Source organism: Hyla sarda, chromosome 6 (genome assembly GCF_029499605.1).
Source record: "Hyla sarda isolate aHylSar1 chromosome 6, aHylSar1.hap1, whole genome shotgun sequence".
Lineage (NCBI taxonomy): Eukaryota > Metazoa > Chordata > Amphibia > Anura > Hylidae > Hyla > Hyla sarda.
In genome coordinates, this window is record NC_079194.1 from 124,098,104 (window position 1) to 124,170,192 (window position 72,089).

A 72,089-nucleotide genomic window follows, 5' to 3' on the forward strand; every position below is an offset into this window, starting at 1 on the left:
AGTAGGGGGGTCCTGACCCGCAGTATGTCTGATAAACAAGAAGTAAGTGAAGAAGTTAAAATGTTTGCCCCTTTTCTAACAGCAGGACAGCATCTTATAAAAAAGCCCATAGATCTAGATCTCCTCAACAAAATCATCAAACATTGTCCAAAGCCCTCCTCTGTAACCCCATTAGGGACAGTTTCATATCTGAAAAAGGCATGTGAAGGAAGGAATTATACACAGGAGGATTTAAGGCTTATTATAGATGGCATAGTAGGCAAATATACAGCATGGAATTGGGAAAATGTAACATCCATATCAGAAATAGAGGGAGACATAGATGCCCCAAATTATGTATGTAACACAGAAGAAGGACGGAAAAAGATATGGAAGGAAATAAAAGAGGAAATGAACCAGGTGTTCAAACAGAAATCCTCACTGCCCATAGCAGTTGCATGCAGACAGAAGTCTGCTGAGACTGTCACTGAGTTTTGGAAGCGATTTATGGATTGTTGGAAAACTGAGGCAGGATTGGCTGTAAAGGACAATGATAACCTAATCATTTCCACATTTGTGAATAATCTGTCAGATAAACTAATCCTGATAGTAAAACAAAATGTATCCACCTGGACCTCAGATTCCATTGCTGAATTTGAGAAACATCTTTATGAGAAAGAGTCTGCAGGCTGCTTTGACGTCAAGAGAGTAAGCCTCCCTACACACGCATACAGCAGTAGAGGAAGAGGGAGGAACAGCAGCAGATCCCACAGTGCAGGACAGGGCTACAACAGAGAGCAGGGCTCATACATACCTAATGATTGCTGCTACAATTGTGGGAAGAGTGGACATTGGGCTAGACAGTGCCGCGCACCAAAGAAAGCTGCTCAAACACAAAACGCACAGGGACCTGATGTTCAGTCAAAACACAATCAAGTGGGTCAGACACTTCAGGCACAGGGTTCACAGGGATCCACACAGGGACAGCCCAGATTCCCACTTGACTGGAGCCAGCAACAGCCCTACTGAGGGTGCCCGGAGGGACAAAACCCGACTTTCACACAGGTCACAACACATTGGAAAGAAAGGTGGGATTCATGGTAGACAGTGGAGCTACTTCTAGTGTGTTGAACAGTTCAATGTACAAGGGACCATTGAGAAAGTCTGAGCCCTCTATGGGAATAAATGGGGTTTTAACAAAGACCTATTGCACAGAGTCCTTGCCAGTAGAGACCATTGACAGGGAATACATTACAGATCACACTTTCAGCATTATACCTGAGTGCCCCGTGAGTCTTCTTGGGAGAGATCTGTTTGTAAAGCTGGGATTGCAGCTCACAGTTGAAAACAACGGTATCAGTATATACTCTGATGCTTTGCCCATTGTAACTCCACTGATTTTTACAAACATACAGGAACACCCAGAGCTAGGGGACATAGACCCATCACTGTGGGCAAATGGGGACTATGACACAGGGCTCATTGATTGCACACCATACAAAGCTACCCTAAGGGAAGGCAGTACACCTGTATATCAGAAACAATACCCCCTTTCAAGAGAAAAACTTGATGGACTTAGGCCAATGATAGAAGAATTCCTTAAAAAAGGAATCCTGGAAGAGGTGATTTCACCCTACGGCACGCCCGTCAATCCAGTGACAAAGGCAGATGGTACTACCCGCTTTGTACAGGATTTGAGGGCAATAAACAACATTATTGTGCCTATTGCTCCTATTATCCCAGATGTCAATTCACTTCTTTCTGCCATTCCTGCAGACGCTGTCTATTTCAGTGCGATAGATCTGAAAAATGCTTTCTTTTCTATCCCAGTTGATAAGGCGACCAGACCACTTTTTGCTTTTTCCTTTGACGGACGTCAACTGACCTGGTGCAGAATGCCCCAGGGATATGCTGATTCACCTGTTGTGTACAGCATAGTCCTCCAAGCCACATTAAAACCATGGTACCCCCCCCCCAAGGTTCTGTGCTGCTGCAATATGTCGATGATTTGTTGTTATGTAGCATGTCAGCGGAGGCCGGCATTCAGGATGGTTTATCACTGTTACAATGGTTATCAGGATGTGGTCACAAAGTGGCACTTAAGAAAATGCAATGGTGTAAAAAGCAGGTGAAATATTTAGGGTTTGTCCTCACGAAGGGAGAAAGGAGAATCAGCACAGAAAGGGTCAAGTCTATTGCGGGCCTGGTCACCCCGCACACCAAGAAAGAAATGCTTTCCTTCCTTGGTATGATAAACTACTGTAGACAATGGATCCCTGATTGCTCCTACTATGACAATGTTCTGAGGCAAGCCACTCTGGAACAGAGTCCAGATTTGGTGAAATGGTCTCCTGGAATGTATGATGCATTTGATTATTTGAAATGTTCGCTCATGTCGAGTCCAGGGCTTGGCCTCCCTGACTATAAAATGCCTTTTCACATGTTTGCACGCCAAAATTGTAAAACCATGGCGGGGGTACTGACACAAGAACATGGAGGCAAGTTACGTCCTTGTGTATTTTTCTCAAAGGTGATGCCCACCTCTGTACAGGGGATGCCGGCATGTCTACGTTCCCTTGCAGCCTGTGCAATGATGGTAGAACTGACAACTCCTATTACTCTGGGACACTTGACCTTCCTGCACACCACACATGATGTTGTAGGCTTACTTAAAGGTGTACATACACAGCACATGTCAGCACAAAGATTGGTGCTATCCAATTTTGCAGAAAAATCCAAAAACAGGATTGATCTGCAAAGAGGGGAAGCTGTGCCTACCAAAACACAACGCATCTGTCTTCATTGCACATTTTTATACAGTTTCAGCTCTGCTAATCCTACATTCCTCACACTGCTTCACATGCTTTTCCCTTCACAACCTTGAGTCTCTCTACTGATGTTTCCACATCACTGATGCCAAGCAGTTAGTCACAGACTACATACACAGATGCATCACATGTTTGAGAAACAATCCTAACAACCCATTGATGATTCCTCACCAACACCTTGACTACCCCACTACACCATTCACTCACTTGCAGGTGGATTACACGCATATACCTAAAACAAAAGGAAAACAGGAATATGCATTAGTGATAGTGGACATGTTCTCCAGATGGCCAGAAGTCTTTCCTACAAAATCAGAGGATGCTAAAACTAGAGCCAAAATCCTGACCCAACAGATAGTCCCAAGGTGGGGCTGTCCTCTGGTCATTGAATCAGACCGTGGGCCGGCCTTCACCTCAAAGCTCAACAAGGAGATAGCAAGACTATTACAGGTGGAGTGGAAATTCCATATTCCATATCACCCAGAGAGTTCAGGGGTCGTGGAACGGATGAACAGAACAGTGAAAGACAAACTTAGGAAGGCCACTGCTGGAACATTCGAAAAATGGAAACAAATCCTGCCCATAATACTTGCAGAGATCAGAATGACACCTAATAAAAAGCTAGGGTTGTCACCATTTGAAATTCTAATGGGTAGGCCCTTCCCTACACCCTGGGCACAGCGCCCCCTAGTGATACAGGAAGGGGATTTGGACCTGATCAGAGATGAGTATGTTATTAATCTGATCAAGGTCCTCAGTAAAACTGAAGAAAAAGTTGCTTGTAAATCTCCCTCTCTTCCACAGGAACCAACTCACCCATTCCGGGTAGGAGGCCAGGTGATTGTCAAGGCCCTCCAGAAGGGAAAGAAGTCGGGGAGCTTCATCTACGGACAACCCACGAGGTAGTCGCCATCACCAGAACAGCAGTCCTCACAGAGCAGTCACCCACCTGGATCCACGCCACAAGGATCAAGCTGTTAAAGAAAAGAGAGGTACTAACGGAGGCAGACAGCCTTGACCTCGAAAAAGGTGGAAAAGGGGTACAAACGGGGGCAGACAGCCCTGACCCCCAACTAAGCGAAAGTCTCCATGAGTTCTGGCAGTTAATTGACAAGAATGACACCCCAAATCATACTGATAACAATCTCATTGACTTCTCTGACATGTAGTGACACGGAGAGCTATAAGCTAAATTACAAGCAGCAGAATCCTCTAATACCCCACACCATGGCTTTCAAGAATAAAAGAGCGGTATCTGATTCAACATATGAGGACACTTTAGCAATGGAAACAGGAGTCTCAGATGCCAATCTTTGGGTAGAATGGATGAACACAGCAGCTTCCATCAATAAAAGTAATTGTTATATTTGCGGGACTGCGAAACCACATTTGGGTACGGTGCCATTCACGCTTCCCTCAAATATAGAAAAATGTTTTTTAAATCTTTTCAAGAATATTTCTAATAATGACACTGATTGCGGAACCTGGAAAATGAAATACCCTTTGCTAACAGAGACCCCACACTCAGGGGCAGGTATACACATATACCCAGGGAATTACACATGCTATAGGGGAGAAAAGGAAGGTGTCAATAGAAAGAACTTCACAAAGGGATATTGTGCTAGTTATAGCTCTGTAGAAGTGTCACTCACTCAGAACCAAGTTTTTTCAATAGGTGACATTTACTGGATCTGTGGCGATGGTAGAATAAGGTTCAAGCTAGAGGGCAAGTGGAAAGGAGAGTGTGCTCTAGCTAAAGCCATTATGAACATTCACATATTCACAGAAGGGGGAGAACACGTAAACTCTGCCACAAAAAGGATAAAGAGGTCAACACCTGCAGGTAGCTTCGATCCACATGTATACATAGACACGATAGGGGTCCCAAGAGGGGTCCCTGATGAGTTCAAAGCCAGGAGTCAAGTCGCTGCGGGCTTTGAATCTATCCTTTCTATAATCACTGTGAACAAAAATGTAGACTGGATTAATTACATTTACTATAATCAACAAAGGTTTGTAAACTACACAAGGGATGCGTTACGAGGTGTTGCAGAGCAGCTCCAAGCTGATTCAATTATGACATTCCAGAACAGAATGGTCTTAGATATGATTCTGGCAGAAAAAGGTGGGGTGTGCAAAGTGCTTGTGGATCCTACATCATGCTGCACCTTCATACCTAACAACACTGGTCCCAATGGTAAAGTAACTATTGCAATACAAAAGTTAGAGGACCTGTCTGCCGAACTAAAAAAGAACTCAGGTATTACAGATCCCTGGGATCAATATTTTGGATGGTTTACTAACTGGAAACATGCATTAACACAATAAGCCATTATAATTTTTGTAATCATTATAGTTATTGCTGCATTTTCTCTATGTGTGATACCATGTATTAGGAGGTTGCTAGAAAAGGGAGTCGCCAATGCCACGGCCACATTTTACCAGGCCTCGCCCTCATTGGCTAATGAAGACACTACACCCAGTGGATACATGCAATACCCTAAAACTCTACAGAGAAAGGATGTTAAAAAAAGGAGAACCGTATAGTATAAAATAATATAAGGTTCTAAGAGGGGATTGAAGGGGTTACTGTATTGTATGCATCCATCACACAGTGTCTTTATCCTGTCAGCATTTAATGTTATCTCTTTTCTAGGAATGTAGCCGCGAAGGTTAATTAACCATATTAGGACTTCCTATTCTTACATGTGTTATGGCTTTCTCGACCATCTGTCTCTCCCATGAATTCTCTCAGAAACCTCCGTATACCTAATATTATAGGCTAGAGATTATACCAAATATTTGAGTGACGGAAGGAGGGGTGCAACCCCCCCCCCCCTATATTATGTGCTTACGGACTACCGAATAAACTAGAGTGAATTTGACCAGACAAACTGTTGTTACGTGTTATTTCTGGTAGATTCATTCTCCTGGATCCAGATAAAGACTTAAATCAAGCTAACCACCGAAGTTCGGTACCAGGGGTACCTAGATAAGATCAGATCTCCTTACAGTTGGGAAACACTGGTGTAACATGATGTGTATGCTGAATAGGCTAGGACAGTGTTTCCCAACCAATGTGCCTCCAGCTGTTGCAAAACTACAACTCCCAGCATGCCCAAAGTCTGTCCAGGCATGCTGGGAGTTGTAGTTTTGATACTACAGACTGGTTTATAAACACTAGCATACACACATAACTGGGACTACAACTCCCAGCATGTGTCATTCAGGAGTCCCCCCCCTTCACACATAGAAATCATCCCCAGTCCGAGATTTATTCCCCTGCAGTCTATACATCCCCAGCCCGTGCACTTTGTTATCCCTTCACATACATCTTCTCTGTCTTCTTTCAGTGCAGACCTGCGTCCTCAGAAGACAAAGCAGGGGGAGGGGAGATGAGGAGCTGTGTAGGAGCTTCTTGCTCTCATGCACACCTGTGACCACCTGGAGGGGGAGATGAGGGGGTGTGGCCTCTGTCATGCAGTTTTGAAAGAACAGAGAAAAAAAAAAAGCCATGACATGTTGTCCACAGCCTAATCCTAACCTGTGGACAACAGTCAGAGATCCAACACAGAACTACAGAACTTCCTGGCCCACAAACAGGTAAGAAAAAAAAGACACACGCTACACAAATATATAATACATGTCAATTGCAAAAAACATGAACATTAAAAGAAGATGTAATATAGCCAAAAATCTTAACCACCGGAGTATCCCTTTAAGGTGGTTAACAATGAAACAAGTCAGAATTATAATACTTTTTTTTAATACTTTCTTAATTCACCAAATTGCACCCAATAAAAAAAAAAATTAAAAAAAAAATTACAGGAGGGTGAAAAGGGAATCCTTGTTGACTTAAAGGAAATATATATATATATATAAATATTATTTGTACAACTCTGTACAAGAGAAAAACAAAGATTCCTGAAGTATACACAAATAAATACCTGATATTATATTTTACAATTTTTAGTCAGTTCTGTCCACGATTTCTTAGTGCGTGGCTATAGTAGTCAGACTGACCAGTTTATGCTCCGGAGGTAGGTGCACAGTATGACTGGAGAGATGACTTTTCTGGAGACAAGATTTGAATACTTTAAAATAGTCAAAGAAAACAGTCATTTGCTACCTGGAAACATTCACCTTTTATCAGACACAAAAGACTGCAGAATACTATCTTCCAGAGAAAGCTTCGGGCCACTTCAATTCCTTCCAGGTGGATACACAGAAAAAAAAACCTTATATGGAATTCTCAAATCCTATCCAGATATATTAGAGGGAAAGTAAAGAGCAGCTTTTGAGCACTTTTAAGAAAGGAGTTAAGATGTGACAATATGCCAAGTTAAAGATGAGCATTAAAAAAAAATCTAGTGCAAAATGGAGCGCCACATTGGAGAATAATTCACAATTAGAGAAACGGATGTGCGGGGTATCATCTCTTCTATACCATGTCACTGTCATTAAGGGAAGAGACACTGCCAGCAGAATATAAACAACACTTTTTTCCTGCTTGAGCACAGCTCCAGCTTATTCAAGGTCCTGCAGATTTATTGTGCTTCCTGTAAACTGGGAATTATCTGACGCTGCATCATCTTCTGTTGACACATGAGGCTCCTAGAAGAAAACAAACTGTACTAAATATGCACATAGGTAACACTTGCTGAAGCAGAAATAATTGCACCTAACATTGTAAAAGGGGTTCTCTTTGACTATGCCAGTGTTTTCCAACCAGGGTGCCTCCAGCTGTTGCAAAACTACAACTCCCAGCATGCCTGGACAGCCGAAGGCTGTCCAGGCATGCAGGGAGTTGTAGTTTTGCAACAGCTGGAGGCACCTTGGTTGGGAAACACTGGACTATGCTAAGGATATGCTAATAATGTTTATCAGTGGGGGTTGATCACGTAACATCCTTGCTGATCAGCACAATAAAGGGACTGTGGCTTTTCATTACATAGCCTCATGTATAGGTGCCGCAGCCATAGTGTTGATTGGTGGTGACCCTGGAGATCATAAACCCACACATTGACGAGGCATCCTAAGGATAGGGCCATAAACCCCTAGCTACTTTATCTTAGGTAGACACAAATTACAAATATTTCTTTGCTTAAATGGGCACTGTCACCAACTTTATTTTTTGATATGTTGTAGTACTTATGTACTACAACATATCTCTAATATACTTTTATTATTTTTTTTTTCATTAAAAAGGTTTAATTTACATTTAAAAACCGGCCACTGAAAAAAGACTGATTTTGGCAATCAGTCCTTTTTCAGTTAGGCTGCACTCGCTCCCTGCCTGTCAATCAGACAGACGGGAGCGAGCGCATTGGCTCCCCGGCCACTCCTCCCGCACATCACCGCCGCTGCCTCGTTGCCGCCGCTGTCCTTGCACGCCCGCTGCCAGACTCTGCAGTAACTGCAAGTGTAATGAGGGAACGGGGTATGCTTGGGGGGAGGAGGGAACAGGCTAGTGCCGTAGCGGGGGAGGGGGGGGGGGGCTAGCACCATAGCGCCGCTTGTAACTAACTAATAGTTTATCTACACAGGGTGCCTCCAGCTGTTTCAATACTACAACTCCCAGCATGCCCTGACAGCCAATAGATGTCAGGGCAAGCTGGGAGTTGTAGAGGTGAAACAGCTGGAGGCACACTGTGTAGATGAACTAAGGGCGGAAGTCCCCCCCAGCAGGCATCAGTGACGAGGTGCCTGCTGGGGAAGTCTGCCTGGTAGTGAGCACACTGCCAGGCAGACAAAAGGCATTTTTAATATAGTAAAAATAAAAATTAAAAGCAGGGAGGGGGTTAGGGATAGATTGGCAACAGGCAGGGACAGAAAAAAAAATAGGATGGTGGGAGCTACCCTTTAAACTATCAAAATGTAAAGATACAGAGCTGTAGCTCTTCTATTATTGATAAGTGTATATCCAAATGTTAGATTTAAAGGACAAACTATTACAAATAATATTAACAAAAATATACAGACCATCATACCTGCAGGATATGCACAGGCAAATCAACCGTTAGCTGTGTGTGCGTAGCTGGTGACTGGGCACTCAGCTGGAAAGGCAGGTCTCCATCTCCTGGAGGTTCATCCTGGAGGCGACAGTACAGAAAACATTCACTTTAGGGACAATAATCTAACATGTCACATAGTCAAAGTGTAGCTATACCACTAGCTTAGAATTAAAGGGGTTATCCAGGATCAGAAGAAAAAAAAAGAGCAGTTTTTTGAAAAACCAGCACCACACCTCTCCGCGTAGGTTATGTGTGGTATTGCAACTCAGGTCTAATGAAGTGAACGGAGCCATGGTTGTAAGGACAGGGGTTGTGCTGTTTTTTTGGGAATAAATTAGCCCTGTTTTTCTATTCCTGGATCAATGGGGTGCTCCACTACTTCTTGTCTTGAGGCCTTAAAAAACACAATGCTAACAGAGGGCATATAGCTGAAATATTTTTGAAGATACAAACCGGTCTGTAGAGAAACCAATTGAACCAAGTGTTTAACTTTAGCTGTGAGAGCAGAGGGGGACATAGTGGAAAGCCTTATTAAAATAAGTTATCCTAAGATTTAAAGCTATGTTTACACACTGCAGTTTCACAGACATTCTTTCACAATTTTGTTACAACTTTATAAAACATTGTGGCAAAAATGCTGTTTTACTATTTGTTATTTTATTAATCACAGCAGTTTTGTAATGATACGGGAAAACTGCAACAAGAGCACAACTGCTACAGATGTACAAAACAGACCATTATTCTTGTGATCAGTGGGAGTCCAACTGCTGGCATGACCAGCCACCAACTAATTCTAGCCAATAAGTGACATTTATATCTTGGGACAACCGCAATAAGCTCAAAAAGGAGCATTTTCCACATAGAAAATATCAAAGAACAAGGGTTGTCATACCAACCTGAAGAAGCTGGATCTGTACATATTGTGCCCCTGTTGCTGGATCCCGCAATGTCAGTCCTCCATTTGACAAAACACTGTTACCAAAACGATTGCCAGCAGGAGATACAGCTTGGTTTTGTTTTGTACCTTTACTTTTCCTCTGTGGAGGTGAAGTCCCTTTAAAAGAATAATACTGCAAAATTAATTATGTATAAAGTGTTGCAAATTATTGATTGATACTGTCCTAAGGAATCTCTCTCTCTCACATCTATTAGTCTACAGAAAGAAGGGATAAAGGGTTATTTAAATAGGCAGTGTCAGATTTAAAAATGTTTTATATGTTGTACATCCTGGCAAAACAGTAACCTTTCTAATATACTTCATAACAAAAATGTATTTCGTTTTTACAGAAATAAAAAATAAAAAAAATAATAAAAAAAATACATCCCACACAATTTAGAACACAATCCTGTCTGGCTGCAGCATCATCTGTGTCCACAGGCATGGACAAAGTCCAGTAAGTGAGGGTGGGACTAACACTCCTCTGTGCTCACTCCTGTCCTATGAGACTGCAGCAGGGAAGAGGTGGTAACAGAGCAGCCTGCAGTGATTGGATGAAGAGACCAAACACTCAGGGAAGAGGAGTCATGCAGGGTGATGGACAGGCCCCCTTCCAAAGCCCAGAATGACAAACCAAGTGAGCAACAGATAGATGGTATTTGTGGGAGAAATATAGGCTCCAGACACAAAAATATATGTGCACAATCAGGGTTAGGTACCAAGTAACATAACTTTTTTTTTTTTGGGTGGGATATGACCGGTACGCTTTAAATGGGTACTGTCAGATACAAAAACTTTTGATATGTCGTAAAGCATGCAAAACCAATAGGTTTTGCAATTGCTTTCATTAAAAAAAAAATCTGTATTTCATACTAAAAAAGCCAGGCAAACAACTGCCCCCCTGCCTGGACACATACTAGTCCTGCTGTGTCCATGAGTCATCACCTATATCATGGACACACTTATTTGATTGACAGCTGAGCGCAGGGCTCATAGCTGGAGGAAAAATCCTCCCACTGTCAGCTTGTGCCCCACTACTGTCAGTGAGGACAAGCTGGGAGTTGTAGTTTTGCTAATGCTAGGGGAGATGTGAGCAGAGGGCATACTGAGGGAGAGGGGCGGAACCTGCATAGTGAGGCCACGCCCCCTCCCTTTGAGAGTAATTCAGACTAGTGAGCTAAATTAAAAGTGTAATAAAAAAATAAATAAAAGGTGCTAGACACATAAAAATTAGATGTACATGGCCAGGATTAGGTGCTGAGTGATAAATAAATAAATAAAAATGTTTTTTGTTGGATCTGACGGGTACGCTTTAAAAATATATAAAGCATAAATAGAAAACCAGATAGGCTGGGACTTGTGGTTTAAAGTAAATCATGAAAGAATTTTAAGCACTGAAGTTTTGCATACCTGAGCTGCTTGCACTCCCCTTCTTCTTGCTCTTGGCCAGCTGAATAGCTCTGTAGTCTGTCCTTGCTGAGCCCCCACTCTCCTGAAAAAAAAAAAAAAACAACAAAGACTTTACTGAGCACTGAAACTAAACCCTTTCACCCAATTATCTTCAAAGATTTTTTTCCCCTACATATAAGGACAACATTTGGTGATGCACATGGAGCCACAACTCCACAGACAACTGTTATATTTTTTCTCTAGGCCCCTCGATCGCTTGCTATGAGTGCTGTTGTTTTAGCCCTGATGTGCTACTGAGTGCCTAGATAGCCAAGGGGGGAGGTCACCACTGTATAGTTCTAAGAAGAGCGGTAGAGACTGACCACTTGGCTATCAAGGCCCTCATTAGCCTCTTAGGAGCCAAAACTAACAGCCCAAATCCGTGAAACAGTGGCTCAACATGACGGCGCAAGTTGTTGAACAGGCCACAGGTCCATCTTCAAAAATCAGGAGATTGCCATTCAGCTTTCTGGCCTTTACACATCACAGAACTCCCCTAAACTCTCAAGAGTTTGCCCCAAATATTAAAGAAGTAAAAGCAGTACAATAGGGTTGTGGAAATTTTATAAAAAACTACTTGTCCACGGGACTAAAATGGAGCAAAATCTACTTGACGATCCACTTGTCCGGCCAATTTTTGCTTTTACGTTCTAATTTTTTCCTCCTCGCCCTATAATAGCCATAACTACCTACTATAATGATACCTTTTAAATTTTTCAATAACATTCTCTGAACCAAAAAAAAATAATAAAATTAATATATAGATATATATATATATATATATATATATATATATATATATATATATATTTAGGGAAGTGAAATTGAAATAGTAAAAGATAATTTTGCAGATTTGGTGGTTTTTCTTTTCTGCGCCATTTACCTTGTGGTTGAGGTAACATGTTAGTTTTATACTTTAGGCGCCTGATTACAGCGATACACGATTTGTTTCGTTTACGTCATGTTTTACTAATTCTGAACTTTTTCTAATTTTTTTAATTGCCATTTTTTAACCCCTGTAGCTTTATTTTTTATTCCGCATACCAGGCTGTATGAGGGCTCATTTTTTGCGCCATAATCTGTTTTTTGTATCGGTACCATTTTGGCATTGATCTGACTTTTTAATCGCTTTTTAACTTTTTTTTCTGGGATATTATAAAAATTGCAAATCTGTGGTTTGGTATTTTTTTTACATTTACCGTACGCGATACATAATGTTATATTTTAATAGGTTGTACAATTATCCACGAAGCGATACCAAATATGCTTATTTTTATTATGTTTGCATGTTTTTATATAGGAAAAGGGGGTGATTTGAACTTTTAACATGGAAGGGGTTAATGCAGCGGTCTTCAAACTGTGGCCCTCCAGATGTTGCAAAACTACAACTCCCAGCATGCCCGGACAGCCAACAGCTGTCCTGGCATGCTGGGAATTGTAGTTTTGCAACATCTGGAGGGCCACAGTTTGGAGACCACTGGGTTAATGTGTGTCTTTCAAACTTTTATTAAAACTATTTTTTTTTTTTTTTTTTTTTTTTTTTTTACACTTTATTAGACTTATATGAGGAATCATTAGATTCCTCAGACAGGTGAATAGATTCTATTGAACTCTATTGATCTGTGTGCTCTGTGCTCCATTGATAGAGCCTAGTCCAGCCAGGATCTATCAATGACAGAGCGGGACAGCAGGGAACAGAGGTAAGTCCTCCGTCTACCTCTATAGTGGATCTATAGTGGCGATCCACCCCACTAGCCCACTAGGGAGCATTCACATCTCCCTTTAGACGCCGCTGTCAGCTTTGACAGCGGCGATCTAAAGGGTTAATAGCCAGCCGCGGCGATCGCCGCATGCTGGCTATTAGCGGCGGCCCCCGGCTACTGAGAACAGCCGGGGGCTGCAGAGTATGGAGCGGGCAGGAATCCCGAGCACGCTCCATACTCCCCTGTGAGCGCCGCATGCATCTCCCAGTGCAGACGTGCGGGGAGCGAAGGCAGAGGACGCAGGTCTGCACGGGGAGAAATAAGCCACACACCCTCATCTCCCCCCGCACGTCTGCAGAGCAGGGGAGAGAAGACAAATACACAGCTTCTCATCTCCCCTGCTCTGCTTCGGAGGACACAGGCTGCAGAGTATGGAGCGGGCAGGAGTCGACAGCCCGCTCCATACAAACTGCAGTTCGCCGCCGCACTTGTCAGGTCCGGCCCTGCTTGCCCGAAGTCGGGCTAAGGGCCGGACAAATTCACCTGCCAGGCGCCCGGAACTGCTTGTCCCGGGCGTCGGGCGATAGAAATTCCGCATCCCTGTACAACCAGTATAGTAACCCCTTCTTTATTTCACAACATTTTGGCTGTGTCAACCTTCCTCAGGCAATAAGTGGAAGACACATATTGGTTGTGCTGCCTCTCGTTTTGAATGTCGGATGCGCTCAGGAAATGACCCGAATGTAGGCACTGGCTGACTCCGGGTCAGTGCGGGTCATAGGAGGGAACAATGTCAGTTCATGCACAGATACAATTGCAGCCTATTTGAGCGGCGGCAGTCTCTGGCCGGGGCGGTGTGGTGTGCGGCAGTGCGGGGCATTATCGGATTATCGGCAAGGTACATGCCGATACCCATAACGTCCAAAATCGTGAATATCAGCCGATAATATCGGCCAAAACGATAAATCGGTCGATCCCTACTATATAGCCTTTTCCAAATTGCTTCTTCAAGCATGCCCAAATGTCAATAGTCGGGACATGCTGGGAGTTCTAATTTGCAAGAGTGCCACAAAACCAGTAAGTGCTTTAACTCATGTAAAATTACAAACATGATAGCTAATGCCTTGCTAATTGGAATTACACCAAATGAACAACGTCATGCCATACAATAAAGTGCCAGCAATGCCAAATAAGGAGGCCAAACTCCATTCTGTTATGGTTGAAGATTGCTTTCAATAGCACTGTGTTTGATAACTTTGTCAACACGAGGGAAATCTGCACTCATGATGGTTTTCTCATACATGCAAAATCCTGATAGCAAAAACTACAAAATGACCCAAAAGGGGGGGGCTATGAGGCCAAAACAATACGATTAACCAAACCCCAAGGCCGTGGCCTGGGGTGCAAAACACCTCAAATTTTTCCCCCTAAAACATAACTTTTAATGGTGTATATCTAAAAGGTAACAATTCCAGAAAGTGATAGTTAAAAAATGCAATGTCACATGGGAGGATAATAGTTATTGGAGCAGCATGGCTTCCAGTATACAGGGCTCTGCAGAAGCCCAAACTTCCCAGTTGTGACACTAGTTAAAACACAAAATTGCCGCCTCTACATGTTTCGCCGTCACACGGCGTTCTCAAGAGGCAATATGTGGCAACATCACTCCAAAATGGCGGCAGGGGGTATTTATAGACCATTCCCCCATCATCATCAGTCAGCGACATCTCTATCTAGCCTATCACAAGTATTCTAGTATTGCTCCAATCACGATCCAATAGATATGATACACTTCCCGAATGCTTCCATGTGGGAGCCAATGGGAAAACCTAGAGAGCTCCTTACCTCATCTTCCCGATATGTCATGTGATGGAACTACGTAAGCGGGTTCTTCCGCATCATAACAGTGCGCCGCGCACGCGCAGTCTGTTTACCAATATTGCCTTGTCCTCTGTCGGCCGCGAATGAGTCGGCGCATGCGCCCGCACTCAGACACTGTATCGCCTACAGGAGGGCTAGTGCGCATGCTCCTGCACTTAGATGACAGCCTAATATCTATAGTGCAACTGCACTTATATGGAAAGGGGAAGCGAGGTAAAGGAATCTCTAATAGGAGTATGTATAGAGATAAAACCTTAATAGTGATATTAAATAATATTATACTAACCATAGTACATAACAACCATAATGGGTCATATCCTGCGGAATATAAGAAGTAGAGCACTAGTATATTAAATTCCAGAGTAGGTTGGGAATATGTCAACAAGTGAAATAAAAATAAAATGAAATAAAATAAAATAAAATAAGATGAAATGAAATGTGATATAAATGCCCAAAGTGTAAAGATAAAAATAAGACAATAATAATTTATGAATATAAAGTGAATAAACAATCCAACTGTGCAAAGGTGAGTATAGTAATAAAAAATGTATATATATATATGTGATGAGTGGTGAAAAAATTGAAATTGCAAAAATAGATAAATGTGAAGACATAAGTGTAGAATGAGTTTAGCCACAATTACACACCAATTTTTAAATTGTGATAAGTGCTTTATTTGTGTCTGGCCACATATCGACAAATTCCCAACCCTCCATATGAATATATAGCTCTCAGTCTGAGATGATGATAAAAATATTACAACTAGTAGACTATAGATAACCATTATTTAAATAGATTGCCATTAGGACTGTGAATTTACACAATCTGGATGTAACATAAATGAATCCTGAAACAAAATAAAATAAAAAACAAAAGATATATTTAATAATGCTACAGAAATGCTGAAAAAGAAAACCCTTCATTAAGACCACTTGGCGCCTGACTATGTAGCCTCCATATCCATTTAGCCTCCTCGCGTAGGAGGGACTTGTCAATATCTCCTTTCCGTGGTCCTAACTTCAATTGACATAGACCCACAAATCTTAAGTCGCTGATTCGACCTCCATGTAAAGCTCTCATATGTCTGGATACTGGTGTGTCTTTTCTCGTCCTAATCGAGCTAAGGTGTTGCGATATCCGCTTGCGAAATTCCTGTGTCGTCTTGCCCACGTACCACTTGGGACATGGGCACTGGGCTATATATATGATGTTATGTGAACTACAGTTAATAAACTGTCTGACTTCATATTGGTGGCCGTCCACAGGATTTGTCACTTTTTTGGTCTTATTAATCTGTTGGCAGAAACTACAATGCCCACAGGGGAAACAACCCGTTGTGGTATTCTTCAGCCAACACTGCCTTGTGTTTGTTATGCCCAAATGGCTATGGACCAGCTGGTCTTTTATGCTGGGGCCTTTCCTAAAGGTGATACCAGGAAATTTTCCAATCACCCGTGCCAGATCCTCATCACGTGTGAGTAGATGCCAATGTCTGCGCATTATTGCCATCACCTGATCGGTATGTCCATCGTAAGTGCCAATGCATCTCACTTGTTTGGATGTGTCTGTTGACCGCGTAAAGGTAAGTAGAGCATTCCTATCTGCTTGGCATGCCCTCTTATACGCCGTTTTCAAATGTTTACGAGGGTATCCTCTCTGCCTAAATCTCTCATACAAATTTTGACTTTCCCTCTGAAAGTTCCTCTCCTCTGAACAATTCCTCCTCGCCCTGAGGTATTGGCCACCCGGAATACTCCTCTTCAGGGACCCCGGATGCCAACTACCCCAGTGCAGGAGCGAATTGGTAGAGGTGGGCTTGCGGAAAATATCCGTCTGTAGATGGTTGGACTCATCGATATAGATGTTAAGATCCAAAAAATGGATAGATCGCCCACCTATCTCGGAGGTAAAGGCCATCCCGATGTTATTAGCATTAAGTTTGTCAACGAATTCCTGATAAAGGGTAATTGGCCCGTCCCACAACATCAAAATGTCGTCAATGTAGCGACCATAAAATAAAATGTGCTCAGTAAAAGAAATAAACTCATCAGAAAAAACAATAGTGTTCCAGACAGTGATCCAGACATATGAGAGCTTTACATGGAGGTCGAATCAGCGACTTAAGATTTGTGGGTCTATGTCAATTGAAGTTAGGACCACGGAAAGGAGATATTGACAAGTCCCTCCTACGCGAGGAGGCTAAATGGATATGGAGGCTACATAGTCAGGCGCCAAGTGGTCTTAATGAAGGGTTTTCTTTTTCAGCATTTCTGTAGCATTATTAAATATATCTTTTGTTTTTTATTTTATTTTGTTTCAGGATTCATTTATGTTACATCCAGATTGTGTAAATTCACAGTCCTAATGGCAATCTATTTAAATAATGGTTATCTATAGTCTACTAGTTGTAATATTTTTATCATCATCTCAGACTGAGAGCTATATATTCATATGGAGGGTTGGGAATTTGTCGATATGTGGCCAGACACAAATAAAGCACTTATCACAATTTAAAAATTGGTGTGTAATTGTGGCTAAACTCATTCTACACTTATGTCTTCACATTTATCTATTTTTGCAATTTCAATTTTTTCACCACTCATCACATATATATATATACATTTTTTATTACTATACTCACCTTTGCACAGTTGGATTGTTTATTCACTTTATATTCATAAATTATTATTGTCTTATTTTTATCTTTACACTTTGGGCATTTATATCACATTTCATTTCATCTTATTTTATTTTATTTCATTTTATTTTTATTTCACTTGTTGACATATTCCCAACCTACTCTGGAATTTAATATACTAGTGCTCTACTTCTTATATTCCGCAAGATATGACCCATTATGGTTGTTATGTACTATGGTTAGTATAATATTATTTAATATCACTATTAAGGTTTTATCTCTATACATACTCCTATTAGAGATTCCTTTACCTCGCTTCCCCTTTCCATATAAGTGCAGTTGCACTATAGATATTAGGCTGTCATCTAAGTGCAGGAGCATGCGCACTAGCCCTCCTGTAGGCGATACAGTGTCTGAGTGCGGGCGCATGCGCCGACTCATTCGCGGCCGACAGAGGACAAGGCAATATTGGTAAACAGACTGCGCGTGCGCGGCGCACTGTTATGATGCGGAAGAACCCGCTTACGTAGTTCCATCACATGACATATCGGAATGATGAGGGAAGATGAGGTAAGGAGCTCTCTAGGTTTTCCCATTGGCTCCCACATGGAAGCATTCGGGAAGTGTATCATATCTATTGGATCGTGATTGGAGCAATACTAGAATACTTGTGATAGGCTAGATAGAGATGTCGCTGACTGATGATGATGGGGGAATGGTCTATAAATACCCCCTGCCGCCATTTTGGAGTGATGTTGCCACATATTGCCTCTTGAGAACGCCGTGTGACGGCGAAACATGTAGAGGCGGCAATTTTGTGTTTTAACTAGTGTCACAACTGGGAAGTTTGGGCTTCTGCAGAGCCCTGTATACTGGAAGCCATGCTGCTCCAATAACTATTATCCTCCCATGTGACATTGCATTTTTTAACTATCACTTTCTGGAATACCTTTTAGATATACACCATTAAAAGTTATGTTTTAGGGGGAAAAATTTGAGGTGTTTTGCACCCCAGGCCACGGCCTTGGGGTTTGGTTAATCGTAAATCCTGATAGCAGAACCTACATTTAAAAACCTATAATATACACATGTAGATATATAATAACCAGAAGACTTGTAAGCTTACCAAAATGGAGTTTCCAGCTACGGGGCTAAAGTCTATGTCCTTCTGTGAGCTGTAGTTACCAGTTTGTGGGAAGACAAACTGTGTCACCACTTTACTCCCTTCCTGCTGGCTCACAACCTCTGAAGCTGGCAACAGGCTTCTGTCAGCTTTGGTCTGCGTCGACAATTCAGAAATGGAGCTGCTTGTCCCCAGTGTAACGGAAGGTGTTAAAGTTGTGGAATCAATAGTAAGGTTGTTTGTGGACGTAAGATCATGAATATCCTGGTTGGACCCTCTCATTGATAAAGATGCCAAGGAGCCCAGGGCCTCTGCATTAACTGTCTGTACATCATCCAGCTGAAGGCTTCCCTGCTGAAGAATGGATGCTGCTGCTCCTAGCAGAAGGGAGCTCTCCAGGCCATTGTTGTTATCATTGTTGGACACCAATACCAAGGGGTCAACAGGATGTACTAGAGAGTTATTGTTGGCTGACAGGTTGCCTCCTAATGTAGATCTTACAGAAGACACATCGATGGTCAGTATTCCAGAGTTAACCAAGGTAAGGTCAGCAGAGATTCCAGACCCATTCGAGGAGACATTGGTGAATAGAGAGGAGAGGTCCAGGTTACTTAGGTCACTCTGTCCTGAGCTGGTCAGTTCACTACTGGGAGTGAGAGAACTTGAAGCTTCAAGATCTATAAAACAGAAAAAAAACAAAAAACAGCATAGCAATTAAAAGGGAAACTGAAAGCCGTTTCACCTACACTAAACCTAATAGACTCCCTTCTGCTGCTATATGCCCACCCATCTCCTTTTCAGAGCAGTGAAGTGGGCATCGGCTCTCACGTCATTAAGACATGACTGTCTGACAAGGAGATGCATTTTCACAGATGGGCAGGCATATGGCCGCAGAGGGGACAGAGGCAGGGAAGCTCGGAGAGTCGACTCCCACCTTCATTGCACAAAGGAGCAATAAAGTAGTTCAGAGGACAGTAGACCTCACTCATATAAATACTTAAAAATACTAAATGTATGAAGTAAGGAACTCCGTTATTCTCCTAGACTGGCCATTAAGCATTTTTTCTGGTTTTTGTCAGCCTGTTCTGCCTCCTAAACACGCAAGGCCATGGTGCTGCCGGAGAGGAGCGGCAGAAGAGGGTGTGTCCTGGCCTCAGTCACTGACACAACCTGCAGGAGAAGCTGCAATTAGGAGAAAGGAGACATTCAGGAGTCACCCTCCTTGCTGCTGCACCTCTCATCACCTTCCTTGCTGCTGCACCTCTCATCACCCTCCTTGCTGCTGCACCTCTCATCACCCTCCTTGCTGCTGCACCTCTCATCACCCTCCTTGCTGCTGCACCTCTCATCACCCTCCTTGCTGCTGCACCTCTCATCACCCTCCTTGCTGCTGCACCTCTCATCACCCTCCTTGCTGCTGCACCTCTCATCACCCTCCTTGCTGCTGCACCTCTCATCACCCTCCTTGCTGCTGCACCTCTCATCACCTTCCTTGCTGCTGCACCTCTCATCACCCTCCTTGCTGCTGCACCTCTCATCACCCTCCTTGCTGCTGCACCTCTCATCACCCTCCTTGCTGCTGCACCTCTCATCACCTTCCTTGCTGCTGCACCTCTCATCACCCTCCTTGCTGCTGCACCTCTCATCACCCTCCTTGCTGCTGCACCTCTCATCACCCTCCTTGCTGCTGCACCTCTCATCACCCTCCTTGCTGCTGCACCTCTCATCACCCTCCTTGCTGCTGCACCTCTCATCACCCTCCTTGCTGCTGCACCTCTCATCACAAAATAATATGTTAAATCTGAGACAAATCTATCAAGGGGTTTTCAAGTTATCACACAACGTATGCGCAGACAAAATCCAGAGCTGAACAGTAGACTTCACTTTGTTATGTCAATTAACAGTTATAACCATATCTATAAAATTAGTATGAGAAGGAAGTCCATTAGAGCTTAACCAATACAATACATTTTTTTAATTCAATTACACAAACTTGTGGCGATCACAGAAAATAAGCCTACCGTGGCCATGCTGTTTAACCATGTGAGCTTTCAGGCTCTGCTTGGAAGTAAATATCTTGCTACAGCTGGACACTGAACAACGCGTCTTGGAGGAGTCCACATCTTGAAGGTGCTTTTTGGAGTGGATATACAGGCTGCTTCGGGCAGAGAACTTGGCTCCACAGCCTGGCAGGGAGAGACAGAATGACAGACATGGATCAAAAGACCATAAATCCCACAAATCCCACAACTCCAAAATGGGGTGATGGGTTTTTGAAACTATAGAAAGATTTAAGTAATTAGAAAATTTATTAAAAGTTACATTTTATGTTCACAGGTGAATGTGTCTATGTGCCCAGTAAACTGCCCAAATATAGGATTAATAAAATGAATCTTACCCTCTACAGGGCACTCAAAGGGTTTGGTACCCAGATGGGTAATTTTATGACCTTTTAAATGCTCGGCTCGTGTAAACGATTTTCCACAGCCTTCTACTGGACACGGGTAACGTCTGTCATCCTCATGTTTCCTTAAAGCAGATAACAAACAATATAAGCAACAACAATAAATTATATTACATAGAAAAAAACTATTTAAATAGATTAGGTTAACATAAATTATTAGCATTACGAAAGAAGGCATAACTAACATTTGTCAGAAGGCTATTTTTTGTCTACCAATATCTGACAGCTGTCCAGTCATTGTATACAGAGCTTTCATGGAGCAATTTGCACATACTGATAGTTATTTCTGCTTTCTCAGTACTGCAGCTTTACAATTTGTATACATGACTTAGCAAGTAAAATTCTATAGATGCCTTATAATTCCAATCATTTAGTCTACAGATTAGTTACTTCAAGTGATACAGATAGCAAACACTGGAAACTAATTTAAAAAGTTCCTGTCACCAAATAAACTGTTCTAAACTAACTAAGGCTATGTTCCCTAACTACTCCTAACACCCTTAAAAAAACATTCAGAGCTTTAAAAAGCTGTGTATCTTACATTATTCTTGCTCACAGCACAGTGCAATCTGCCAGCAGGAGAAAGTGGGCATTTCCCAGCAGGCATGGCGTCACTGAAGCCTGCTGGGGGACCACTTCCGCCCTCGTATGGTTGCAGTGCTGTGATGAATAGAAGACCTAAGGCTCTGTGCATGTTTCAGTCTGTGTTGCTATCTGTGAGGCTCTCCTGCAGCTTTCAGTCTATGTGGCTTTCTGTGACAATCTGTGGAGCTCTCACTTTCTGTGCAGCTGTCAATCAAGCTCAGTAAAGAGAAGCACTTCCCAAGGCCGGGAGGAGACCAAACTCACTGTATCAATTGTGGCAGGGAACAGAACAGAGCCACCTAGTGGCCGTTTTTTTCTATTACATTTTAAACATATTTATGTAGATAATTTTAAAAGCAAGTAAATGGGAAAGTGTCTGCTAATTACACAAGGAACACTATATTAAAAGGTTTTTTGGGGCAACAGGTACTCTTTAAGGCATTAAATGGATTTTCTATCTACATACCCAAGCTACCCATTTTTTATTGAGGTCTTGGCAATAAAGCAAGGCTTATTATTCCATCATCTGCACCACATCTCCTATACCACTAATATATGCAGGAAAAAAAACTTTAAGGCTATGTTCACATGGGACTAAAATGTGCAGAATGTCCGCCAGAAAATACTGACAAATATTACGCACATATGAAAAATCCAGCAGGTGCTAGGACCGCTCGGAAACATCTGGTGTGGAAATCCTGCTCTGTGAACAGTGCAGCAGAATCCCAGTGAATTCAATAGTACTCTGCTGCAGGGGAGTGTCCGTGCAGAATATTCAGTGTGGAAGTTCCGCCCGTGTACACATAGCCTAAAATGTATTGAACCCTTGAATACTCCATGCAATACTCCTTGTTTTCACAGAAAACATTAAAATCTGTGCTTTGTGACCACAAGAAACAGCAGGTACATGATACCTTTTATGTCTCAAGAGCTTGGACATGCTTGTGAAGGATGAGCCGCAGCTTTCAAAGTCACAAATAAAAGGTCTTTCACCTGAAACAAGCAAAACCAATTTGATCCAGAAATAAATGAGACAGAACACAGATAACAGTTCAGTTTTTTTGTGAAAGATAAAAGATAAGCGTATAAATGTGGCGAGATATAGGTTAATAGGGAAAGCTGCTCCCCGTCAAGGCCATTTAAGCAAAAAAGTAGAGATGAGCGAATTTACAGTAAATTCGATTCGTCACGAATTTCTCGGCTCGGCGGTTGATGACTTTTCCTGCATAAATTAGTTCAGCCTTCAGGTGCTCCCGTGGGATGGAAAAGGTGGATACAGTCCTAGGAGACTCTTTCCTAGGACTGTATCCACCTTTTCCAGCCCACCGGAGCACCTGAAAGCTGAACTAATTTATGCAGGAGAAGTCATCAACCGCCGAGCCGAGAAGTTTGTGACGAATCGAATTTACTTTAAATTCGCTCATCTCTACAAAAAAAGCAAAACACTGCAAACAATATGCCACATCCCCTGCAGACTGGCAGGAAGGAATCACACAATAATCATACAGACACACTACACCAGCGTTTCCCAACCAGGGTGCCTCCCGCTGTCGCAAAACTACAACTCCCAGCATGCCCGGACAGCCAAAGGCTGTCCGGGCATGCTGGGAGTTGTAGTTTTGCAACAGCGGGAGGCGCCCTGGTTGGGAAACACTGCACTACCCCAACAGACAGGAATGAATACTCCTAATCACAGAGGATTGTGTATAGGCTGCAATAAATAGCAAAATGACTACTTATAGTAAAGTAATTGCAGGAAACATGAAAAAAATGAAAGTATGTTGATCATCACTATAACTAAAGGAAAAGGGTCTAAAAACTGAATGGGATGAGGGGATTCCCATTCCACTATGCATTTTATAAAGTAGCCCCTATAGTCATGAACATTTTGCAAGCCGCTTTAGATAGTGAGCAGCCCATTTACTGTCTCTGACATGATGACATACCTGTATGACTGCGCAGATGTATTTTCAGCCTGCATGCCTTATCGTATTGCTTATTACAGCTGGGGAAAGAGCAAATAAACTGTTCCTGCTCACGTACATGCGCTCTGTGATGGGAGAATAATGCAGTCACTGTAATAAAAGTCTTGTCGCAACCTACAAAGAATAAAAGTGTTCAGTCTCAAAAACGGTAACTGTTCCAGACAGACAACATCTAGCAGCTTTGCAAATCTTGATTAAAGGGGTACTCCAATGGAAAACATTTTTTTTAATCAACTGGTGTCAGAAAGTTAAACAGATTTGTAAATTACTTCTATTAAAAAATCGTAATCCTTCCAGTACTTCTCAGCTGCTGTATGCTCCACATGAAGTCCTTTTTTTTTTTTTTTTTTTTTTTTCTCCTTTCTGTCTGACCACAGTGCTCTCTGCTGACACCTCTGTCCATGTCAGGAACTCTGTAGAGCAGGATAGGTTTGCTATGGGGATTTGCTCCTGCTCTGGACAGTTCCTGACATGGACAGATGAATCAGCAGAGAGCACTGTGGTCATACAGAAAATAAATTCAAAAAGAAAAGAACTTCATGTGGAGCATACAGCAGCTAATAAGTACTGGAAAGATTAAGATTTTTTAATTGAAGTAATTTACAAAATCTGTATAACTTCCTGGCACCAGTTGATTAAAAAAATGTTTTCCAGTGGAGTACCCCTTTAAGAACCTACGGTTTTGCATACAAATCTAAAAGACCTAGGTGTACCCTGGTTACACTACAAACATACCTTATGTAACCCAATCCTGCAGTCACTTATATTCCCACCTGACCCCTTCTTTTTTTTTCTATCATACATTTAGCAGGTTAGCAAGTAGCAGCTTAATCAGTAGGAGCATAACAGCGGGATCAGGCTACACAGAGTGTTGGTTTCTGTAAATGTAAGATATTTTTTTATTGCTGAATATGCATAAAAAGCCCTGCTAAAATCTTTTGCAGGCACCATTCATCCAAAAAGCAGCACTGCACCATTGACACACCACCCTCTGCAATCCAGATGAACAGCGCATGCAGTGGATTTAAAGTGGTACTGTTAGAGACAGCTTTATTACTTTTAATACTTCCTTAAAAACTAGGATTTTTCCTAACAAAAAATCATTAAAAATTTTTAAAGTTTTTTTTTTTTTTTTTTAAATCAACTGGTGCCAGAAAGTTATACAGATTTGTAAATTACTCCTTTCTTTTCTGTCTGACCACCGTGCTCTCTGCTGATACCTCTGTCCATGTCAGGAACTGTACAAAGCAGGAGCAAATCTCCATAGCAAACCTCTCCTGCTCTCAACAGTTGCTGACATGGACAGAGGTGTCAGCAGAGAACACTGTGGTCATACAGAAAGGAAATTCAAAAAGAAAAGAACTTCCTGTGGAGCATACAACAGCTGATAAGTACTGGAAGGGTAAAGATTTTTAATAGAAGTAATTTACAAATCTGTTTAACTTTTCTGGCACCAGTTGATTTTTAAAAAAAATTGTCTTCCACCCCTTTTAGCTGCAAAAGATTTTTTTTTTTCATATTAACTGGCTCCAAAAAGTTAAACAGATTTGTAAAATTACTTCTATTAAAAAATCTTAACCCTTCCTGTACTTAGCTGCTGTAGCCTACAGAGAAAGTTGAGTTGTTCTTTTCTGTCTGAACACAGTGCTCTCTGCTGACACCTCTATCCATGTCAGGAACTGTCCAGAGTGGGAGCAGAGCCCCATAGCAAACCTATCCTGCTGTGGACAGTTCCTGACATGGAGCAATAAAACAGGGAATTTGTACTGCAAATTTGGCGCTACCATAGACAGATACGATAGATAGCATGGAGTATTAGTAAAATAAAATTTATTGACGTACTATAGAAACGCGTTTCGGGAGTACGTTCAGATAAAATGTGTCTAAACATACAGGCTCTAGGGGAGTTTAGGTGCACGGGGTTGACGCCAAGCAGGGAGGAAATAGGGGTGTGTGCATACTCATCGATCAGGGGCAGAAAGCCAAGTCAGGGATGGTGTACATTTGTCACAAAAAGAGGGCTTTGTGACAAACTGGGCGACAATTGCAGATGATAAATTCCTGACCACTGCAAAAAGTTAAAGAAGTTTTGTAGTGAATGATAACTTATCCCCTATCCAAAGGATAATGGAAAAGTTATAGATCATGGGGGGGGGGGGTCCGACCACTGGGATCCCGTGATCTCCTGAACAAGGCCCCGGCAATCTGCTGGAAGGGGCCGTGCCGACCCCTGCCCGGAGCGGCGGCCGACATGCCCCCTCCATGTTTCCCATAGAGATACATGGAGGGGGCGTGTCGGCCACGGCTTCCTTGCGGGGGTCGGAACAGCCACTTTCAGCAGACTGCCGGGGCCCCTTTCTGATGGTCCCAGCGGTCGTGCCCCCCAAGATCTATAACTCATTCTCTATCCTTTAGATAGGGGATAAGATATTTTCCAATGCACTACTCCTTTAACCAGACTATGGCATATCTCTGCAATTTAAAAAAAGTTTCAATGAAAAGTCTCTATACAGCAACTGAGACAGCCCGGTGAAGTACTCTGCAGCACACACCTCATTCCCTGGGTGTCAATCATATCTGGCTTTTTCACTGCAATAAATCTATGGAGTGAACGATCAGATCTGCTGGCCGACCTGGGAGTGGAGCCCATTGCTGCTGGGTACTTCACCAGCTTATAACTCACGATCACAGTGGGTCTCAGGAGTGAAATCCTGTGCGATCTTAACTTTTACCTTGTCTGGGAAACATATCAAGAGCGGTTCTAAATGACGGCAGCGCTTTAAAGGGGAACTCCGGTACTTTTGTTCTTATCCCCCTATCCACAGGATAAGGGATAATGGTCTAGTCACGGGGAGTTCAACCCCCCTCAATCTCCTGCCTGTTGTTCTGAAGATTTTTGTTCAGAACAACGGCTCTATTAGTGCGTAAAATGATGGTGGTCGACATGCCCCCTCCATGCACTGTCTACAGGAGAGCTGGAGAAACACAAGCAGGGGAAAAAAATGTTACAGGAAATTGTGCTCACGATGCAAGAAAAAAATGTAAAAAAAACAAAACATTACTTAGCTAACCAAGCCCCAGCTGCCACCATTCGGAACAAAGGAGAAGTATCATGCACAAAAAATTATCCCCTATCCAAAGGACAGGGGATAAGTTTTAGATTGCACAGCATGGGATCGTCTGCACAGGACCCGGGCTCTCCCACCGGGAACGGAGCGTGTTGACCCCCGCGCGAAGTGGCAGCCAACACACCCCCTTCATGTATATCTATGTGAGAGCTGGAGATAGCTGAACGGCTCTCATAGAGATACTTGAAGGGGGCGCATTGGCCGCCACTTTATGCAGGGGTCAACACCCCCCACTCCTGGAGAGAGCCGGGGTCCCCTGCAGGCGATTGGGGGAACCAGCAGTTGGACCCCTCGCAATCTAAAAAAAGTATCACCTTTCCTTTGGATAGGGGATACGTTTTTCTGCATGCTATGTCTCCTTTAAATGGGCACTGTCAGATATAGAAACTTTTGTTGTAAAGCATACAAAACCCAATAGGTTTTGCAATTGCTTTCATTACTAAAAAAGCCAAACAACTGCTGTGTCCATGCATCATCACCTGTGTCATGGACACACTTCCTTGATTGACAGCTGTGAGCACAGGGCTCATAGCTGGAGGAAAAATCCTCCCACTGTCAGCTTGTGTCCCGCTACTGTCAGTGAGGACATGCTGGGAGTTGTAGTTTTGCTAATGCTAGGGGAGATGTGAGCAGACATCATACTGAGGGAGGGGGCGGAGACCTGCACAGTGAGGCCACGCCCTCTCCCTTTGAGAGGAATTCAGACTAGTGAGCTAAATTAAAAGTGTAATAAAAAAATAAATAAAGGTGCTAGACACATAAAAAGATGTACATGTACATAGATGTACATGGTCAGGATTAGGTACTGAGTGATATATTAAAAAAAAATGTTTTGGGTTGGATCTGACGGGTACGCTTTAAACATCCTGAAAATGTATGAATGCACTGCCAACTGGACGTTACCATTGCTGTCAATAGGCTGTGTTCCCACATGGTTAGCACCAACTGAACAGCATTGGGCTATGTTTACACGTTGCAGAAAAAACACTGCAGTTTTACAGCGATTCCAGAAAACCAAGGGAAAACTGTCTTGGTACTGTGACACATCTGCAATGTGTGAACATAGCCTCTATATATGCAGGAACAACCCCCATTAACAAAGTAGAATAGTGATGCTCAGTCGTCAATTTAAACTTTTCCAGCAGGAATAATACAAAGCTGAATTCTAAGTTAAGATGCTCCTGAGTTATTGTATGGTACCAGAAGAGGCAGAGCCAGGGTCTCCAGAAAATGCCCATCACAACATTGACCTTGGGAAAAGTAAAGCCTTCTAATATACATTGTGTTTTATACCATGTGTAAGATCACTGCTTGCTCTCATTGAATAGGATCATGGGGTTACATCCAGTGGTTGAAAACCTATGCAAGCCTATTCTCATAGCAGAATGTTACAATAGTGCCAAGCCTAGACAATTAACTGTGAAAAAGTTGTTTGTTAAAAAAAAGAGATTATCCAGGACTAGCAAAACAGCGCCCACCCCTGTCCTTAGGTTGTGTGTGGTACTGCAGCTGTTTCACTGAAGTGAATGGAGCCAGGTTATAATACAACACACAACCCGAGGACAAGAGTGGTGCAGTTTTAGGAAAAAATTTGCAGTTTTACTATTGCTTGATAACCCCTTTGAAAAGGTATCAAGAGTGCGGACCCATACACACTACAGAAATAATCAAGGAATTTCCTTGTGGAATCAGAGCTCATTTCGCACTGAATTTTACTATGGAAATTAACACCAGAAAAAAAGGAGTCCAGGCTGATTCATGTTTATTATTTTGGTGGAAATCAGATCTGCGTTGGAAGTTCTGCTACAGAATTCCCATAATGTGCACTGGGCTGTAGAATACCTTTGCGATCTGCTGCTGTGGGTGGATTCCAAGTAGACTATCCGTAGTGTGAATGTGCCCCTAACATGGCCTGGACCTCAGTAATGCAAACGGTCACCCGTAAGTAGTATTAGGGTGCGTTCACACTGAGCGGAATCCTACGGTGTGAACTTAACATCAGTGTGAATGGGTCTCCGCGAGACCCGTTCACACTGCGGAATTTCCACGGGCGGACAATTCCGCAGCTGAAATTGTTCCGAACAAAGAAAGAACATGTTCATTCTTTGCACGGTTTCCACAAGCACTGCCTAGCCGTCAATGGTGACGGCTCAGTGCCCTGCGGCCCTAGCGCCGAAGCACCTTCGGCGGCAGAATCCCAGCTCGCTGAATTCAGGGAGCGGAGATTCCGTAGTGTGAACGCACCCTTACATCTAGAGGAGATTTCTCAGAAGGCAGAGATCTTAAAAATGGTGCAATTTTGGTACACAAGGCATAACAGAAAATGGCTGAACTTTCCATTATACATAGATCAAATCTTTATTTCCAGTAAACTCCATTGTGATCCAGTTCATACATCCCTTATTTAAACAGACATGAGATGTAGGTGAGGTCGGGATACCTAGTATAATGAAAAGAAGTTCTGATCCAGCAATTCCATAAAACATAGGCTTTTATTTGTATCCAAAGTTAAAATGTAGCAAAAAAACAAAGCACACACGACTCACCACCTAGCCAGTGTAACACTGCAAACATGGATGCGTTTCGGGCGCATTCACACGAAATGCGTCCATGTTTGCAGTGTTACACTGGCTAGGTGGTGAGTCGAGTGTGCTTTGTTTTTTTGCTACATTTTAACTTTGGATACAAATAAAAGCCTATATTTTATGGAATTGCTGGATCAGAACTTCTTTTCATTATACTACGTATCAAGCTGGGCCAAGCTGAAGATCCGTGCAAGACCAGTGGGAGGTGAGCTGAAAATTTCCATTTGAGGTCGGGATACCACCTTATATAAATAGCATTTTCCAGCAAAAAGAAACATATGCTGGGTATTCAGCAATACACAGATGAACTGTTTTATCGCTTTGCTTCAACTGGCAAGATAAACGTAGCACCCCAAACGTTCCCAGCAAAGGTGTGCACCCTCTCCATTCACCGTGTATGATCCACCATTATAATCCACATGGAATTCATCCTGTAGGTGACGTTCCAGCCACGTACCATTAAATTCGCACTTGTACGGCCTCTCTGGCTCATAATGCGTCCTCCTATGGGCACTGAGTTTGGTGGCGGTGGGGAAGGCCTCCCCGCAGGCATCACAGCGGAACAGGTTCTCCTGCTCGTGGGCCTTTAAATGGGCCTTGAGGTTGTAGACGGTGGTGAAGCTCTTCCCGCAGCCTGGGGCGTCACAGGAGAAGGGGCGCTGCTTGTCATGTGACTGCATATGGCGCTTCAGCTTGTAGAGGGTGGTGAAGGACCAGACGCAGTTCTCTACGTGGCACTTGTAGGGGCGCTGCTCCTCGGTGTGGCTCAGTAAATGGACCTTCAGCTGCTGTTTGCGGTCAAAGGCTTTGGCGCAGCCGGGCTCTGGGCAGCGGAACACCAGCAGGACCCCCTTCCTGGCCAGGTCTAGCGCCTCCCCCAGGTTCACCTGCAGCTCCCCAATGTCCCCCACCAGGAAGCCGGCCACCTGCTCGTCCACAGGGTCCCTCAGCACCATGTCCACGTCCTCCAGGCCCTCGGAGAAGCCGTGCGGAGCCCCGGAGCTGCTGCCAGCCTCCCCCTGTGGGGACAGCTCTGACGCCCAGCTCTGCTGCGGGGTGGCCGGCGCACTGTTACTCCCAGCCCGTGGCGGAGGCCTATCCCCGCTGTCCGGCCCTTCCCTGCCACCCAGGGTCAGCAGCCCGTTCTCCAGCCGCACCGTCACGTAGCTGGGGAGAGCCAACTCCGAGGACGGGCTGGGCCTCGGGGGCTGAGGAGGAGGCGCTGGTCCCGGGGCCTGAGAGCTGCCAGGGGCCACGGAGGCCAGGTTGACCACCATGTAGATGGGATGTACACCGACATCTTCTTTCTGAAGGCCAGACCCTTCCTCGTCCTCCTCAGCGGCCTCGGACGGCGCTTCTCCCTCAGGGAGCCCGGAGCCGCCATCTTGCTGCCGCTGCCCCGTCGGCCCCTGAATTTCCATCTTGGTGTCCCTGTAGCATGTAGTTCGCGCGGAAGGAGATGGCAAAGGACGGATCACGCGGAAGCGATTAGCTCAGAGCACGTAACCATCCGCTGACACTGTCACTTAGCAACGGATAGCCAGGATTCTTTTCCTCTATTCCCGGGCTCTATGGAGTGTGACACTGTGCAGGGGACACAACTCACTAACATTTCAACACTGAAAAAAACCCTTTAAAGCTATGGATGGAATAAGTCATTTTAAAGGAAAATCTCTGTGGAAGGGCTGACACAGTTTCATAGTGACTAAACCTTTTGTGTGGCTGTGTAAAGAGCTGTGACCAAGGCTCTGAAGTACAGCAGGCTGCATGGCCTCCCCACTTTCCCTCTGAGCCCCTCCATTCATAGACAGGTAGGGCACTCCGAGCCCTGATGAATTCCAATACAGGCGCTGTTCGTTCCGCGTTGCTGGCTAGTTCACCGTGCAATCCAGAGGAACACAGCGCCTACAAGGGATTTCTTCAGGATTCAGATGACCATGGCAATCATAAAGTGAGCCATTTTATAGAGATCTTCTAGGTGACAGATTCCCTTTAATACAGTGGTCCCTTAAAGGGGTACTCCAGTGCTTAGACATCTTATCCCCTATCCAAAGGATAGAGGATAAGATACCTGATCGGGGGAGTCCCGCCCCTGGGGACCCCCGTGATCTTGCACACGGCACCCTGTTTATAATCAGTCCCCGGAGCGTGTTCGCTCCAGGTCTGATTACCGGCGACCACAGGGTCGACGGCGTGTGACGTCACGCCTCCGCCCCCGTGTGACGTCACGCTCTGCCCCTCAATGCAAGCCTATGGGAGGGGGCGTGATAGCTGTCATGCCCCCTCCCATAGGCTTGCATTGAGGGCCGGAGCGTGACATCACACGGGGGCGGGGGCATGACATCACACGCCGCTGGCCCTGTGGTCGCCGGCAATCAGACCTGGAGCGAACACGCTCCGGGGACTGATTATAAACAGGGTGCTGCATGCAAGATCCCGGGGGTCCCCAGCGGAGGGACTCCCCCGATCAGGTATCTTATCCTCTATCCTTTGGATAGGGGATAAGATGTCTAAGCACCGGAGAACCCCTTTAAAATTGGTTTCAGGATGAACATTGTATGTAAAACCATTGTATGTTGAGACCATAACTCTAGGGAAACCTGGTAGTCAATTCCAAAGTTTTCTAAATGTTAGCCCAAATTAAGAAAAAAAATAAGATTATAGAAAAATGACAAGATAATCAATACTGATAAAGCAAGTGCTCGTATGGAAAACTCATAGCTATAAATCACTTTATACAGTATCTCACATAAGGGAGTACACCCCTCACATTTTTGTAAAGATTTTATTCTAACTTTTCATGTGAGAACACGGAAGACATGACACTCTGGTACAATGCTAAGTAGTGATTGTACAGATGTTAGAGACCTTGCGCTCCCACACCTTCCATATGAAGATTCCCCTCAATATGGATTAGGTCTCTCATGCTTTCCCAGTCCATCACCTTTACCCTCAGCTTCTTTAGCAAGGTAGTGGTGGTCTTGCAGGTGTGTTTGGGGTTGTTATGTTGGATTACTGCCCTGTGGCCCAGTCTCTGAAGGAAGGGGATCATTCTCTACTTCAGTATGTCACAGTACATGTTGGCATTCATGGTTCCCTCAGTGAACTGTAGCTCCTCAGTGCCAGCAGCACTAATGTAGCCCCAGACCATGACACTTCTCACCATTATGATTGACTGCAGGCAAAACACACTTGTCTTTGTACTCCGTACCTGTTTGCCGCCACACGCTAGACATCACTATACCAAGTTTAAAATAAGTCGGACCACAGGATATGGTTCCAGTAATCCATGTCCTTAGTCTGCTTGTCTTTAGCAAACTGTTGGCAGGCTTTCTTGTGCCCAATTAAATGCAGTATGCGGTATATGGTCTGAGCACTGAAAGCCTGACACCCCCCTACCCCTTCAACCTCTGCAGTAATGCTGACAGCACTCATACATCTCTTTCCCAGAGATAACCTCTGGATATGACACTGAGAACATGCACTTAAAGGGGTAGTCCAGTGGTGAAAAACGTATCCCCTATCCTAAGGATAGGGGATAAGTTTGAGATCGCGGGGGGTCCGACCGCTGGGGCCCCCTGCGATCTCTCTGTACGGGGCCCCGGCTCTCGGCCCAGATAGCGGGTGTCGACCCCCGCACGAAGCGGCGGCTGACACACTCCCTCAATACATCTCTATGGCAGAGCCGGAGATTGCCGAAGGCAGTGCTTCGGCTCTGCCATAGAGTTGTATTGAGGGGGCGTGTCGGCCGCCGCCTCGTGCGGAGGTCGACACGCCCCCTTTCCGCGGGCTGTCGGGGCTCCGTACAGGAGATCGCAGGGGGCCCCAGCTATCGGACCCCCCCCCCCCCCCCCGCGATCTGCAACTTATCCCCTATCCTATAAGTTGCTCACCACTGAGTCACCACTGGACTACTCCTTTAACATCTTTGGTCAACCATGGCGAGGCCTGTTCTTAGTAAAACCTGTCCTGTGAAACAGCTGTATGGTCTTGCCCATCGTGCTGCAGTTCAGGGTCAGGGTCTTCTTAGAGCCTTGGCCATCTTTATGTAGAGCAACAATTCTGCTCTTTACGATGAGATGCCATGTTGAACTTTCAGTGACCAGTATTATAATTATGCTTTTTGGTTTTATGGCTCAAGTGTATAACCTTACATAATCTTGCTAAAGCGAGTTTCATACCCAGCAGGTCAGCTGGTCGAAACATGCCCCCTTCATTCATCTCTATGGAATAGGCGAGGACCGACGAATGCTATCTCCATCTCTCCCATAGAAATGAACGGAAGGGGCCTGTTTCGACCAATTGACATGCTGGGTGCGAAACATCATTTCCTAGAACAGAGCCCGGGACGAGCAGAGGCCCGTATGAAAGATCACAAGGGATCCAGCAGTCGGACCCCCCCCCTGTATCAGACACTTATCTCCTATCCTGCAGATAGGGGATAAAGCTTGTGTCACTGGAAATGTTCTTTAAAAGGGGTACTCCCCTGGAAAACATTTTATTTAAAATCAACTGGTGCCAGAAAGTTAAAGGAAAACTGTCAGCTTGCTCCCCCTGCACCAACAAGCGATACTGGCTGATGTGCGGGGGATGCTGATCAGTTTGATGCTTACTGTGCCCGGATCCGTATGGCCGTTCTGCCGATATCTTCGTTTTTCCCCTATATGCTAATGAAGTGGTAACTGGCACTCTGACGTCACTGCCGCCGACCGCAGCACCGCCCAGCTCATCAATATTCCTCCCCTCCGTCCGCCTCTCCCTCTTCTCCCCGCTCTCTAATGAAAAGGGAGAGGGGGAGGGAGGGGAGGAATATTGATGAGCTCGGCATCGTAGTGGTGACTTCAGAGTGCTAGTTACCCCGCCTGTTCCAGTTAGCACTTCATTAGCATATAGGGAAAAACGAAGAAGATTTTGGCAGAACAGCCAGGTGGATCCAGGCACAGTAAGCATAAAACTGATCAGCGTCCCCCACACTATCAGCCTGTACTGCTGGTTAATGCAGGGGGAGCAAGATGACAGTTTTCCTTTAAACAGATTTGCAAATTAGTCCTTCCTCTACTTTAGGGTCTGGTCACAATTGCGACAGCTGCAACCCCTACTTCTACGCCACTGCAGAGAAGTTTTTATTCATTTATTTTTTTTATAAAGGACACTCGTCACCTTTCTACAGGAGTGGTGTGTCCTAGTAGTCGGACCTCCCCAGATTACCGGAATAGAGGTCCCATGTCCCCCGGGTTGAATGGAGCTGTGGTTGGGCATGCATGCTGCTACTCCCTTTCAGCTTTAGGGGCTGGACAAATATAGTGGGAAAAGATTTTCCTTTGTGGGAAAACCCCTTTAACAGGAATATGTCAGCTCTGTACTTTGGTGGTCTGTCAGTATGTGTGCTTTGTACCTGGTAAGGAGCTGACATATTCACTTTAAGTTCCCAATGCTACCAAAGAAGAATTTTTCACTGGCAAGCAAACAAGGCATACAGTGCCTTAACTCTTAACTCACATAACTCTTTTTTGAATCATTTTGGGACTTGTAGTACTCTTAATAATGGTAGTTGCACAGGGTATGTTGGGAGTTGTAGTTTCAGAACAGATAGCCTCAGGTTATCAGTTATTTCCATGGACTAGTTGTTCCCACTTTCAGACACTAGGTGGCAGAACTGTCCTGTTCCTGAAATATGGCAGTACCTAATAAGAGGAGGGGCAGAGTTCTAGGTTCTGTATATCCAGCTGTGTGCGATAGGGTGTATAGCAGACTATTGCCAAAGTCTTGTCAGTGAGTGCGGTTCTCACAGTGACACCCATAATTAAATCAATAAGCCTGGCTCCTCAGTGCAGCCATAAAAACTAGTTTAAACTGGACCAGCACCCAGCATTCACAAGGTTGGAGTTTTCTGTAAATGCTACGGTACATAATAGTCCCCAGTAGGCAATAGTCCCCTTTGTAGGTTATAGTTTACACCCTCCCCCCCCCCCCCCCCTGTAGTTAGCAGCCCCCTGTAGGTAATAGGCTCCTCTGTAGGCAATAATCCTCCTGTGGTTAGCATCACTCCCCCTGTAGGTAATAGGCTCCTCTGTAGGCAATAATCCTCCTGTGGTTAGCATCACTCCCCCTGTAGGTAATAGGCTCCTCTGTAGGCAATAATCCTCCTGTGGTTAGCATCACTCCCCCTGTAGGTAATAGGCTCCTCTGTAGGCAATAATCCTCCTGTGGTTAGCATCACTCCCCCTGTAGGTAATAGGCTCCTCTGTAGGCAATAATCCTCCTGTGGTTAGCATCACTCCCCCTGTAGGTAATAGGCTCCTCTGTAGGCAATAATCCTCCTGTGGTTAGCATCACTCCCCCTGTAGGTAATAGCCCCTGTGGTAAGCAACCCTCCCGCCTTGTAGTTGCTAGCCACCGCTGTAAGTTATAGCTTTCTCTGTAGGCAGTAGCCCCCTCTGCAGTTAGCAGACCTCCCCTTCCTGTAGACAGTAGACCTTTCGCAAAGATTAAAATAAAAATAAAATAATAATAATAATAATAAAAACTACACCTATACTCTCCTCATAATCAGGCTCCTGCACATCCTCTGCACTCCATGATCTTATTTGTCTGTGCTGGAGGGCGGTGGGTAAAGAGAGGCCGTGCCTCTTGTGACTGCCTGCCTTATGCGAGCAGTCACAAGAGTGATTTACGTAGCAAGGAGCAAATGGCTCTTTGCTCTGTCAAAATTCTTAATCGAGCGCAGCATTTAACTGTTAACAAGTCATTAAAATGAGTTTATAGTCAAAACCAGCACTGGCAGCTGTGGGGTCTGCCCTGGCTGGGGCAGCACAGTGGGCTCAAGGGGCAGCTGCTTGGGCCCCCAGGAATGCCCGGGCAGAGGGCAACTGCCCCTTTTGGCCTGCATTAAGGATGACACTCTCTATATACACTGCTCAAAAAAATAAAGGGAACACTTAAACAACACAATGTAACTCCAAGTCAATCACACTTCTGTGAAATCACACTGTCCACTCAGGAAGCAACACTGATTGACAATCAATTTCACATGCTGTTGTGCAAATGGAACAGACAACAGGTGGCAATTATAGGCAATTAGCAAGACACCCCCCAATAAAGGAGTGTTTCTGCAGGTGGTGACCACAGACCACTTCTCGGTTGATGTTTGTGTCACTTTTGAATGCTGGCGGTGCTTTCACGCTAGTAGTAGCATGAGACGGAGTCTACAACGCACACAAGTGGCTCAGGTAGTACAGCTCATCCAGGATGGCACATCAATGCGAGTTGTGGGAAGATTTTCTGTGTCTGTCATCGTAGTGTCCAGAGCATGGAGGCTACCAGGAGACAGGCCAGTACATCAGGAGACCTGGAGGAGGCCATAGGAAGGCAACAACCCAGCAGCAGGACCGCTACCTCTCCCTTTGTGCAATGAGGAGCAGGAGGAGCACTGCCAGAGCCCTGCAAAATGACCTCCTGCAGACCACAAATATGCATGTGTCCACTCAAACGGTCAGAAACAGACTTCATGAGGGTGGTATGTAGACATGTGCAATTCGTTTCGGAACGAATACTAAACTTAATGAATTTTCCCGTTTTCGGGTGTTCGTTACAATCCGAATGCACCAAAAAAAAAATCTAATGTTTCCGAAAAAGAATACGAATATACAGTTAACGAATGCAGTCGTTATCAGTAAACCAAATTTAAGGAATGAATTAGATTTTTTTCATTGGGTTTACCTGAGGAAAACTTGCCTTCCTACACAGAAAAAACTGCAAAAAAAAGGTGAAAACAACAAGAATCATAAGGTAACACCTGCTATTTATTACAAAGGAGGATCAGCAAGTGAAACTAACGTGCATTTCGTTTAGTAACGAATGCTAAATTTAACGAATTTTACAGATATAACGAAAGATCCGAATTAACAAATGCATTCGATGTTATTAACGAATGCATCTGGCATTTGCCAGAGAACACCAAGAATGGCAAATTCCCCACTGGTGCCCTGTGCTCTTCACAGATGAAAGCAGGTTCACACTGAGCACGTGACAGACGTAACAGAGTCTGGAGATGCCGTGGAGAACGTTCTGCTGCCTTCAACATCCTCCAGCATGACCGGTTTGGTGGTGGGTCAGTAAAGGTGTGGGGTGGCATTTCTTTGGGGGGCTGCACAGCCCTCCATGTGCTTGCCAGAGGTAGCCTGACTGCCATTAGGTACCGAGAAGAGATCCTCAGACCCCTTGTAAGACCATATGCTGGTGCGGTTGGCCCTGGGTTCCTCCTAATGCAAGACAATGCTAGACCTCATATGGCTGGAGTATGTCAGCAGTTCCTGCAAGAGGAAGGCATTGATGATATGGACTGGCCTGAATCCGATTGAGCACATCTGGGACATCATGTCTCGCTCCATCCACCAACGTCACTGGATGCTTTAGTCCAGGTCTGGAAGGAAATCCCTCATCAGGAACATGCCCTGTAGAGTTGTAGGGAGGTCGTACGGGCATGTGGAGGCCACACACACTACTGAGCCTCATTTTGACTTGTTTTAAGGACATTACATCAAAGTTGGATCTGTAGTGGAGTTTTCCACTTTGATTTTGAGTGTGACTCGACATCCAGGCCTCCATGGGTTGATAAATTTGATTTCCATTGACCATTTTTGTGTGATTTTGTTGTCAGCACATTCCACTATGTAAAGACAAAAATTTAATACAATCAGTTCATTCAGATCTAGGATGTGTTATCTTGGTGTTCCCTTTATTTATTTTTTTGTAGTGTACTTCCTAAGGGGGGTGAATCCAGCCTCATCCAATCATAGCTCCTCTCACACTTAAAGGACAACTGCAGCACAATATACACTTATCCCTTATCTACAAGATAGGGGATAAGTGTTTGATCGCGGGGGGGTCCGACCGCTGGGACCCCCCTCGATCTCCGTAACGTAACACTGCCTCCCCGCCTCTCCCATAGAGATGTATGGAGGGGGAGTGCCGGCCGCAACGTCATGCTGCGGCTGGCACGCCCCCTGCACGGGAGAGCCACGGCATAGCCGCGGCCCCGTACAGGAGATCACAGGGGGTCCCAGCGGTCGGACCTCCCGCGATCAAACACTTATCCCCTATCCTGTGGATAGGGGATAAGTGTTAATTACGCTGCAGATGTCCTTTAACTGCCATATGCTGTTGGTTGGACACACCCCTCAGCACTCCAGGTTGCACTTCCTGTGTTTGGGCTTCGGTCCTATGTCTGTGTATAGGATGGGGGGAAATGTGCTCGAGCTTTTTTTAAGCACAAATAAAACATAAAAAAGATTTCAAATATACTTTGGTTAAAAAAAATAATAAGTTTTCTATTTACCATAAGGAGTGTATTAGCAAAAATTAGTTTTAATGAGTGTGCCCATTTAAATTGTTGCAGTAGGTTCCAAGACGGCAGCTTTCAAGTTCCGTTCTTGTATTCAGAGCACTGCGCTGTGGAGGCGGGGCCCCCCATCCCCGCTATTTAAATATTCATAGTCTTCAAATCCACGTCTTAGTGATGTGGAATCACCAGTCACGTGAGCACAGTGCTCTCCGCAGCGCCGGAAGATTTTCCCCTCCTCTCTAGTCATGACTCATTTTGGCATTAAGGGCTCATTAAATTTTATTTTTACGTTTTCATTTTTTCCTTCTCGTCTCTAAAAATCCCAACCTTTATATTTTCATCCACAGACAAGTATGAGGGCTTTTTTTTTGCCATTAAATGTATGGCGCAACCAAAGAAAATACTATGTGTGGAAAAATTTAAGAGAAAAATGCAATTTTGATAATTTTGGAAGATTTCGAGCTGTACAATTTACGTTAAAAATGACATTTTTTTTAATTTTGTGGGTCAATACGGATTAAAATGATCCCCATGATTACATACTTTTCTATTATTGTACCGCAAACAATCGTAAACTTTTTTAACCAAATTAGTATGTTTAAAATCCCTCTATTTTGCTGACCTATAATGTTTTCATTTTTCCATATAAGCGGCGGTATCATGGCTAATTTTTTTGCGCCATGATCTGATCTGTACTTTTTATGTATACCACATTTGCATATATAAAACTGTTCACAGGATCAATAACATTATATTGTAATAGTTCGGATATTTACGCACGTGTCGAAAATATGTTCATTTTTATATTATAATATATTATATATACATACATACATACATACATACACACACACACACTTTTTGGGAGTAAAATGGGAAAAAGGGACAATTTACATTTTTATTGGGGGAGGGGATTATTCCAATTTTTTAACACATTTTTTGATCAGTGTTATCAGTCATCTTCTGCTCTGGTCTGCTCAATGTCAGACCAGAGCAGAAGACCCCTGGAGAAGGCTGGAGGCAGGTGAGGGGGATCTCCGGCTTCCATGCTGGAGGATCGGATCCCCGTGGCAGTGCTGTGGGCCATCCAATCATCCATTTTAGTGTCTGCACTGCCGCAGATACCGTGATCTGTATTGATCACAGCATCTGAGGGGTTAATGGCACACATCAGCGTGATCGCTGATGTGCGCCATAACCAGCGGGTCCCTAGCTGCTGATAGCAGCTGGGACCTGTCGCACATGACCCGAGCATCGTTCCAATGCTCTGTCATGTACAGGACGTAAATGTACGCCCTAGTGCGTTAAGTACCACCGCACTAGGACGTACATTTACGTCCTGCGTCGTTAAGGGGTTAAAAGGGAAACTTACAGGCTGTTCACCAGTACTTGACCCAATACACTAAGTTATAGTGCGGGTGAACAAATGTAAAACTATGTCTTACTTACAGAAATTGTTAAAGGCATTCATAGGAGCTATTGTAGCAGAGCGCAGGCACAAGTCTTCCTGATTTAGTGGTGCTCCTGCTCTGCTATAATAGCAGAGACCTCATGTGACCACAGTGAAGAAAATGTTATATTTATATCAGGGGTGGGCATTGCATGGCATATAGATGAGGCAGGGAAGCACTGCAAGCTGGCTCCCTGCCTCCATTGCGCAGAGAAGACTTGTTGCAATACAGCATGTTTGTGTTTTTTTTTTTCTTGCCTTTTGTTTGACTCCAAAAAAAAAAAACAACAAAAAAAAAAAAACACACAATTGAAATTAAAATTTTGATATTAAAGTAGCAGAGCGTTTACAGAACACACATGCTGCCTTGGCCTTTGCTGAGGGGATTTCAGAGTAGAACTTTACTCACACCACGTTAAGGAAGTTGGTTTTTGCTCTATATAGACCATTGCGCTTAACTTAGGGTCTTTTCACAAAAGGAGCAGTTCATAAATCTATAACTACAGCACAGTAAAAAGCGGAAAAAGGTGTACCGCGCGACAAAGACAAAAAACTGTGTAAACCAAAAGGCGCAAATAATGATTGCGCCAAATTAGTGAACAATATAGACACAAAAAAAATATCTAAATGGATTGATAAAGGCCAGCCTATATCTTGTGAATGCCTGCACCAACTTCTGTAAGTAAAACATTGTTTTACTTATATTAACCCATACTATAACCCAGTGGAATAGGTTTTATGATATCCTGCAGTTCCAAGGAAGTCAGCTGACCCAATACTGACATTCTCTTACACACATTAAAGGGGTACTCCGGTGGAAATTTTTATTTTTTTATTTTTTTATCAACTGGTGCCGGAAAGTTAAACAGATTTGTAAATTACTTCTATTAAAAAAAACTTAACCCTTGCAGGACTTAATAGCTGCTGAATACTACAGAGGAAATTCTTTTTTTGGAACACAGTGCTCTCTGCTGACATCATGACCACAGTGCTCTCTGCTGGCATCTCTGTCCATTTTAGGAACTGTCCAGAGCAGCATATGTTTTCTATGGGGATTTTCTCCTACTCTGGACAGTTCTTAAAATGGACAGAGATGTCAGCAGAGAGCACTGTGCTCGTGATGTCAGCAGAGAGCTCTCTGTTCCAACTAGAAAATAATTTCTTCTGTAGTATTCTGTAGCTAATAAGTACTGGAAGGATTAATATTTTTGAATAGAAGTAATTTACAAATCTGTTTAACTTTCTGGGACCAGTTGATTTAAAAAAAAAAAAAAAAAAAAGTTTTCCACTGGAGTACCCCTTTAAGCCACGTAACTGTGTGTCAGGCCGGTGATCACATGGCTTAGAGTAATAGAACACATGGATGCAGCTGTGCTGGAATCAAACAAGTAGTGCTGCTTATTTGGAAGAAAAAATAAAATAAAAAATTGTGTTTTTTTTTTTGAAAGACAAAAAGGAACTTTAAACTTGGGAAAGGGGAGATTCTGAAATCCCCCTTTTCTCTATCAGAAAGAGAGAGGCAGTATCTGTGGCATCAGACAGACCATTTAACCCTGAAAATACTTATAAACCATCAGCAATGCACAGAAACTCATTCACAGTATAAATGATACAAAAGGTGGCAGTTTGCATATAAAACAGTTGTTGATTATTTATTGATTTAAGGTCTTGACAAGGATTCACCAGTTTACCATCAATGTTTGGTGGAGACTAAATTCACTAGAGCAGTGATCAGAAAAGCAGTGACTTTTGGCAGACTTCTTTCCAGTGAATGGTCACTTCTCACATAGTGCCACATCCAGTACACTCTTGTCTTTTATCTCATAGGGTAGAGTCACTCTTAGTCTCCTATCTTCCTCCATCGTGGAGATAATCGTATTATATGCATTTCTGTTGCCTGACCAACAGCGTCTGGCCACCTGCAACAAGAAAAATAAATTCTTGATAAAACATTAACCTTAAAATAAGTTTCTTCTAACTGGAGAACACTGCACTGACATGACTAAAACAGAAGACAATAGATTCTACTGCAGAGCAACTGCAGACATACTACACTGCTCAAATAAATAAAAGCAACACCAAGATAACACATCCTAGATCTGAATGAATGAACTAATCGTATGAAATACTTTCGTCTTTACATAGGTGAATGTGCTGACAACAAAAATTATCAATGGGAATCAAATTTATCAACCCATGGAGGTCTGGATATGGAGTCACACTCAAAATGAAAGTGGAAATCCACATTACAGGCTGATCCAACTTTGATGTAATGTCCTTAACCCCTTAAGGACTCAGCCCATTTTGGCCTTAAGGACTCAGACAATTTAATTTTTACGTTTTCATTTTTTCCTCCTCGCCTTCTAAAAATCATAACTCTTTTATATTTTCATCCACAGACTAGTATGAGGGCTTGTTTTTTGCGCGACCAGTTGTCCTTTGTAATGACATAACTCATATCATAAAATGTATGGCGCAACCAAAAAACACTTTTTGTGGGGAAATTAAAACGAGAAACGCAATTTTGCTAATTTTGGAAGGTTTCGTTTTCACGCCGTACAATTTATGGTAAAATTGACATGTGTTCTTTATTCTGAGGGTCAATACGATTAAAATGATACCCATTATTATATACTTTTATATTATTGTTGCGCTTAAAAAAAAATCTAACTTTTTAACCAAATTAGTACGTTTATAATCCCTTTATTTTGATGACCTCTAACTTTTTTATTTTTCCGTATAAGCGGCGGTATGGGGGCTCATTTTTTGCGCCATGATCTGTACTTTTTTTTGATACCACATTTGCATATAAAAAACTTTTTTATAATTTTTTTTTTAATAAAATGTATTAAAAAAGTAGGAATTTTGGACTATTTTTTTTTCGTTCACGCCGTTCACCGTACGGGATCATTAACATTTTATTTTAATAGTTCGGACATTTACGCACGCGGCGATACCAAATATGTCTATAAAAAAATTTTTTACGCTTTTTGGGGGTAAAATAGGAAAAAAACGGCCGTTTTACTTTTTTATTGGGGGAGGGGATTTTTCACTTTTTTTAAACTTTTACTTTTACATATTTTTTTTTTTTTACACTTGAATAGTCCCCATAGGGGACTATTCATAGCAATACCATGATTGCTAATACTGATCTGTTCTATGTATAGGACATAGAACAGATCAGTATTATCGGTCATCTTCTGCTCTGGTCTGCTCGATCACAGACCAGAGCAGGAGACGCCGGGAGCCGCACGGAGGAAGGAGAGGGGACCTCCGTGCGGCGTTATGAATGATCGGATCCCCGCAGCAGGGCTGCGGGCGATCCGATCGTTCATTTAAATCGCGCACTGCCGCAGATGCCGGGATCTGTATTGATCCCGGCACCTGAGGGGTTAATGGCGGACGCCCGCGAGATCGCGGGCGTTGGCCATTGCCGGCGGGTCCCTGGCTGCGATCAGCAGCCGGGATCAACCACGCATGACACGGGCATCGCTCCGATGCCCGCGGTTATGCACAGGACGTAAATGTCGCACCAGGACGTACATTTACGTCCTGCGTCCTTAAGGGGTTAAAACAAGTCAAAATGATGATGATGGTCTCCTGAGGGATGTCCTCCCAGACCTGGACTAAAGCATCTCCTAGACAGTCTGTGGTGGAACGTGGCATTGGTGGATTGAGCGAGACATGATGTCCCAGATGTGCTCAATCGGATTCAGGTCTGGGGAACGGGCAGGCCAGTCCATAGCATCAATGCCTTCCTCTTGTAGGAACTGCTGACACACTCCAGCCACATGAGGTCTAGCATTGTCTTGCATTAGGAGGAATCCAGGGCCAACCGCACCAGCATATGGTCTCACAAGGTGTCTGAGGATCTCACCTCGGTACTTAATGGCAGTCAGGCTACCTCTGGCAAGCACATGGAGGGCTGCGCAGCCCCCCAAAGAAATGCCACCCCACACCATTACTGACCCACCAAATCGGTAATGCTGGAGGATGTTGCAGGCAGCAGAAGGTTCTCCACTGCATCTCCAGACTCTGTCACATGTGCTCAGTGTGAACCTGCTTTCATCTCTGAAGAGCACAGGGCGTCAGTGGCGAAATTGCCAATCTTGGTGTTCTCTGGCAAATGCCAAACGTCCTGCACGGTGTTGGGCTGTAAGCACAACCTCTACCTGTGGAGGTCGGGCCCTCATAACCACCCTCTTGGAGTCTGTTTCTGACCATTTGAGTGGACACATGCACATTTGTGGCCTGCAGGAGGTCATTTTGCAGGGCTCTGGCAGTGCTCCTCCTTGAACAAAGGCGGAGGTAGTGGTCCTGCTGCTGGGTTGTTGCCCTCCCACAGCCTCCTCCATGTCTCCTGGTAGCCTCCATGCTCTGGACACTACGCTGACAGACACAGCAAACCTTCTTGCCACAGCTCGCACTGATGTGTCATCCTGGAGTTACATTGTGTTGTTTAAGTGTTCCCTTTATTTTCTTGAGCAGTGTAGAATTCAGATAAGGAGTCCAGTTCTATCCAAAAAATAAATAAATAAATAAATAAAAAAAAAGGTGAAAACTTTACATCAAAAAAATTCAACTGATCAAATTAAATGGCAGATGACGTCCAATTGCACATATAATTTAATTGCTTTCCTTTTTCATGTGCCTGTTGGTTGCTTTGTTAAAGGGACACTGCACTGAAAAACTTTTTTTTTCAAATCAACTGGTGCCGGAAAGTTAAAACACATTTGTAAATTACTTCTATTAAAAAAATCTTAATCCTTCCAGTACTGATCTGCTGTATGATCCACAGGAAGTTTTCTTTTTTGAATTTCCTTTCTGTCTGACCACAGTGCTCTCTACTGACACCTCTGTCCATAGCAGGATAGGTTTTCTATGGGGATTTTCTCCTACTCTTGACAGTTCCTAAAATGTACGGAGGTTTCAGCAGAGAGCACTGTGGTCAGACAAAGGAAATTCAAAAAGAAAAGAACTTCCTGTGGCTCATACAGCAGCTCATAAGTTTAACTTTCTGGCACCAGAAAGGGGCTTGGGCCCCTTGCGATCTCCAGGCAGGCGCTGCAGCATTACGGACACAAAAGCCTGGGACTTTTGTGATCGCAACTTCACGCCACGCCCCCTCCATTCATGTTTATGGGAGTGGTCGTGATGGCTAGGAGCGGAGTACCCCTTTAACATCTATCTGAAGGATGTAGTATACCATAGCAAACAAGCTACACTAGTTGCATTACAATAAGAAATTAAAATGTCATGTAGAGCAATCCCTGTGGACACTGTAATCAATGTTGTCCACCAGAAGTGTCTGTATGTTATTGGGGACTACTCTGAGCCCCTAATGTGATTCCTGACTTACAGCTTCCCTTTGAAGCCTTTATTAATCTAATAATGCAGGCATGGTTCATACTCAGTTTGTGTTTACAGTTAATGCACACGTTAAACAGATGCTAAAAATGGATTCTGCTGGATGCCATACAGCAGGACCGGATGTGTGATATTTTAATAATATACTGCATATCCAACTTTTTCTGACTCCTGTATGCCAAAAACTTTCAACTGTGTTGTAGCAGGACTCTAGGAGAGTAGTAATAGTGGCCATATTGACCAAGTCATCCCCAACACCTTAGTAAAAATTGTTGGTAAAAGTTGAGTGACAAAGACTTCTATTCCCCAGGGACTGATACGTTTCAGCAGGAATTGCGCATTACTAAATATCCAGGAATAGTCAATGACAAATGATTAATCAGATCACAGGAAATATTTGAGGGCAGTGCACTCTCTTAAAATTGGAAACATTTTAGTTCAGCATTAAACCGACCCCGTTGGACACGTCCCAGCTCAGCATAGTTTTAGCATTTTGCTCAGCCTCTGGAGATCCATCTAGAACTAGACCAAAGCCTCCATTGATGACCTCGCCCCTGTAAGGAAGCCAAAAGTAGCATTAGAAAAACTCAGAAGGTAATTTATCGGAGATGTGGAGTTTAGCAACGACAAATAAATTCACCAGAGAGAGCCAATACTCAAACATTTTCCCACACATAGCTGATAGAGTCAAATATTAAAGGGGTTATCCACCATTGCAACCTGGGAAAAATCCGAGACAACAGTCATTTTGTATGCCGTTAAAAATGAATATTGGGGTGAAAATCACAGAAGAATTGTGAGAAAACAGTCACTCACAGGTACAGACACTATATTATGAACTATTCTATCTTCCCTTCCAAATTCCTGGAATACAAAAGAATATCAATAAAGTAAAGTAATATCTGAACACAATGTTAAAGTTATAAATCCGTGAGGTCTTTATATAAAGCAGCACTCTGGATTTTGGGTGTTTATTTTTTAACCATAATCATGCAAACTCGCTATCTCTAATCCTACAGCCCCAATTGTTTGTTTCCAGCAGAGTTAAAGGGGTACTCCGGTGCTTACACATCTTATCCCCTATCCAATGGATAGGAGACAAGATGCCTAATTGCGGGAGTCCTGCAGCTGGGGACGCCCGTGATCATGCACGCGGCACCTCGTTTGTAATCAGTCCCCGGAGCGTGTTCGCTCCGGGTCTGATTACGCTCGACCGCAGGGCCAGCGGCGTGTGACGTCATGCCTCCGCCACCGTGTGATGTTACGCTCCGCCCCTCAATGCAAGCCTACGGGAGGGGGCGTGATAGCTATCATGCCCCCTCCCGTAGGCTTGCATTGAGGGGCGGAGCGGTCGAGCGTAATCAGACCCGGAGCGAACACGCTCCGGGGACCAATTACAAACGGGGTGCCGCGTGCATGATCACGGGCGACCCCAGCTGCTGGACTCCCGCGATCAGGCATCTTATCCCCTATCCTTTGGATAGGGGATAAGATGTGTAAGCACCGGAGAACCCCTTTAAATCTGTGAATGTCATTACTGTAACTGGGTCATCTGACCAACAGCTTGACCCACTGAAAATTAGTGTTTAATGTCTCAGAGAAAGTGGTATGTCCAGGGCAGCTGACTTCCTGTGAACTTTTGATGACAATCACCTATGAGATTTCTTAAGGCTGCTTACAGACCACTCCTCTTGCTCTATCTGTATATGGCTGCAGCTATGTCTATGGGCAGGGGTGTAGCTATACGAGGTACAGAGATAGCAGCTGAATCTGGGCCCTGTTGCCTAAAGGAGCCCCAAATCACATCTGCCCCATCCAGTATTATAACTGGGACCCTGTTGCAGATTTTACATCAGGCCTAGGAGTTACGCCTCTATCTATGGGTTCAGGATATATAGTAGTTCTATACCTCCCCTCCCTTCATGAATAAGGACCCATTTTAGGTCCGAAACGCGTTGGCGCACTTGAATAAAGCTTGAACTTTTAACAGAATTGCTGTGAAGCTGGATACCCCCTATTTTTCCTGCATGATGTTTCACGGGCAGGCGGCCCGCTCCTCTGAGCTCCAGCGCTTCTAATTACTTTGGCGTCTCCCTACAAGGACTCTATTGGGCTAGGTGGTGAGTGAGCTAGGTGGCTTCTTTCAATCTTCTTCATGGTAGAAATGGTGTGTGTAATTTAACTGTGAAAATGTGTGACAATGCTGTAAAACTCCAATGTGTGAAAAACATATTTTGAATGATCCAACCAACCCCCATTATGAGTCAAATAAGTTCATTGGGGTGAACTCCAGTAGTAGATGCCTAATTAGATGAACTGCAGTTATAGGACTTCACCCCTTCTCTTTGCAAAGACAGAGGATTCCTGAGAAATATAGGCAGCATGACAAAATAGTTTTAGCGTGAAACTATGAATCAGTATGGTTGAAAAACAAAGCCTGCCACATCAGCCTCAACAGGTGAGCACAAGGCATACAGAAGAACATTTTATTGAAGTTTTATTTTATAAGCAAAAAATTTAAACTAAAATAAAATTTCCAATAGCGCTTCTTTAAAAAGGTTAACAATTTATAATCCAGACCCCTCACTCTGTGTTCATTCAAACCCCGAACTGTATGTAAAACCTGATATCTCCTATTCTACCAGCCTACAAGCGCGCTTATTTACAGAACATTCTCTCTCCTGTCTTCCTGCCTCCCTTCTTCTGCAGAATTTGTTTAAGGGTGCGTTCCCACCTGGCATATACGCAGCGCATTTCACGCTGCGCAAAATTTACGGCAGCAGCAGGAAATACTCTGCTTATTCCTTGCTCACTATACACGCAGGGCTTTTTGGCGGCAGCCCTATGTGTGCAGGGAATTTTGGAGCCGGAGCCGCGCGTCACAGTCACACAGTCCCGCCTCCATAGCACACTACACGCAGAGGGTGGCCGCTGGAAAGCCCTGTGTATAGTGAGCGAGGGATAAGCAGCGTATGTCCCGCTGATGCCGTAAATTTTGCGCAGCAGGAAATACGCTGTGGATACGCACCATAATTCTGCTTTAGAAAGTACCCCCTACCCAAAAGTATATACTACAATATTATCAGTTTCCATTCACAGGAACTAGTAACCCACATAATAGCTTTAAAATCAGTCACATTTGTGGTGAGCCACGGCGTGGGAAGGTGAGGTGTATGGGGCAGATGTTATTAACTCCTAAATGTTCGTGACACAAGGTCTTCCAAAGTAACCACCCGAAGGTAGCTCCGCAATCCCTAGGTTAGGCATGGTAATAATAGTCCAAGACCAGGTCAGGGTTAACGGTAGCTTTACTGAGGTAGACAGATAGCAACAGTCTTTACAGCTAGGCCAGGATCCCAGAGAGGTGACCAGTAACACAGGGGACATCAGAACTTGCTGGGACTTGCAGTGACTTGACAGACTTTAGGACAGCCACACTGACTAACTGACTTGACAGAAGATAGTGACAGCAGACAGAGATGACTTGACTTACTGACTTGTGGCTGTAATTTAGGCTTGAGGCCTTCAGGTGTGCTGGACACTGGCTCTGAGACGTCTGGACTGAACTTGACCGCAGCAGAGAATGTGTGGCAAGAGCAAAAAAAGAGCAGATTGCAGCTTCTCCCTTCCTTATAAAGGGTGGCTGTGCAAGGAGCTCATAGGTAAGGCTGTAGGTCACCTGGTGCTCTCTGGGTAACAAACGTGAATTGAACATGTGACCACATTATCACTATGGGGAGGGGGGGGGGGAACGCTGCAGGAGTGCCCATAGGACACAGATTGACTCAACCTGACAAGGCCTAAGTACTGTACGGGACTATATCCTGTACTGGGACATCACACATTGTTCACTCACCAGCCAACACCTCCTCCATTATGAAGAGCTACCCATGTGGCCCCTCGGAAAGAATCTCCTACAAAGTTCTGTACAGCCATATCTGTAAACACAGAGCATTGTGGATTACTTTAACATATGAAACTCACGAAAGGGTATGAAGAAAATGCAAAATTAATATTCATATTTATTAGATACAATTGCCAATATAAAAGAAAATTCAGTTTGAGTGAGACGGTATAAGTGCAGTATTACCTGGAGTCAGATTGTTGTCATGCTTCTGGGGGTGCACTCAATATATCAAATAATAAAAGGAGGTGGCAGATCTGGATTGCAGATCCCATAATAAACCAGTGATTTAGCTACATGGAGTTAAAGTTTACCACCCTCATGACGCTTGGTGGCCACCTCTACCAATTAGGACTGACTTATTTAACAGTAAGAGTTAACTGTGATAGTGGGAGGAAGCACCTATTAGATGGAATCCCATTTCAGTAATGTACAAACCTGCACAAAAGGCAGAGCCGTCGTAAATATTGGAGGTTTCCCTGTAAGGACTATCTGTCCCACTCACATCATGATGATCTCTGCTTATTACCACTGGAGCCTGAAGATTAAAAAGGTGAAAATAGTAATGAAGATTTATAATCCGGGTCAAGAGAGTACACAAGCATGCAAAAATAAAAAAATAAAAAAAGTTACTACTTTTTAAAGCTCTGGAAAAGTTCTCACCTTCACTTGCCCTGTGGCTACTGCTTTGTTTATGGCTATAGCAATGGATATTCTGCCTTTCTGGTCAGAGTATAAAATTCTTGCTTGAGAACCAACAACCTTAAAAAATAAATAAGGAAATAAATGTATGGCAAACTCTCTCCTATCTAACCTGACAGCAACAAAGCAGAAAAAAATAGGAACTTGTTCAAGCGCCAGACCCAGGGTAGATGCGACGATGTGAAGTCTTGTACCCTTTTTTTCTGACGAAGGGCCTATTCCAGGCCAGAAACGCATAGATATGGGCATTCAATAAAATACTTTAAGTTTTAAGCTGTCTTAAAGGTGATTATCGTGACATCTACCCGGGGTCTGGCACTTGAACAAGTTCCTATTTTTTTCTGCTTTGTTGCTGTCTGTTACCGAACCAGAAGTCTCTTGGATTTGGAAAGAACCAAGCTGTAGGACCCGAACTATTCATACAATACGCATACAGATGTGCTCTGAGCGCAACACAACAGGGTGAGTGCTCTTATCCTGTATTTGAACAAAGTGTGTTTCGTACTTCACCAGGGGCACTGGTGTCCTTTTTTTTCCCCCTCTTTCTTGTGTTTTCCTATCTAACCTGGACAGCTTAAATGGAGACCTCTGAAAACACTATCTATAATGCCTTCTAAAAGCTGCAACCAGTGGTGTAACTATAGGGGGTCGCAACAGTCCCCCTGCCGATTCAGGGAAATGGCAATGGGTTTCTTGCAGTCCCAGAATTTAAATTATTGGTGTCTTTAAGATGCCAATACAACTGAATAAACAGAGGGTGGTTAGGAGCCCTATGTTCCCTCCCCATAGGTGCTTCACCGATGACGCAGACCGTGTGATTAGCATTGCCTGTATAATTTTTTCTCTGGCCAGGCCTAACTAAAAAGGGGCTGGAGCAGCACAGGACCTGGGACAGGTGAGTATTATAAAAGGGTACAGTTGGTTGGGGACAGAAGCACAGTTCATTGGGATTAGTGGCACATTTGGGAGGGGGGGGGGCAGTGGTACAACGAAAGGAGCAACAGCCGAGTTCATTTGGGCAGTGGCACATTTAGGGAGACAGGCACTGTTTATAAAGAGTGCACTGGCAGAATTCATAAGGAGGGGTGGTATTGTTCTGTGGGGGCAGTGGCAGAATTTGATTCAGGGTACAGCATTGTATTAATGGGCATTATGTGGCATTATTCTACCATAAAGGCGTGTGACACTGATCCTAATGTTTATCTGCATATTTAGGATTCCTTTAGCACATACAATTTTCCTTGTAGGTCCCTTGAGCACCCTTTTAATGTAAAGTTTTCAGCATTGTCCAACAAAAAACAGGAATGTTGGAGAGTATGCTTAAAGTAAAATTCTTCATTTAAGTACACACTGTTCCAAATTATTATGCAAATTATATATTTTTCTCATTTACCTAAATAATTGATGTAAATAACAGTCAGCATCATTCTCATGTTATCAACTATTAAGAGTACAATTCAAATTTTATTGAACAAACCTCCTAATGATAACAGTATTTTCTTTTTAAACATAAACCTACAATGCACTGTTCTAAATTATTGCGAACTGAAAATTGTCATTTGTTGTGTTTGCAGCATATTTACTGAAATCAAAAGCTATTTCAAATCAAACTTTTAACAACATTTTAACAGGTCACGTTACATTTTAACATAGGACCCCTTATTTGATAGCAGCTTTACAAGTCTTGCATCCATTGTGAGTTTTTGGACAGTTTCTGCTTGAATTTGTTTGCAAGATGTCAGAATAGCCTACCAGAGCTGCTGTTTGGATGTAAACTGCCTCCCACCCTCATAGATCTTTTGCTTGAGGATGCTCCAAAGGTTCTCAATAGGATTGAGGTCAGGGGAGGAAGGAGGCCACACCATGACTTTCTATCCTTTTATCCCCATAGCAGCCATTCATGCAGAGGTATTCTTTGCAGCATGAGATGGTGCATTGTCATGAATGAAGATTTTATTATGGAAAGCATAGTTCTTTCTTCTGTACCAGGAAAGAAAGTGGTCAGTCAGAAACTTCACATACTTTTGCAGAGGTCATCTTTACACTTTTGGGGATCCTAATGGGGCTGACCAGCTCTCTTCACATGATCCTGGCCCAAAACATGACTCCACCACCACCTTTGCCGACGTCGCAACCTTGTTGGAACAGGATGGCCGTCCACCAGCCATCCACTAGAATTAGTATTCATGTATTTTTCTGCCCAATGCAGCTGTTTCTGCTTGTGAGCATTGGTTAGTGGTGGCCAAATAGAAGGTTTATGCACAGTTGCAGGACTCTGGAGTACCCTACACCTTGATGTCCATGGGACTCCAGAGGCACCAGAGCTTCAAATATCTGTTTGGTGCTATGTAATGGTATTTTAGCAGTTTCTCTTGATCCGATGCATGGATCTGGCAAAAATCTTCCTCAATGTGCCTTTATCTGCATGAACCAGTCTGTGCTCTGAATCAGCCACAAATCTCTTAATAGTTTGATGATCACGCTTAAGTTTTCGTGAAATATCTATGTAGGTATGTTTTCATACCTCATCCAAAGCATTGATCCATTTCACTCTTTTCGGCAGCAGAGAGATCCTTTTACTATTCTATGTGGGAGCTGCGTCTCCAGTTTCGGAAACCTCCGGGTCTGGGGACGTGACGTCATGCCACGCCCCCTCCATTCATGTCTATGGGAGGGGGCATGACGGCAATCTAATAATTACAGGTGTCAGATTGTTTTCAGTGATCAAAAGAGCCCTGAGACACAATGCCATCCATGAGTTAAACTGAAAAACAAAATCTTTAATCTTTGTAACACAAATAGAATTTGCATAATGATTTAAAACCAGGTGTACTAATGCCATTTCCTAGTCATTATGAGAAGTTATTTTGTTTTACTCTTTATAAGCTAATTTTAGCGTCATTTCATGTCTTTCTCTCCATTGAAATAGCCAGTTGCTAAAATTTTACTGTTGTCTTTGGAAACAGTTTAACGCCACCATACTGTACGATGTACAGTATAATCTAACAGTTTAGCACTGTTACCTGAGCTCCCACAATGCACAGCTCTGTGTAACCAAACCAGAGTAGAATTCTGCATTTAGCATTAGATAGAAAGAGAGAAGAAAGCAATGAAACATCTAAAAGAGGCGGTAACCTTTAAAAAGCCAAATCACAGAGCCGATATGGCTGGTCTGATGAAGGAAAATGACATTATGTTACCAGTTGGTGTTTCCCAGCTTCTTGGATCCATCGTATGTTATCGCTGTACTGCTTCTTCACAGCATCACTGACTGAATAGAAAGAAAGAGCATAAAGACAGCATGTGGCATTATAAGCAAAAAAAGGAATTGGACCTGAATCTGATATTTTACAAGCTAGAAAATTCCAGCTGTCTAATAATTTATCCCTGAGTCATATGGGAGAGATTAGTGCCTGTGTGCTGCGCTGTAGAATATGTTGGCACCATATAGTGATAGTGGGGAAATTAAATAAATTGACTGAAGCAGGTGCTTCCTATTAAATTTAATTACACATTGTAAATAATCTATAAGACACAAACCACAACTTGTCAAAAACATTATAGTTTACAAGTGAAGGACACGTAATATATTTACAATCTATATTATAATCCAAAGTGGCACTCATTATTAACCGCACTGTATAAATTACTTCTCTTACTGATCCTGAGTTACAGCTTTTATTATTACTCCAGAGCTGCACTCACTATCCTGCAGCTTTAGTCACTATGTATAAAGCAAATTTCTTCCAAAAACAGTGCCACCACAGTCTCAGGTTGTATGTGGTATTACAACTTGGCTCCTTTCACTTCAATGGAACTCCTCTGCAATACCACATGCAATCTGAGAACAGGGGTGGCACAGTTTTTTGGAAGAAATTACCTCTGTTTTTCTAATCCTGAATAACCCCTTTAAGAGGGGTACTCCAGTGCTTAGACATCTTATCCCCTATCCAAAGGATAGGGGATAAGATGCCTGTTCGCGGGAGTCCCGCCGCTGGGGAACCCCGGGATCATGCACGCGGCACCCAGTTTGTAATCAGTCCCAGGAGCGTGTTCGCTCCGGGACTGATTACCGGCAACTACAGGGCAGGCGGCGTGTGACGTCACGCCCCCGTCCCCCGTGTGATGTCACGTTCTGCCCCTCAATGCAAGTCTACGAGAGGGGGCATGATAGCTGTCACGCCCGCTCCTGTAGGCTGGCATTGAGGGGCGGAGCTTGACAACACACGGGGGCGTGACGTCACACGCCTCCCGCCCTGTAGTCGCCGGTAATCAGTCCTGGAGCGAACACGCTCCGGGGACTGATTACAAACGGGGTGCCGCATGCATGATCCCGGGGGTCCCCAGCGGCGGGACTCCCGCGATCAGGCATCTTATCCCCTATCCTTTGGATAGGGGATAAGATGTCTAAGCACCGGAGTACCCCTTTAAGTCTTACGGATATATTAGAGACAAACAACTGCCATTTGTATTTTGCATTATCAACAGATGTCCCCTTCAAAAATGTATGTGGGAATACTGTACATTTTAGGTCTAGGGGTATTTTGAGAAGAGAGTTCATAGGCTAAAAATATAGATTTTTAAAAGGTGATAATTACACAAGGAGATGTGCATTCTGATGCTATTTTGGGACAAGCAAAATTTTAATTTTTTTTATTTTTTTATAGAAGATAATCAGCGCTTGAGCTGTTATATAACATTTTATGGAATGTGGGATGCTGCTTGGGGGACCATGGTGCATGGACCGCCTTCTGAGTACTGTAGACTGGTTATGAAAAGAAAACTGTACATCAATAATTTAATCCCCCCCCCCCCCCCCCTTTCTCCGCATAACATTTTTGGATGATTGAGTAACTGATTTGGTACTCTGGGTAGTCCATTATAGATGGGCTGAAGGAAATGTTTCTGAATTGGTGGATGGTGTGTGTTGCAGCTTTTAAACTCCCTTTAATAAATGGAGAGTTAAGCTGAAAAATTATGTAACTAAGGAGTGGAAAGGCCTTCAGAAATTATTTCTTCTCATGAAGAGTATTATATAACAGGCCTCACAACTTAATGTTATGGGCTGAAACTGCTGGCTGAGATATGAAACCTAATATGAAGGACCATATTAAACTGTAAAATTTTAGTTTTTTTGTTGGTTGTTTGGTTTTTATCTGTTTTATGTTATTTTTTATTTTCCTCTTTTTCTCTCTGGGGGAGAATAGATACCTAGATGAAGTAGGAGGGGCCTGGCTGCTGGTTGGCCCCCTCCAAACCCCATTAACCCAAGGGGAGCTTTTAATGAATTAGTAATACAATATGATTTTTGAAATGTAAAATGTGTATTATGAAGAGTGGAATGTGTACTCCTTACTACACAAAGGTTTATTTTTAATAAAAATAATTAAAAAATATATAATTACAAGGGGATAACCAGGATTCTATTATCCCCAATAAAATGGAGGCCAAAACCTTAAATGACACCCTGGTAGATATTTAATATGGTAACTTTTGGTACATGGATTAAATGCATAAATTAATAAAATAAATAAATACAAATAAATAAAATCTCTTTTTGTGTAGAAGGTGATCACTTTACTTTACTGCTAACAAAAGTTTAAAAACAATAGTAAGGAAAGGTTCATCAAATAAGTGTAAGGGATTCTTCTACGTCACACATGGTCTTTGCCTAAAACTGTATGTTGACAAAACATAGCTCAGGAGAAGAGTTAATAAACTAGGGGTTTGACATTCATGTTGAGGTGGAGATCTACCGAAATAATAAGATGCCCCATTAATGGTTTTAGTTATGGGCTTACCTAACCCCCAAAAGCTCTTATACGAGAGCTGCAAGAGACCAGCAGGGAACTGGAGGTAGGTAAGGTTTCACTTGGAGGTAAGTCTGTGAGATTTCAGCAATGAAGTCTACATTTTGAGTACAGCTCTGGAGTATAATACAGGCTATAAAACTTACCAACAGCCCTGACTTGGGTGAGACAATCCAGAAAACAGGATTGCAGAGGGCAAGAGTGTTCGAATCCCATACCCTATAACTGGGTGTATTTTTTATTAAAGCAGGGATGGGGGTTTCAGGGCAGGTTTAAATGTTCCAATTGTGGCAGGGCTTTCATGACTCAAATTTTGCAAGTATAGCAATGTACAGCATTAAAGGGGTACTCCACCCCAAGACATCTTATCCCCTATCCAAAGGACTTGCATTGAGGGGACAGGGCGTGATGTCACGGACTTACGTTCCCGTGGTCGGGACCCAGACCCTCCAGCGCTTCCGGACAAGAAACAGGTGGGTGCTGCATGCTATATTGCGGGGGTCCCCAGCGGTGGGACCCCCGCGATCAGAAATCTTATCCCCTATCCTTTGGATAGGGGATAAGATGTCTAGGGGTGAAGTGATTCAACTATTTCTGTTTAATTTAGAGAGGTTTCATTATATACAAGGACTTTCCCAGGAATACGATTTACTCAGTGTTTCCTATAACATTTCCAATAACAGAAGTGTCTGCACTAATCTAATCCTCCAAGGATAAATCTGCCCACTCTAAGAATCAGTTTACCTCCTTGTGCAATGATACCCTCCATAACAGTGCCTGCAATGTGGTCAGTGACTGCAAGGTCAGATGGATCTGCGGAGGTGCATACCCAACGGAATGGCCCAAAACCCAGCGAGAAGATGTCTCTGGTAATAAACACAAAACAACTTAATTAGGAAATGTTTGAGATTCCTTATTTATTACAACCATACAAGATGAGCTGCTGCCTACCCAGTGGCCTGGGGGAGACACATACTTAGCACTCCTATACTTGAACCTAGTAGTCCTCCTACTATAGGCTTTTTTTAATGAAATCGGACATTGTATTGTTTAAGTGCTCACCCCATAATATGTTGCACATATGATGGATATCTAAACTCTGTGCCTCTTGCTCCTTTACGTTCAACATCAGCACCTGCACAAGAGTGAAGGGCTCACATTATAAAACTACACAAAATAAGTGAATGCTGTGATGAAAACTTAAAAGGGTTTTCCATATCGTTCAATTCATTATTGTTAAAAAGAGCCTCCCGCCATTAATTAACCGATGACAGAAAGCAAACACAAACAATTAGCTGTAATCTGTGGTGGAACATGGCAGCACATATTAATTTCCTGTGCAGAGGACAAATTAAGGATTTCATAGGCTTTATTAAAACCAAAATGCTGTCTGGGAAATGCATGCATTTGCAAGGTCCTCCAGAGTGACAGACACTTAGTAGCTGCTCTCTGCTCTTGTTAGTGGATGGGGTTTTGCATGGGGGATCCCTCTGAACTCAGAATTCCCCAGAACAGACAGTATTTATGCCCAAGAATTGTTCAATCAAAAAAAAAGTCCACTTTTACTTACCAGCTCTTTGTGCCTCCAATAAGAATGCATTTCCATAGTCCCAGAAAAACATACCCTTATCTGATAACTTATTGACTGCTGAGATCTGCCGCCGTAAACTGAGAAAACAGAAAATAAAACTAGGACTGGTACATAATATTCTAGGGTAGAATGTACTACATTTGTTTGCAACATTATGCATTTGGTCCCAATGCATTATTTATGCTCACACTGGATGGAATCTGGTACCCTTTTCTAATAACTAAAGACGACCTTGTCCTGGGGGAGTAGGGTATATGGGAGTGTAGTTGTGCAGTTACTAAGGGTGCTTTTTTAACCCTTTCTATTCTTGACGCCAGGGTAAGGGCTATTCTCTGAATGCTTGTCTTACCGCCACCCTTCCCATAAGCCATAGGAAATGATTGTACACAACCGGAGATTTGTAGAAACTTGTCGGAACTTTTACTGAAGATTTTAGGCAATAATGAACAGGAACAGTCCATACAACAGAGTCTATTAGAGCTTGACAAGTGGTTGGGACCTCATGAGTCTATTGAGCTTAGGAAGATAATGGTTGCGGTGATCCACTGGATTTAGCGGTTTAGAGTCGGTCCAGTAATCACGCTAGCTTTAGCAGGGATTGAGATTTTAACTCACGGTTTAGTTTTATGCTGAGGCCGGCAGACTTCTGGCCAAGCTTGTCTTTGAAAGTTGCGCAGATCCGTCCTGCTAGTCCGGCATCCACGAGAGCAGCAACCCAAGAGAGCGATCATTATATGGGCAGGGGCTGGACTTAAGCTCACTGGTCCATACAACTGTCAATCTTCTGTACAGAGAGTTATGGGTAAACATTTGACCCAAGGACCTCCAAAAGGTCCTCCAACATATCAGAGGAATTAACATGGTCACATGACCGAAGGTCCTGTGACGCTAACAAGGTAAGTAGACTAATATACACTATATTAAGTATACACATTATTAAATATATACATAATAGTATTATGAAACCAGAGAAGGAGGAGGCGACTAGGGGCTGCCCCACCTGGGGGACCCTACCTGAACGAAGTAATTCTGACTTTGGCGACCACCATACAATGTACGGTATGCAATACGGTACCGGGACACCACACTATCGACAAAGGCTAGAAAATGCTACACATTTCAAAACCTCTTTTGTCCTCTCCAAAACCTTGCTGTCTTTTTCAATAAAGAATCCAAGTGAGACCAAATTGAGCCTTGAAGTGTGTTACATAGAATATACCCGAAGAAGGGAATTAATTGAAACCTGAAATGCATTGGACAAATAAGTTGCTATATAAACCTTTGTTAATTTACAACCAATGGTGTTAAAAGACACCATATTCCCTGTAAAATGAACATCAATTCCTTGTCATTACTGACAACAACAGTAGGGCATCACACCCATTGTTTATTGGGTTAATAGCCATTGGACAGGTGCACAACTTAGGGGAATCTCTCACCTTTCATGAACCAGCTGGCGGAAGGTCTGTGGGTCATTGCACAGCATTTGATTGGCTTCCGTAAACGATAGCTGCACCGGATAATATCCGCCACTGAATGGATTGTGGCAGGAGGTTTGGTCCGACCCAAGATCCACTAGTAGGTCACCAGTCTTCTCGTATTCTTTAAATAGCCCCTCCCTATAAGCCAACAAATAATTATGTTTTGCATGTCATCGCCGTGTGCACACACACACACACACACACACACTTCTAAGAGAGTTGTGTGGCAACCCATATGGAGATAGGACAATAATGGTTGCCACATTGGTTATACGCTTTCTTAGGAGGGTCAATAGGACTCCAGGTTCCACACCGATTGCTATTCAAGTATTTCACATTGCAATAACAGATGTCTGTAAAAACTGGATAACAACCAAATGGGTAACTTGAAGTTCCTGGGCATTAAAGTAAAGTTAAGGACCCCCAACTATGAAGTATCATCTATTGTACTGGTTTCCTTCTACAGAAAAGAAGGTCTTTTTGGCCCCTCTTAGACTCCAGTGACTGGGTGCAACCTCTGTACCCACCATGCTTTTACCCAGGTGACAACACATGCGAGAACTGTAATGGCAGTCAGGCTGGTTATCATCCAGCTTTCCCAGAATCAGATTTAACCAAGAGACATCTGATAAGAATTGTAAACATATGAGGATGACTCAAAGTCTTATTTTACTGAGGATTATTTTTATTCTTCGGGGGGAAATATTTTTTAAATCCTTAAATATTTTTGATCAGAGAACAGAAGCTTGGTGTGCCAGGGACCATAAAGAAATCCCTCCCAACCCCTCCTGTGATAACAAGTATCATGAGAGAACACTGCTCTTTAATGTGTTACAGATTACTGCCTGGCACGTTGTGATGTGACTATACAAGACCCATATGTGCAGCAGCAGAACACAACTTGCCAAAGGTCCACGATATTCCCATGGTATCCCAGGCTCAGAATTTCCTTAGCCTCCCTTGCTTTTCTGTGAAGACATAAAGATCACATTATTGTGCATTTACAAATAAGACGAATGATATGAGTATTTCTCTGTAGGTCTAAAGTTGAAGATACTCACCTGATCCTTTGGATACATTCATCCAGAGACTTTGTTATTTCCATCAGCCAGCCCTGCTTATGTCTCTTCACAAGAGCATTCTCGTCGACCTAACAAGACCAAAGAGCTTTGAAATCCTGATCAACATACTGTACTATCAGCAGGCATAGAGGATCAGTTAATAAAATTCTCTATGGACCTTTACCTCAGCAATGACCCCAATACAGCCCACAATGACAGCCGCTTTTGCCTGCGCTCCGCTCATGCCTCCCAGACCTGAGGTCACAAACACCTTCCCAGTAAGATCATCTAATCCAAGGTATCTTCTTCCAGCGTTTAATACAGTCAACTGCATGAGACATCAAAAATAACAGCTAAAACATGTGCAAAAATGTAAGCTACTAAAAGCACAGGCAAGCACCATACTTCTAAAAACACCTAGAAAAGACTGCTACATGTCTAGAGCAGGAACTAAGAGTAAGATGAATGAAACCGATTCAAAGAACACCAATGGTGTTTCAAATAGAGTGTTCCTCGAAATTAAAACTCTCCGATATTTAAATGCGACATCTTAAAGAAATATATAGTATATTTTTACTTTTGCATCCAAAGTTAAAATCAAAATGCCGGTGTCTATGTAACAAAATGCAGTGCATTATGGGTGCTCAAATAAGAGCTACACAGTCTGAGGCAAGCAGCAGGTCTGACAGCAGAATGGAAATGAACGAGTGTTGTGCAGGGGCAAAAAGCAGCTTCGGGTGTGAATGGAGAAAATTATGTAAAACCTTTTACCCCAACCAATATTACTAAAAGGGATTTTAACTTACCACTGTGCCATGCACAATTCCTTGCGGGCCAATGTAACAGTAGCTCCCTGCTGTCATCTGTCCATACCTGCCATAAAGAACATTTTCAAGTAGCAGGAATAGATGTAGATAATGTAGACATATTACTTATAATAAACATAAGGGGTTTTCCAAACCTAAAAAACTATTGCTGGCCTATACTCCGACTAGACAATCCATAATTGAATCGGTGAGGTGGTGATTTTCAGGACCCCTGCCGATCAGGTACCTGTACTGTCACCGTGCTGGAAATAAACACTTCAATGTTAGCTATTCTGCAGTTACCCAGGGCCACCACTACTAACAAGGTCCAGATCTCAGATTTTTATTCCCACTGTTGATTAATGGCGCTGCAGCCAATACCAATCAACTATTGATGGCCTATCCCAAGGATAGGCCACCAAAAGTTTTAGCCGGAAAACCTGTTTAATATTTTGTAACCTAAGATGTGACTGAAGCTCATCCATCAAGGGATCCATAAAGTTTACATCTATGCTGTTGGCAGATTTTGTGCAGAGTGGCCCTCATTTACTATTCTAAACCCGACTTGTTTTGTCGGGTTTTTCGTCGCATCTTTGTCTGCGACATGTCGCAGACATCGTACGCCAGTCTGCGACACAATGCAACATTTTCCCCCGACGGACCCGATTTGGATTCTCCTAAACCCGAAAAAGGGGCGTAACCCGACATTTCTGAGCTTTCCACGTATTTATAAAGCTTTCCAACCCGAATTTGTTCAATTGTTGTGGATTTTTTCCCCGACAACTCAGAGGAGTTGGAAACCAAGCCAAAAAGACGCACATGCGACAAACAGGATGCGACACAATAATAAATACCAGGGGGAAAAAAGCAAGTCGGGTAAGAAAGCAACATAGACTTACAACCAGATGAGGGCCAATGTGCGTAGAATTTGGGCTGAATTTATGCAGAATTTCTTGAGCTCAACACACAGATTCTGGACAGAATTCAGAGTCCCCATGACTTCAATGAAGAATTCTGCAAAAACTATTGACAGGTTCAATGTTTTTGTAGAATCCGGAATGCAGGAATAGGCTATGGCTATGTTCACATGGCAGAATTTCTGCATGGAATTCCACATGAAAATTCTGCTTGAATTTATAGCCATTACACTTGAATGGGATTTTGCTGTCCAATTTAGAGTTGAGCGAACTTACAGTAAACTGGCTCGCAGTGAACCTCGCAGCTCGGCTGTTGATTACTTTAGTCTGCATAATTAGTTCACCTTACCAAGGGCTCCAGTTGCCTGGAAAAGGTGGATACAGACATGGGAAACTTAAGACTGTCATCCCGGACTTTTCCAGGCAACCAGAGCCCTTGGAAAGCTGAACTAATTTACGCAGACTAAAGTAATCAACAGCCGAGCTGTGAAGTTCGCGAGCGAGCAAATTTACTGTAAGTTCACTCAACTCTAGTCCCATTCATACAGCAGAATTTCCGCTGCAGGAATTACATTGAAGTGAATGGCCAATTAATTTCTGTGGAATTTACTGCAGAATTTTCATGCAAAATTCCGTGCAAAAATTCTGCTGTGTGAACATAGCCTTAGAATAAATCCTGCACAGCGGAGCATATATATTTGGGAGCAAATAGTAGAACATAGAGAATAGAGGAGGATTTAAGAAGGCTTTGCACTTACATTGTGACCCCTAGAGCAAACATCTTCTCATAATCCTTTCTGGAGGAGTAGTTGGGGATGACCTACGAACCCAAATATTAAGAAAAAAAAAAAAATCATAAAAAAATAAATAAAAGCCTGTCAGCATAGTTGGGGCCATAAAGAGAAGGCAGTGCATAATAGGCAGGTTAAAGTTTCCTACCATGAGTTTATTGTGGGAACTGCGCGGTGTAAAATAATACTATTGTGTGGCACATAGGTTATGCACATGGCTCCTATGTAGGCACTGCAGCATAGATAAAGCCATAACTAGTCACTGCTCTCTGCCTGTCATTCATGCCTGCATAGCACGATTAGGCTAAGTTCACAACACAGAATTTCCGCCTGCAATTCCGCTTTGAAATTGCAGGCAGAAATTCCGCTTGCTAAAATGTATAGTGGCGTGAATGGGTTTCCACTCACAAATTCACACTTCGGAATTTGTGAAGCGAAGTTTGTGAACGGAAAATTTGCTTGGAAATTTCCGTCTGAAGAATGGTGTTGCTCATTCTTCAGGCAGAAATACTCGCCGAACACATTGCAGTCTATTGGAGACTGCAGTGTCCGCGTGGTCTGAGCACCAACTGAATCATTCAGCGTGCGCTGGCCGCACTCGGAATCTCCGGGCGGAAATTTTCTGCCAGGAGATTCTGCAGTGTGAACCTAGCCTTACAGGCAAAGAGGCTTCTATGCCCTGTCAGCATGTGACATAGAAGCCTCTTTGCTTGTCCATTATGCCTGCAGAGCACCATTATAGGGAGACAGAGGTGACTAGTTACAGCTTGGTCTCTGCCTCAATATCTACAGAGAAGTCATTTGCATACCCTGCACTAAAAGTATTAATGCTCAGTTCCCACAACAAAAGGACATTCTTACTGCACCTATTATGCACTGCCCTTGGTTTTATGACCTCAATCGTGCTGACCGGTTCCCTTTAAATGTACTATTGTATACAACTCAAGAATAGACCATCATGAGCAGTCTCACCATGCCATTGGTGATCACGAGTCGTGGAGCTCCAGGGTGACTGGGAAAAAGGCCAAGAGGGTGACCGCTGTACATCACTAAGGTCTGTTCTTCCGTCATTTCTGATAGATAATGCATTACCAACCAGAACTACAGACACAAGGATGAGAAAAGATATTATAAATGGGGGAAACCTAATGCATATCCCTGTTCTAAGTGCTAAACCAAGGATGGTGCTGAACACTAAGCCAACTCACAATAGTAGAACTGGCAACCCTACATGCATATTTCTGATGTTTCAGAACCATCCATGCAGTCTGGACACATTTTGGCACAGTATTTCACATTGCTGAGATTACACAGTTACCAGGACAGAAACATTGATAAAAGTCCATTGAATACAACTAGTTAATTATACACTGTAATGAGGGCAAGGGATTAATTTATCTCAACCTCTGTTAATTAATTCCATTCAATGACTATATCTCTTCAGTTTGGTTCCCATCCTTACTATCCTACTGCGCTCCCATTTGACAGTGTTGCCTTAGTGGCTAGAGTCCATTCAGCCAAGCATGTTAGGATGAAAGGAAGAAGTGAAAAATTGACTATAGAAGATGGGTAAAGGCCTAACACATACCAGATTGCCTTTACTAGTAGCCATGTGTTAATGTCCAGCTAGGCATTATGGTTAACTAGGCACTAAAGCTATAGTCTGTCTGATCTCTTTGAGTTGTGAATTTATACACAATCTATTGTTTCCCGTCATCACAAAGTTTTAGCTTTTATGAGTTAAGGAGAAATACAATACAATATACCTATATCCTGGTCCACACCAGTAAGAGAGAAGAAGAATAGGCAGGACTTTCGAAATGTGCAAGCCCCTTCACATTACCATAAGACCTTACATTTTTCGCTCCTAACTCTCAGGCATAGAACCTACCTGTGCCCAGTTACTGAAGACCTGTCCATTGCCACCATATGTCACCAACTCCTGGGGAAACTGTTAAAGTTAATAAGGTTGAGTTATTAAAACCACAAGGATTCTACCCTCTCTGCATTACGTAAACAGGGTCAGATTGGAAAATAGGCAAAAAAGGCAATAGCCCTGGGCACTTTACCCTTTAGCAGTCTCCACCACCATTAATGGCCATCTCAACTTTCTCTCAAGTGGGTTATCATAAAATTGCCATGTTATCTGTGGTATTATCAAGGCATTGTATAGTGGTATTATTTGAGTGCTATGTTAGGATGTTATTTGAGCACTTTATGGTAGTCTTAAGACCCTTTAATTTTCTTCTTTTTCAAGCTCTGTCAGGTTGGATGGGGACTGTCGGTGGAAGCCATTTCAATGTCTTTCCAGAGATGTTCGATTGGGTTCAAGTCAGGGCTGTGGCTGGGCCACTTAAAGGAGTACTCCGCCCCAGATATATTATCCCCTGTCCAAGGATAGGGGATAAGATGTCTGATCGTGGGGGTCCCGCTGCTCCGGATCCCCGCAATATCCCCTGCAGCCCCCAGAGTCATCAACTCTACGGAGCGAAGTTTGCTTCATGGCCGATGACTCACGATACAGGGGCCGGCAGTTCGTGCTGTCATGGCTCCGCCCCCTTGTGGCATCATGGCCATGACCCTCCCATAGACTAGCATTAAGGGGCAGAGCATCACTAGGGGGCCGAGCCATGACATCACAAACCGCCGGCCCATGTATCGTGAGTCATCAGCCACGGAGCAAACTTCGCTCCGTAGAGCTGATGACTCCGGGGGCTGCAGGGGAGATAGCAGGGATCCCCAGCAGCGGGACCCCTGCAATCAGACATCTTATCCCCTATCCTTGGATAGGGGAAAAGATGTCTAGGGGCAGAGTACCCCTTTAAGGACTTTCGCAGAATTGTCCCCAAACCTGTCCTGTGTTGTCTTGGATATGTGCTTAGAGAGAGTAATTGGCCCGGATTTATCAAAAACTGTGTGAGAGGAAACTAGAGAGATTTTTCCAGTTTTTCTCACACAGTTTGATAAATCAGGGCCACACTCTTGTTGCAAGGTTAGACTTAAAAGGGTAACGCTCATTAAAATAAAATTTTGCTATTGCACTCCTTATGGTAAAAAAAAAAATATTATATATATATATATATATATATATATATATATATATATATATATATATATATATATAAAAAGCAAAATCATCGGTAGTTGCAGTATCTTGTAATACCTTTTTTATTGGACTAACAAGATTTTGTAGAGACAAGCTTTCGGGATTCCTCCCTTTATCAAGTCATAAGCATTTCTGAGCTCACAAGGAGAAAACACAGGTTCTATCTGTAGAGACAAGCTTTCGGGATTCCTCCCTTTATCAAGTCATAATAGAACCTGTGTTTTCTCCTTGTGAGCTCAGAAATGCTTATGACTTGATAAAGGGAGGAATCCCGAAAGCTTGTCTCTACAAAATCTTGTTAGTCCAATAAAAAAGGTATTACAAGATACTGCAACTACCGATGATTTTGCTTTTTGCATCACTGGACTAATACGGCTACTCCTAACTAATCTATATATATATATATATATATATATATATATATATATATTTCTAATATACTTTGTTTAAAAAAAATGAAGTTTTCTATGTTTTATTTGTGCCTAAAAAAAGCTCAAGAGCACATTTTCCCCCATCTTATACACAGACTTAGGACCAAAGCCGAAACACAGGAAGTGCAGCCTGGAGTGCTGAGGGGGGGGGGGGGGGGTGTCCAGCCTCATCCAATCATAGCTCCTTGCACACTTAACTGCCATATGCTGTTTGGACACCCCCCCCCCTTCAGCACTCCAGGCTGCACTTCGGTCCTAATTCTGTGTGTAAGATGGGGGAAAATGTGCTCTTGAGCTTTTTTAAGCACTGATAAAACTTCTTTTTTTTTTTTTTTTTTTTTTAACCAAAGTACATTAGAAATCTTTTTTATTTACCATAAGGAGTGCAATAGCAAACATTTTTTTAATGAGTGCGCCCATTTAAGGCTAGAGCACCGTGGATCAGGTTCTCCCCCCCCCCCAATTCTTCACTGTAGGGGTGTATTGGGCAGGTGATGAGCAGTGCTGTGTTTCCTCCAGACATGACCCTTGGAATTAAGGTTAACATTTTTTTTTTTTCTTAAATGCTGGTTTTATCAGACAGACAGACAATCTAGTTTCTTACAGTTAAAGTCCTTCATGTGCTTTTTTTGTGGCCTTTTACTGAGCAGAGGCTTCTTTCTGGACCCTCTGGGACAAAGCTGAGATTGTGGAGTTATGCAGTGATGGTTGACCTCCTGTAAGTTTCTCCCATGTGCTCCAGGTCACTGTATCTGCCAAATCCTGTGTCTGAGCTCTACAGGCAGTTCTTTCTCCTCATTTCTAGGTTATTGCTCAGATATGCATTGTCAGCTTTGAGACCTTATATAGACAGGGCTGTTTCTTTCAAAACCATGTCCATCGTCTGATTTTACCACAGGTGACTTGAATAAAAAGTTGCAGACATCTCAAGGATGGAAATAGGAGGCCCCCAGTGCAAAATTTTAAGTGTCAAAGCAAAGGGTATAAATACTTATGCCAATGGAAAATTTAGCATTTTGTTTTAAATAAATAAGCAAACATTTCTAAAATTAGCTTTTTAACATTCTCATTATGGGCTATTAAAGGACAACTGCAGCTTAATATACACTTATCCCCTATCTACAAGATAGGGGATAAGTGTTTGATCGCGGGGGTCCGACAGCTGGGACCCCCCACGTTCTCCTGTACGGGGCAGTGGCTGTGCCGCGGCTCTACCGTGCAGGGGGCGTGCCTGCCGCAGCATGACGTTGCGGCCGGCATGCCTCCTCCATGCGAGAGGCGTGGAGGCAGCGTTCGTGCCTCCCCGGCTCCCCCATAGAACTGTATGGGGACGGGGCGTCACCGTCGACCTCTAGGTCGACCTCTAGCAGTCAAACACTTATCCCCTATCTTGTAGATAGGGGATAAGTGTATATTGCGCTGCAGTTGTCCTTTAAGTTTAGAGTGATTGAGGGAAACAAACAAACAAAAAAACGCCAACAACAACCCGCAAGACCTAATTTAGACATAATGGGAAAAAGGGTCTGAAAACTTTCCAAGTGCATTGTATGCACTGTATATCAGTGCTGATGAATATTGGCCAGCAGACGCATAACTTGTTGCTTCTGAGACCCGCAAACAGAACCCCATGTGCCAATTATAATACTGACCTCTTATGGGGCAGATGTGCTTTGGGCCCCCTTAGTCAACAGGGCCCTGGTGCGACTAATACCTCTGCACCCCCTACAGCTATGCCCCTGTTGGCCAGCATTACTCCTTCCTAATAACATTGATACGTGAACAGCATCAGTGGTAATTCTATAGCATTATTGTCCAAAAAGTCTATGAGCAAACATTTCATAATACCATAAAATGAAAGATGGTGGTCAATTCAGATCCTGAGGTTACAGATACAATATTCCTACCTGAGCCACCGCCTGATCCAGGTTATTCATAATCATGTGCATTATAGCCGCCGCCTTCTTCGTTTTACAGGGATACTCGTTGATTGGATAAGCCCTGGAAAATAGTGCTCACGGCAGGTTAGGGGCACAATAAAAGGGTGCAATTTACAACATCCAAGAGTCAAATTCCTTTTTCAAATTAATCTGATTTTGTTATTCTATTAATATTTCAACTATTCACATTAAGTCAAATATCCTAAGGCTGGGTTTTAGCCGGAGATTTAGCCGGTGGCACTAAGACCGCACGGACTGCATTGTCATCCCCATAGATGTCAATGCATTTCTGAGCAGATCTCCCAAAAGATCCACCCAGAAATGCATTGCCATCTATGAGGATGGCAATACAGTCCATGCGGTCTTAGTGCCGCCGGCTACATCTCCGGCAGAAATTCTGCCCAGAGATTCCGTAGTGTGAACCTAGCTTTATGGTCTATTCACACGGCAGAATTTCCGTTTGCGGAATTCCGCCTCAAATTAAAGCCCATAGACTTCTATGGGATTCCGCACTCCCATTCACACTTCTGAATTTCCGCTAGCGGAAATTCAGAAGTGTGAATGGGAGTGCGGAATCCCATAGAAGTCTCTGGGCTTTAATTTGAGGCGGAATTCCGCAAACGGAAATTCTGCCGTGTGAAATGGCCCGTAACATAGGCCTTCATTTATGTTCTAGTTAACCACAGAGAACTATTCCTATAGAATATATTGTGATTATGATCATGCTGGGGGAGGGAATAAGAGGTTAACATGTAATCCTACACAGCTAAACCCACTTACCACCACCGATCTCACCTTATATGTATCTTTGGGCAGAATCGGTACATGTAGATGTGTCCAAAACATCTCAGCTCCTCTGCAAATTCTGGAGCTAGTGTCGAATGATGTTCATGAGGAAAGTAGCGCAAGGAGTTCTCCAAAGCAAGCTGTTAAAATACATCACATAGGAAGGGGAATTTAGCTACTTTTCTGGTGTAAAAATATATAAACATTTATGTACATTTTTGGCAAAAAAATTTGGCCAGCCTCTTATAACCAGAGAGCAGGGAGTCATAAAACCTTAGAGGATAGTGATAGGGGAGTGTGTTACATGTGCATTTTTTGCGCCCATATTACTGATGCAAGTCTTGACCGCAGGTTAGAACTGAACTGGCAGTTGTCAGTTTGGGTCAACAAAAACAGTCTGGCTGGGCTGGGCCTTGCGTCGATAATATGGATGCAAAAATGTGGATGTAATACGCTTGTGTGGTATCCCGGTACCGTATTTCATATGTTACATTTGTAGACCGCAACTAGCAGAAAAGTGAAAGCAGCCATGTATGGAGGCCATGGAAGTACATCAGAAAACAAGCACTTATGGAGATTGAAACTTTTAAACATTGCTGATTAATTTTCTGTTAATGAACGTAACAAATCAGATGCAGCAGAGCTGACTGGGTTTTTTAAGGCTATGTTCATGAGGTGGCCCAGTACGGGATGGTGTTTCCCCGTACTTCTCCTGCCCTGTCAGGCAGAGTCTCTCCATGTCCCCAGGACCCCCTTTATGTATTATCCCCTGTACAATATGCCGGCGTTTGGAACACACAAAATGCAGCATCTCAGACGGCTATGAATTCCATGCGGAGTCCGCAGAAGAAAAATGGCCAGGTTTATTTTTTCTGCAGACACGGAAAGAAACATCTGGCGCAGAAATTCCAACGTGTGCACAGTGCAGCAGAATTCCATTGAATACAATGGGACTCTGCTGCTGCGGAATGGCCTACGGCTAAGTTCACACGGCAGAATTTCTGCATGGGAATTCTGCAGTAAATTTCACAGATATGAATTGCCCATTCACTTCAAAGGAATTCCTGCAGAAGAAATTCTGCTATGTTAAGGGGACAGCAGAATCCAATTGAAGTGTATTGGCTATAAATATATGCAGAATTTTCATGCGGGATTCCATGTAAAAATTCTGGTGCGATCACACGGATTGGTTCAGTGCAGAATTCTGCTGTTTTTAAACACATGCGGAATTGGTGCAGAAATTTCTGCACGGATTCCGCATCTCAGTAAAAAGATACATTTTATTTAATTGAACAGTGATAGTTTGTGCGGATTACACACAAAGTCTACATGCAGAAAGTTAGCCCCATTGACTTTAAAGGGGTACTCCGGCGCTAAGACGTCTTATCCCCTATCCAAACGATAGGGGAAAAGATGCCTGATCGCGGGAGTCCCGTCACTGGGGACCCCCGTGATCTTGCACGCAGCACCCCGTTAGATAAGATAAGATGTTTTAGCGCCGGAGTACCCCTTTAATGGGATTCCGCAGCCAAAGTCCAGAACAGAAATTTTTCCGGAGTGCGGAAGGCAGAACTTCAGCAGCGGAATTCTGCTGTGTGAATGACATTGCAGAGTCCCATTAAAGTTAATGGGCACTAAATGTAGGCGGAATTCAGTGCAAAAAACACAAGAGGAATTTTGCACAGAATTTGGCTGCGTGAACGCGGCCTTACAGTTTCTATTATGTGCTATGATACCTCACCGAAAAACCTGCAGTCCTATAAAAAAAAAAAAAAAAAATCATACATTATGACATCACCATGAGCTGTGCCAGGTGACAAATTCAGCTTTTGTTCATCACGTTTATAAAAAAAGACGCTCAGAGGCCGCACGCCAAAATCATTCTGTGCACATGCAGGTCTAGCCTTTTGTTAGGGATCAAGGATAGCCTGGCAGTCTCCTGGGGAGAAGGACATCTGTTCTGATCTTGTGGTTACTTGTTTACTTGTTACCTGTTGCACAATGAAGGGGAATTATTAACCCAATGATAACACCCCCACCCTGTCCCTCAGACATGTTGACACTTCATCTGATGAGACAAAGGTGGATGAGAACTGGACAATGTTTGTTATTTTTTTATTTTTAAGGGTATGTTCACACTGAGGTATTGGAGAGGAATTTCCACGAGTAATTCTGCTCGCTTATTCCTCTCCAATTCATTCAGCAGTTTCATACCCCATAGTATGTAGTTAACTTTCCTCTCCTCAGTTCACACTGAGGAAATTCCGCTAGCGGAATTCTGTCACAGAATTCCGTTCCGCATGAAGAATGAACATGTTCGTTCTTCATGCGGAAATCGCGTCCTAACCCCATTGAAGTGAATGTAAAAATTATTGGCAGTCTGCCACGCTTCCGCGCGGAATATCAGCATAAACTGTGTGTCCTATCCTCTTTCATTTCCGAGCGAAATACTGTGCGGAATTCAGTGCGCATTCCGCACGGAAAAAAAAAAACTACGTTTTTGAGCGGATTTCTTAAGCGAGCATTCCGCTCACACCTTAACTAGTGTGAACATACCCTAAATAAGAAACTACAAGCAAAACACTCATTGGCTGTACTAGCGCAAGACCAAACATGACACATTTGGGGAAAATGTATCAAAACTTGTGTAGAGGAAGATTCGTGCAGTTGTCCATAGCCACCAGATTGCTCCTTTTATTTCTAAATAGACTGGTTGCTATGGGCAACTGCACCACTCTTCCCCTACACTTGTTTTGATAAATTCCATAAGCTAGGTCAGTGTTTTCTTAAAGGACAACTGCAGCGGCATTACACTTATCCCCTATCCACAGGGGGGATAAGTGTTTGATTGCGGAGGGTCCGACCGCTGGGGACCCCCCCCCCCCCCCCCCCCGATCTCCCTAACGGGGCGCCACCATAAGCGCTCATGGTGAGCGCTAAGGCGCGTAGAGTCGACCTAGAGGTCAACGTTGACGCCCCGTCTCCTCCCCGTCCCCATACAGTTCTATGGGGGATGCGGGGAGGCAGGAATGCTGCCTCCCCGCCTCTCCCATAGAGATGTATGGAGGGGGAGTGCCGGGCGCAACGTCATGCTGCGGCTGGCACGCCTCCTGCATGGGAGAGCCGCGGCCTCATACAGGGGATCGCCGGGGGCCCCAGCGTTCGGACCCCCCACGATCAAACACTTATCCCCTATCTTGAGGATAGGGGATAAGTGTTTATAACGCTGCAGATGTCCTTTAAAAAGGGGTATTCCACAAGAAAACATTTTTTATTTTATTTTATTTTTTTAAATCAACTGGTGCCA

At 43.4% G+C, this 72,089-nt stretch overlaps 2 protein-coding genes across 5 annotated transcripts in view; both read right to left on the minus strand.

Moving 5' to 3' along the window:
- Positions 1-6,531: 6,531 nt before the first annotated feature.
- Positions 6,532-30,775, minus strand: ZXDC (ZXD family zinc finger C). Of its 3 annotated transcripts, none has more exons than XM_056524905.1 (10): positions 29,706-30,775; positions 23,548-23,700; positions 22,516-22,594; positions 20,951-21,081; positions 20,574-20,738; positions 18,556-19,229; positions 11,169-11,250; positions 9,718-9,875; positions 8,790-8,899; positions 6,532-7,421 (listed from the first exon to the last, which is right to left on the minus strand). In XM_056524905.1, the coding sequence occupies exons 1-9, from the start codon at positions 30,718-30,720 to the stop codon at positions 8,792-8,794; spliced, it is 2,565 nt and encodes an 854-aa protein (XP_056380880.1). In that variant the 5' UTR covers positions 30,721-30,775; the 3' UTR covers positions 6,532-7,421; positions 8,790-8,791. The 3 variants fall into 3 exon arrangements, with proteins under 3 accessions (XP_056380880.1, XP_056380878.1, XP_056380879.1); XM_056524903.1 differs by having other exon boundaries at positions 6,536-7,421; positions 8,798-8,899; XM_056524904.1 differs by having other exon boundaries at positions 6,540-7,421; positions 8,798-8,899; positions 29,757-30,772.
- Positions 30,776-41,429: 10,654 nt separating this feature from the next.
- UROC1 (urocanate hydratase 1) overlaps positions 41,430-72,089 on the minus strand; it is a 33,648-nt gene continuing 2,988 nt past the window's right edge. The window contains exons 3-21 of one of the 2 annotated variants that reach the window (XM_056524907.1): positions 68,792-68,922; positions 67,964-68,057; positions 64,414-64,473; positions 63,495-63,623; positions 62,490-62,551; positions 60,815-60,881; positions 60,193-60,336; positions 60,009-60,097; positions 59,853-59,915; positions 58,906-59,085; positions 57,446-57,543; positions 56,938-57,010; positions 56,620-56,741; positions 53,266-53,336; positions 50,027-50,125; positions 49,802-49,901; positions 49,316-49,397; positions 45,914-46,013; positions 41,430-42,011 (exon numbers count right to left, since the gene is read on the minus strand). In XM_056524907.1, the coding sequence (XP_056380882.1) occupies positions 41,868-42,011; positions 45,914-46,013; positions 49,316-49,397; positions 49,802-49,901; positions 50,027-50,125; positions 53,266-53,336; positions 56,620-56,741; positions 56,938-57,010; positions 57,446-57,543; positions 58,906-59,085; positions 59,853-59,915; positions 60,009-60,097; positions 60,193-60,336; positions 60,815-60,881; positions 62,490-62,551; positions 63,495-63,623; positions 64,414-64,473; positions 67,964-68,057; positions 68,792-68,922 (1,908 nt within the window). In that variant the 3' untranslated portion in view covers positions 41,430-41,867. The remainder of the gene's footprint in view (positions 42,012-45,913; positions 46,014-49,315; positions 49,398-49,801; positions 49,902-50,026; positions 50,126-53,265; positions 53,337-56,619; positions 56,742-56,937; positions 57,011-57,445; positions 57,544-58,905; positions 59,086-59,852; positions 59,916-60,008; positions 60,098-60,192; positions 60,337-60,814; positions 60,882-62,489; positions 62,552-63,494; positions 63,624-64,413; positions 64,474-67,963; positions 68,058-68,791; positions 68,923-72,089) is intronic. The other variant, XM_056524906.1, reaches the window with a different exon arrangement.

Coding starts and splice junctions, on each gene's coding strand:
- ZXDC (XM_056524903.1), bottom strand. CDS start 30,720: ATGGAAATTCAGGGGCCGACGGGGCAGCGGCAGCAAGATGGCGGCTCC. Junction 19,230..20,573: donor GGTTAAACAGCATGGCCACG/GTAGGCTTATTT, acceptor TCTGTTTTATAG/ATCTTGAAGCTTCAAGTTCT. Junction 8,900..9,717: donor TACAGATCCAGCTTCTTCAG/GTTGGTATGACA, acceptor TGTCGCCTCCAG/GATGAACCTCCAGGAGATGG.